Source organism: Homo sapiens, chromosome 2, assembly GCF_000001405.40.
Source record: "Homo sapiens chromosome 2, GRCh38.p14 Primary Assembly".
NCBI classification, from domain to species: domain Eukaryota; kingdom Metazoa; phylum Chordata; class Mammalia; order Primates; family Hominidae; genus Homo; species Homo sapiens.
This window is the reverse complement of record NC_000002.12, coordinates 128,863,957-128,936,045: the sequence shown is the minus strand read 5'-3', so window position 1 is coordinate 128,936,045 and position 72,089 is coordinate 128,863,957. Positions and strand designations below refer to the sequence as shown.

The 72,089-nt window shown below is 38.9% G+C and overlaps 1 long non-coding RNA gene across 1 annotated transcript, besides 1 other annotated feature; it reads right to left on the bottom strand.

Annotated features, from left to right (window-relative positions):
- Window positions 1-67,318: 67,318 nt before the first annotated feature.
- LOC101927881 (uncharacterized) lies at window positions 67,319-71,446 on the bottom strand. Its single transcript, NR_110278.1, has 3 exons — window positions 71,290-71,446; window positions 70,312-70,375; window positions 67,319-68,188 (listed from the first exon to the last, which is right to left on the bottom strand). It is a non-coding gene; the product is annotated as an uncharacterized LOC101927881 (long non-coding RNA).
- Window positions 71,266-71,856: an enhancer, noted in NCBI's record as "NANOG-H3K27ac-H3K4me1 hESC enhancer chr2:129621764-129622354 (GRCh37/hg19 assembly coordinates)". NCBI's record gives its function as "activates a minimal SCP1, AML or CMV promoter by ChIP-STARR-seq in primed H9 embryonic stem cells {active_cell/tissue: H9 hESC(primed)}" and the evidence as "EXISTENCE:reporter gene assay evidence [ECO:0000049][PMID:30033119]".

Below are 72,089 nucleotides of genomic sequence, written 5' to 3'. Positions count from 1 at the left end.
CAACCTCTAATTCTTAGAGACCTCTAATTGATCTGAAAGGCAACTGTTTATATCAATAACAGTAACAATATAATGTGTAATTATAGCATATGGGCAAGTGAAATGTATGACAGCAATATCTCAAAGAGTGAAAGGGAGGAATTAGTAATGCTCCTTTACAAGGTGCCTGGATTACATATGAAGTAGGTGAGTATTATTTGAAAGATGCAGAAAAAGCAGTTGGCAAAAATCAGCATCCTTGTATGATAAAAACTGTAAGCAAATTAGGTATAGAAAAAATGTTCCTCAACACAATAAAGGCCTTATATGATAAGCTAACATCTTAACTGATAGTAAAAAGTTGACAGCTTTTTCTCTAAGCTCAGAAACAAGACAAGGATACCCACTTTCACCTCTTTGACTTAACATAGTACTGAAAGTCTCAGCCAGAGCAATTAGGTAAGAAAAGGAAATAAAATCATCCAAATTGGAAAGAAAGAAGTAAAACTGTCTCTGTTTGCTGACAACATGATATTATATGTAGAAAAATCCTAAAGACTCCACCAAAAAACTGTTAGATCTGACAAACCTTTAAGTAGATTGCAGAAAACAAAATTAGCATACAAAAATCAGTAGTATTTCTATACACTAACAACAAACTATCTGAAAAAGAAATTAAGAAAATAATTCCTGTTTACAATAGCATTAAAAAACAAATAAAACATTTAGGTATAAATTTAACCAAGGAGGAGGTGTAAGATGTGTATACTGAAAACTGTAAAACGTGGATGAAATAAACTGAAGATGACATAAATAATAAAATGATACACCATGCTCATGGATTGGAAGAATTAATATTGTTAAAATTACCATACTACCCAAAGCTATCTACAGATTCAATGCAATCCCTATCAAAATTCCAATGACATTTTTTCCAGAAATAGAAGAAACAATCCTAAAATTTATATGGAGCCACAGCAGACCTCAGATAGCCAAAGGAATCTTAAACAAGAAGAACAAAGCTATAGGGAGCACACTATCTGTCTTCAAAATACATTAGAAAACTATACTAATCAAAACACCATGGTACTGTCATAAAACTAGACACATCAACCAATAAAACAAGAGAGCCCAGAAATAAACCCATGCATTTATGATCAACGGAGTTTTGACAAAGCTGCCCAAACTGTCTAATGAATGAAAACTGATTATTCACATGCAGAAGAATGACATCAGATCATTATCTCTCACCATATATAAAAATAAACTCAAAATGGACACAAACTTAAATGTAAGACCTGAAACTGGAAAACTACTAGTAGAAAACAGGGGAAAAGCATCAGTCTGGGCAATGATTTTTTTGGATATTGCCTTAAAAGCACAGGCAACAGAAGCAAAAATAGACAAACGGTATTACATCAAACTAAAAAGCTTCTGCACAGCAAAGGAAACAGTTAACAGAGTGAAGTGACAACCAACAGATTGGGAGAAAATATCTGTAAACCATACATCTGATAAGGATCTGATATCCAAAAAATGTATAAAGAACTGAAACAACTCAATAGCAAAAAAACAAATAAATCTAAAATTTGTAATAGGAAAAAGACCTAAATAGACACTTCTCAAAAAGACATACAAATGGCCAACATATATATTAAAAATGCTCAATATCACTAATCATCAGGGAAATGCAAATTAAAACTGCAGAGATATCACCTCACAGCTGTTGGAATGGCTGTTATCAAAAAGATGAAAGAGAAGTGTTGGTGAAAATGTATGCTGTTGGTGATAATGTAAATTAGTACAGCCATTTTTGCAAAATAGTATGGAGTTCCTCAAAAAAACAAAAAAATGAAATTACCAAATGTGATCCAGAATCCCACTGTTGGGTATATATCCAAAGGAATTGAACCAGTGTGTTGAGGAGATATCTGCACTGCCATGTTTATTGCAGCACTCCTCACAATAGCCAAGATACAGAAACAACTTACATGCCCATCAATGGATGAATGGATAAAGAAAATGTGTTATATGTACACAATGGAAAATACAATTCAGTCTTTATGAAGAAGAAAATTGTGTGATTTTTAACAACATGGATGAATCTGGAGGACATGATATTGAGTGAAATAAGCCAGGCACAGAAAGACAAATACTGCATGATTCTACTTATATGTGGAATCCAAAAAAGCCAAGTTCATAGGAGTAGCAGTAGAAGGGTAGTTTCCAGAGGCTGGTGTAGGCTGGAGGGCAGTGGATGAAGAAAGAGGAAATGTTAGTCAAAAGTTTCAAGCGTTCAATTAGACAGGAGCAATACATTCTAGTGATCTATTGAGCAGCATGGTGACTCTAGTTAATAATAACATATTGGAGCTTTCAAAATTGCCAGAAAATATATTTTAAATGTTCTCTCCATGAAGAAGTAGCAAGCATGTGAGGAGATGATATGTTAATTAGCTTGATTTAATTATTCCACATGTATACATATATCATAACATGACAATGTATTCCATAAATATATACAATTATTTGCCAGTTAAAAATAAAATAATATTAAAGTAGACTTTTCTTAGTTAAAAATGTATATTGTGAACTCTATAACAATCACTGTTTTTTCAAATGAAGTTTGACATGGTAAGAGAAGAAATAAAATAGATTTATAAAAATGATTACTAAAAATCATAATAAAACACAACAATAATATAACAATTTTAAATATATATTACCTAAAATATAAAAAGCATCAAAATACATGAGGTAAAGCCAATAGAATGAAAGGGGAAAAAGATAATTTGACTCTCCCGGTGAGAGAGTTTAACACCTTTCTTTTAGTAATTGATAAATGATACCGACAAAAAATCAGTAACGATATAGTTGAACTGCACAGCACCATCAATCAACTGGATCTAATTGACATTTATAGTATACTTCACCCAGCAATGGCAGAACACACCTTTTTCTTAAGCTGAAATGGAAAATTCACCAGGATCTGGGCCATAAAACACACCTTAACAAATTTAAGAGAATAGAAATCATGCAAAAGATGTTCTCCAATCACAGTGGAATTAAACTTGAAATTGATAACAGAAAGATAGCTGGAAAATCCTGAAATATTTGAAAATTAAGCACATTTCTAAGTAACATATAGTAAAAGAAGAGCTCTTTAAAAATTTAGAAGTATTTGGAAATAAAAAACAACTCATCAAAATTTGAGGGGTAGAGTGAAAGAAGCATTTGTAGGGAAACTTATAGAAATAAATAAACATATTAGAAATGAAGCATAACCTAAAGTTAATAACCTAAGCTTCTTCTGCCTTAGGGAATTAGAGAAATAGGTATAATTTAAAACTAATGTAGACATAAGAAAATAAATAATAAACATTAGAACAGAAATCAATTAAGTTGAAACTGGGATAATACAGAAAAAATTGTAAAAATGATTCTTTAAATATATCAATAAAAGTGATAAGCCTCCTCTCAGGCTAACCAAGAAAGAAAAAAGAAGTGCAATTGACAATCTTAGAAATGAAAACGGAACACCACTACTGATCACATGAACATTAAGGGAATAATAGGAGAAGAACAGGAAAGCAATGGGTAACCCTGTTCTCTCAAATTATATAATTTACTTGAACCAATTATTTGGGCCAGGCAAGGTGGTTCACGCCTGTAATCCCAGCACTTTAGGAGGCCGAGGCAGGTGAATGACGAGGTCAGGAGATCCCTATCCTGGCCAACACGTGAAACCCTGTCTCTACTAAAATTACAAAAATTAGCTGGGCGATGCAGCATGCACCTGTAGTCCCAGCTACTCGGGAGGCTGAGGCAGGAGAATTGCTTGAACCCAGGAGGTGGAGGCTGCAATTAGCTGAGATTGCACCACTGCACTCCAGCCTGGGTGACAGAGTGAAACTCCCTCTCAGGAAAACAAAACAAAACAAAACAAAACAAAGCAAAACAATTGTCTGAAAGATACAGACTACTAGAACTCCAAAACTCATATAAGAAAACACAAACTAATTATCCCTATATTTATGAGAGAATTAATTTAATAATTAATCATTGTCCAAAAACATGGTTTCACTGGTGAATTCTTCCAAACATTTAAGGAAGATATAATATCACCTCTCCACGGTCGCTTTTAAAAAATAGGAAAGAGAAGATTTCCTGTTTATTCTATGAGGCAGGCATTACTCTAAAAATCAAAATCCAATCATATACAAGAAAAGAAAACCACAGACCAGTTTCACATGGACATAGATGTAAAAATCCTCAACAAAATATTAGCAAATTAAAAACAACAATGTAAAAAATAACTATACTCCACAACTAAGTGGGACTTGTTACAGGAATGCAAGCCTAATTCAACACTGAAAAATCGATCAATGCAATCTAACATATCAATAAGCTTAAAGAAGAAAAATCCTATAATTAGATCAATTGACACAAAAAAAGCTGGGAAAACACAAAACCCAATTTGGCTAAAACTTTTAGCAAAGCAGACCTATAGTTGAGCTTATTCAAATTGAAAAAAATTCACAAAAAAATTCTATAGCTAATATTACGCTTGATGATGAAAAAATATGTTTTCTTCTAAGGAAGGAACAAGGTAAGTGTCACCTGTCACCACTACTATTCAGCATCATACTGAAATTCCTGGCTAGCACAATAAGACAAGAAAAAGAGAAGTATAGATAGATATCTTGAAAAGAAAACAGACAAGAAAGATACACATATTTAAAAGAAAAATTATAACTGTCTTTATTTGCAGATGACTTGATTGTTTTACGTGGGAAACCACCAAAAGTCTATCAAAACAAAACAGAAGAAATAAACAACAACAAAAAAGCCCTTCTGGTACTAATAAATGAGTACAGCAAGATCAAAGGATACAAGACCAACATAAAAACAGTCAATTGCTTTCCCATTGACTCTGTATTTATGGTTTTCACATCCACAGATTCAACCAACTGTGGATCAAAAATATTTGGGAAAAAAAACAAAAAGCAACACAACAACAAAGATTAATACAAATAAAATACAGTATCACAACTATTTACATTGCATGCAATTATATTAGGTATTATATGTTCCCAAATAATTTAAATATAAAATATATGTAGATTATATGAAAACACTATACCATTTAATACAACGGATTTGAGCATCTACAGATTTTAATATCTGTGAGGGTCCTGGAATCCCTGCAGATACTGAAGGATGATTGTACCACAAATAAACAATTGGAATTTGAAATTAAAAAAAACATATTAGCACTTTAAAAAATGCAGTACTTAGCCATAAATCTAACAAAATATGTACAGAAGGACCTGTACACAGAAAGCTACAGAATCTTGAGAAAGAAGTCAAAGATCTAAATAAATGATTCTCCATGTTCATGAATTTGAAGGCACAATATTGTTAAGAAGTTATTGCTTCTCAACCTGACTTACAAATTCAATGCAATATAAATGAAAATCTCGGCAAACGACTTTGTAGATCTTGACAAACTGAGTCTAAAATTTACACAGAAAGACAAAGGACCTCTCTGAAGATGACCATAATTGGGGAACTCACACTACATAATTTCAAGATTTACCATAAAGGTACAGAAATCAAGACAGTATGGTATTGGAAAAAAAAAAGATAAACAATCCAATGGATCAGATTAGAAAACTCATAAATAGATCCACAACAATATAGTCAACTGATTTTTTTAGTAAGGCATGACGACAGTCCAATGGGGAAAGGCAGTCTTTTGAACAAGCAGTACTGTAACAAAATGATGTCATATGAATTTGGATTGCCATACCCAAGACACCTGACACTAGACAAGTGAGATTAACAGAAGTGTATTAGTCACATATACTGACAGCTGACAGCAAAGGACACTAAGTCTCACAAGACCATAAGGGGCTGAACTTCAAAACAGAGTTAGCAAGCAGAGACTGTGGGAGGAAGGCCTTGTACAACAAGAGTGTGGGATGGCCACTGGTTCTCTCTGGAGAATGTGATTGGTTGCTTGAATAATTCCGCCGGCAAGCAAGGAACTGAAGCCCACTACTCAGGGATAAGCAGGAACTCTGCCTGGTCCCTGTGAGAAAGAGGAACTTTTTTTCCAGCTAGGGAACAATATCAATATGAGCAGAGTGGAGGAGAGGACTTGCAGTTACGCCATTCAAACCCTCACAATTTTGCCAGGCATGAAGGCAGTACATAATATTGAATCCTAATTTCAGAACTCCCACCACAATACACAAAATAAATGATTCTAAATAGAAATCTTATAACTTACATGAAATTAACTCAAAACGCATCATAAAACTAATTACAAAATGCAAAACTATGAAACTCATAGAAAAAATAGAAGAAAAATTTAGGTGACTTTGGTTTGATAATAACTCTTTAGATATAACATTTAAAAGCACAATCTGTGTAAGAACAAATTGATGTTGAAATTTATTAAAATTTAAAAATCTTGTTCTGTAAAATATACAGATATAAAAAGAAACATACAAACCACAGACTGGGAGAAAATATTTGCAAAACCCATATGTAATAAAAAATTTATAACCAACGTATACCATAAACTCTTAGAAGTCAAAAATGAGAAAACAAATGACCTAATTTATAAATTTGCTGAAGATCTGAACATACACATTAGTAAAGAAGACATACAAATTTGAAAAAAGCATGTGAAAAAGATTCTCGATATCACTTGTCATTAAGAAAATGCAGGCTAAAACAAAGAATTACCACTACATACTTAATAGAATGTCTAATTTTTTTTTTTTTTTTTTTGAGACGGAGTCGCCCCGGCTGGAGTGCAGTGGCGCCATCTCTGCTCACTGCAAGCTCCGCCTGCCGGGTTCACGCCATTCTCCTACCTCAGCCTCCCGAGTAGCTGGGACTACAGGCGCCCATCACCAGGCCCGGCTAATTTTTTGTATTTTTAGTGGAGACGGGGTTTCACCGTGTTAGCCAGGATGGTCTGATCTGCTGACCTCGTGATCCGCCCGCCTCGGCCTCCCAAAGTGCTGGTATTACAGGCGTGAGCCACTGCGCCCGGCATGTCTAAAATTTTTTAAAGCACTGACAGTACCAATTGCTGGCTATGATGAGGAATAACAGAAACTGTCATTCGTTGCTGGTTGGAATGCAAAATAGTAACTACACTGGAAAATAAATGATTCTAGATACAAATATTATATGAAATTAACTTAAAATACATCATAAAACTAATTGTAAAATGCAAAACTGTGAAACTGACAGATTCTAACAATACTAAACATTGTTTCATTATTAGTTTACTGTGGCTTTTAAAACAAATTATTATAAACTTAATGGCTTAAAAACATAAATTTATTATTTTACAATTCTGAAAGAAGTCAGTTTGAAAAGGCTGCATACTACCTGATTCTATTTATTTGGCATGATGGAAAACTCAAAACCACAGAGATGTTAAACTGATCTGTCATTGTCACAGTTTCAGGGGGAACAGTATTCAATAGGAGATTAACAGAAGTACAAAGTATATTTCAGTGGGCTAAGGTCAACGTGTTGGCAGGGCTGCACTCCCTCTGTAATCTAGGGGAAATCAATTTCCTTGTCTTTTCAAGTTTCTCTAGCAACATGCCTGTATTCCTTGGCTCTTGACTCTCCCTTTCTTCATCTTGACTCTTTCCTTCATCTTCAAAGCCAGCAGTGTGCATGTTCAAACCTCTCAATGTTTTGGTCACATCATCTACACTACAGTCAATTCTGCCTCTGTCTTCCCTTTATAAGGACACCTGTAATTACATTTAAAGACCACCCAAGTAATTCAAGATAATCTCTCCATTTCAAGATTCTTAACTTTTTCACATCTGAAAAGTCCATTTTTTCATGTAAGGTAACGTTTACAAATTCCAGGGATTAGGACCCAAATATCTCTGTGGGCCATTGTTCAGCCTACCACAGTATACAATCCAGTAATTGTGCACCTACATATTTACCCAATTGATTTGAAAACTAAGTCCACAGAACAACCTGCAGGTGAATATTTATAGCAGCTATATTCATAATCTCCAAAAACTGGAAACAGCCAATATTCAGTAGGAGAGAAGATAAACAAATGGTGGTATGCTCATAAAATATAATAGTATTCATCAATAAAAGGAATGAGCTATCAAGTCATGAAGAAACATGGATAAATCTAAATTCATATTTCTACATGACAGAAGTCAGTTTGAAAAGGCTGCATACTACATGATTCTATTTATTTGGCATGATTGAAAACTCAAAACTACAGAGATGTTAAACTGATCTGTCATTGTCACAGTTTTAGGGGGAACAGTATTCAATAGGAGATTAACAGGAAATTTTTATTAGGGTAGTAAAACTATTTTGTATAACACTCTAATGATAGATACACAATACTAAACAGTTTTTAAACACCATATCATTTTGCAGCTGAAAGTGTGGACATTTGTGTATGCAAATGTTTTAATATCAGGTGGTTGGCATATTCCAGAAAGGAATGCAGAAGGCAACGACATAGTTCTATTACAGTAATAGAAATAAATGTCTGTTACTAAAGGAAATGTGAGAAAAGTAACTAATCTAGGTAACTTTGGAAATATGTGGAATCTTTAAAGACAAATGGAACTATATGAGAGCAATATAATTGATAATGTAGTTTCATATGCGGCATGGGTTAAGCAATTCTGCAACCAATATACATGTATAATACAATTGAAAAATTAAATAAATGTAATGCAGATGGTGGGAGCCATGTTTCTCACTGTTGGAATGGGAGATTACAGATAAGCAGATGGAGAAGTCTAGAGTAATCCTGTGGTAATGAATCAGAGTAGAGCTGGAGACATCAGTGTGCACAAATGTTCATTTTTATATAGACACAGATGATAAAAAAGATATTTATTGATATATGCATATATATGAGCTGGACACACATGCATATACTGCCTTGCTCTATCAGCTGAGAGAACCTAGAAGCAAGACACACCAGTAACAACGAGCACACTGGGTGCTCAGATTTTGGTTTCTAATACCATTCTTCAATTGAAAAAGAAACATGAATCCTTGGAAAAATGACTGATTCTAGGACTAGGGCAGGAAATATACATTTGAGTCTGGACTTTTCAGAAAGTAAGGAAGTGCTCTAACAAAACACAAAGATAGGAGTATGTCAAAGGGACATAGAAGCCAACAGAAAGAGCTTCCAATGGCCAAAGCTAAAACGAGTTGAGAAAAAAATAAACAAGGTAGTATTGGAGTATAACTGAAACCATAGCATAAATGTCCATGAGTTCATACTGACATAAATAATTTAAAAATTAGTTAATATAAAGAGGAACATGGACAAATCTCCCAAGCAGAATTCCAAAGAATTTATGAAAGTACTATGCCTTCAGGTAGTGCGGAATAGCTTCCCACTCCTCATATGCAGACTGTGCATAGTGACTTCCTTCCAAACAGTATGATATTGAAAAGGGAAAAAAAGAATAACATCACAACCTTTCCTTAGCCGGGTAATCAAGATTAACTTCAACAGTGATAAGTCACACTGATAGTATCTAACCTTGATATGATGTGATAAAAAATAGAACTTTATGTCTGTGGGCTTCCTCCTAAAGATTCATAATTCCAACTTATTTATAAGAAAAACATCAGACAAATGCAGGTTGATCAGTCTATAACCTGTACTCTAAAAGTCCTCACTGACATCAAAAACAAGGAAACTCTGAGAACCTAAAATCCAGGAGGAGCAAGGGTGACTTGGTGACTACATGTAATGTGTCATCTTGCAGGGGATCCTGTGATCGTAAAGTAAAAACAAAGAATTTTGAATAAACCTGGACTTTAGCAATGCTGATATGTCAGTAGTTATTCATTCATTATAAAAGTTTTGCAAACAAATGTAAATACTGAAAACAGGGGAAACTGGGTCTAGGATACACAGGAACTCTGTATTACCTTATAATTTTATGAAAATAAAAATCTACTATGAAGTAGTTTATACAGTAAGTTTTTTTAAGTAGCCCTATTTTTAATTTTCTGAGCATCCCAGGTAACTCTGGGCTATTCCTGTTAGGTCTGGGATAATTACCTTTCCTGAAAATAGCATGTTGGAATCCATCTTTCCACAATTTCCCAGTTGGATCTCCCAGCTGCTGTGAACTTTATCTCTGCAATGAATATCTGCATTCAGCAATCTTTTCTCTCTGTGGAAGATCAAACCAGCCCCAGAATCTAATTAAAAGTCTCCATACAAGGGACTCAGCAGGAATTGAAGCAAGGAGTATTTCATCTTTCTCTGTCCAGGGAATAATATATTATCCTTGGGAATAAAAGCCTACTTCCACAGTTGGCTTTTAAAATACAGACTACTGTACATCATGCATGTATCAAGAGGTTTTATTAAAGGTTGTGATTTTGTTTCCTAGTATAAAAACATTAAGCATACATTCTCTTTGAATAAGATTAAGTAAAAATATTTATCTACTCTTTAATCATAATTATATATTGAAGGATAAACAAAGGAAAAAATATGTTTGCCCAATTATCCATATGCAGTTTTACAATTAAAGAATTAAAGTGTGCTAAAAATTCAAGTTTGGAAGGACAGAATTCAGAAATGTTACACTAAAGAAAGGAAATAAACTGAATGGGATTATGATTTGGTTCAGGTATTTGCAGAAACTACTGGTTCTACTCCATTAGCTTCAGAACATAATGATATATTTGTGTAGAGACTAATGCCCAAAATTATTCCCAAAATTATAACAATAATTGATTTGGCTTTGGGTATTAGCATAATAGAACAATATATATCCTGAAAATTTAATTCTACATACATCTAGAAATGCTAGAGAACGATTTAATTAATGTCACATTAAGTGCAGAATTTAGTTTGCACAAAAGAATGTGAGTGATAGCGAAATCCTCAGAGTCTAGGAGAAAGATAATGAAACAGACCAATAAACACAAGAGCTAATGCAGCAAATGCCCTAGAGAAGGGATAGACTAGTGAGATCACCAGTCTTCGCAACCCAAGAACTGAGATTTAGTACTTCTTGGAGACAGTAGACTTCATATTGGACCAGCATTAAATAGGGAATTGAAACTAAGACCATTATCTAAATATATCTATATCTTTAGTAAATTGTCAAATTTACAATTATTAGCTCACAGCATAAGGAGATTACAAAAACAAAACAAAGCCCACAAACTTAGCTCATTTCACCTGGGCTCAGGGTAGATAATAAAATAAATGCCCCCTAGAATACATAATATAAGCTGATTCACTCTTGGAATTACATTTGGATTTACTACTGTCATGTTCTGTGATGGTTAATTTTATGTGTCAACTTGACTGGGCGCAGGGTGCCCAGATATTTGGTTGAACATTACTCTATGTGTTTCTGTGAGGGTAATTTTGGGTGAGATTAACATTTATATCAGAAGACTGAGTAAAGAAGATTGCCCTTCGTAGTGTGGGTGAGCCTTATTCAATCAGCTTAAAGACCTGAATAGAACAAAAGGCTGACCTTCTTCTAAGTAAGACAGAATTCTCCTGCCTGATCACCTTCGAACTGGTACATTGGTTCTTCCTACCTTATAGCCTTCAAACTGGGTCATGAGCATTTCCCAGTTCTACAGCAGCTTCCAGCCTTTGGACTCAAACTGGGACATCAACTTTGCAGATTTTGGACTTGCCAGCCTCTGTGTGACCTGATATGGTTTGGGTCTGTGTCCACACCCAAATCGCATGTTGAATTGTAATTCCCAATGGTGGGGAAGGATCTGGTGGGAAATGATTGGATCACAGGGGCAGATTTCCCCCTTGCTGTTCTCATGATAGTGAGTGAGTTCTCATAAGATCTGGTTGTTTAAAAATGTGTAGCACTTCCCCCTTTCCTCTCTCTCTCCTACTTCACCATGTGAAGATGTGCTTGCTTCCCCTTCACCTTCCACCATGACTGTAAGTTTCCTGAGGCTTCCCCAGCCATGCCTCCTGTATAGCCTGTGGAACTATGAGTCAATTAAACCTCTTTTCTCCATAAACTATCCAGTCTCAGGTATGTCTTTACAGCAGTGAAAGAATGGACTAGTACATGACCCAACATCCAACTCCTTATAATGAATTACATGCATATATACACACACACACATATATATACATATGTGTATATATATGTTTATATATAACCAATAGGATATATATGTATATGTGTGTGTGTGAGAGAGAGAGAGTGTGTGTGTGTATAGTCTATCAGTTCTGTTCCTCTGAAAACCCAGACGAATATATAGTACCAAGACCCAAGACATTAATACAATTCATCTTGGGCCAGGATACCCACAAATAAAGCAATGTTAAAAATGAACTAATAATCCAAAGCAATGAATGCATGAAAAAAATCATACACAATCTTTAGCAAAGATTAAAGTAAACAGAAGATTAAGACTCTCACATTTCAGGTGATAGAAGAGTACAAAATCAGTATATTTATAATGGTTAACCACATACAAAGAAATAAAAACCATAAGAAAAGAACAAAACCCTAAGAAAAAAAAATAAAACAGTGGTAGAAACAACTTTAGAGGTATAAACAGAAGTTAAAAGATTTGAAAGAGACTTACAAGATCTAATTTGTGTCATACATAAATTCTAGAATGATAAAGTAAAGGAGATTGAAAAGAGAAGAGCTTAGATTTCTCATATTTGATTAAAGGCATACTTTCTCACAATCAATAAATGTAATTAATTATGTCAACTAAAGAAAAACAAAATAACATATAGGTAAATTATAATAAAATTGAAAAATATCAAAGCCATTGAGATCTTAAAAGCAGTCAAATTTTTTTTATGATTATTATACTTTAAGTTTTAGGGTACATGTGCACAACGTGCAGGTTAGTCACATATGTATACATGTGCCATGTTGGTGTGCTGCATTTTGGAGATATACCTAATGTTAAATGATGAGTTACTGGGTGCAGCACACCAACAAAAGCAGTCAAATTTAAAAAGATATCACATTACTTGCAATGGAATGATAATTAGACTGATGGCAGACTTAGTGCATAACAACAGACTCCAGAAGAGCATGAATACTTTCTTCTATATACAGAGAAGAAATAATGGCCAATCTAGTAATACACACACTAGATTGAGTTATTACTCAACAATATGGGCAAAATGAATATAATTTTAAACAAATTCTGAGAGTTTACTACTCGCAAATTATAGTCAAAACAACCTAAATAATGCAATTTAATAAAATGAAAATTTATTTTAAAGGAAATAATATAAAAAAGTCAGTAAAGAAACTGACAAATAGTTGGGTAAATCTAAATAATAATTGACTTCATAAAATTAGAATTACAACCACAGTGATGCTTAATTTGAGAGATTTAAAATGAGGAGAAAATAATATATTACACCTGTACGATAAGAGAGGGTAATAATTAAGCACTTTAAAGCGTTGCATTATTCAAGAGAAATAATATAATCCAAGGCAGCATGAATATTTTCTTTAACAAACAGAGAAAAGATAATGGCCAATCTAGTTATATACACACCTCATTTATTATTGTTATAAGAAACCATTTTCATGGGCTGAAGCTGCATTTGAAAAAAATAAAACAGTTGCTATTACCTAATACAACGTGTCCAACTTTTAAAGATATTATGAAACATGCTAAACTGCAAGTGTGTTGGGGGTTCTAAATACTGCCCTCAGGCTCAATGTTTTGCTGGAAGGACTACAGGACTCAGATAAGCTACTATACTTACGGTTATAGTTTATCACTGAGTGAGAATACAGATAAAAACCACCAAAAAAAAAAAAAAAAAGACACAAGGGTAAATTCCAAGAGCTATATGAACATGCTTAATTCTCCCAGCAGTGATGTGGTGGCAACACAGGCAATGTTCTGTCAGCTAGGAAAGCTCATTCAAACGTGGATGTCCAGGGTTCTTATTGGGAGTCATGCATCCAGGTATGCAGTTTCTACCTAACTGCAGCTACTCAGACTCCAGTCTTCCACAGCAAAAACATGTGTTCACCATAAAATGCACGTTAGCATAAACTATCTGATCAAACTGGAACTACATAGTCCCACACTTCTTATCAGGCAGAATATTCCCAGAGCTCAAAGTTCACCTCCCAGGAGCCAGTCAAGTGCCAATCCTGAATACTAGCATTTTCTGGGAATATGTAAGGTTTGAACCAACATAACTTGCTGATTTAACCCTTTCCTGTACAGGAAGCAAAACAAAAGTAAAACAAGGCTGAAGAAACAAAACAAGTGCCAGAACCATACTCAGATATAAAACAATTATTGGAATTTTCAGGTAGTGAATTTAAAATAACTATGATGAAGATGTTAAAAGTCCTGATTTAAAAAAGAGACACAGTGCAAAAACGGATAGGTTATTCAAGAAGGGAGATAGAAAATTTAAGAAAGAATCAAATGGAAATACTAGAAATCAAAAGCACTGTGGCATAAGTAGACAATGTTTTTGATAATATTATCAAGAGATTAGACAATCAGCAAGCTTGAAGACAAGTCAATTAAAACTTACAAAATCAACAGGCAAATAAGAATGAGAAAAGAAAAAGAAGAAAGAAAAGGAGAAGGAGGAAGGATAACAGAAAGAGGGAGAGAAAAAGAAACATTCAAGAACTGTAGGACAATTCTGAAAGGTGTAATCTATAAATAATTGGAATACCAGAAGAAAAACAAATAGAAAATGGAACAGAAAAGAAAAACTGAAGTAATAATGGATGAGACTTTTCCAAAATTAATAAAAGACTCCGAACCACAGATTCAGGGTGATCCAAAAACATCAAGCAGAATAAATACCAAAATTATACTAAGACTTTTTTCAAACTGCAGAAAAACAAGACCAAGAGAAAATTCTGAAGGAAGCCCAAGGTGGCAAGGGGCATTATATATAGAAGAACAAGAAGAAGAATTGCAGTGGGATTTGCTTCAGACACCATGCAAGAAAGAATATAATGAAGTAAAATATTTACAATTTTTTAAAAAACAAACAAATCTAAGATTCTATAAATAGAAAAAATTATCCTTCAAATGTGAATAACAGAAGAACATTAGAAAAAAATGGCAAAGTGGGAAATCATAGGTAACCATTCCTCCTCAGAAACACCACATATCTGGCAAAAAAAAAAAAAAAGTGAAAATCAACCTTATCAAAACTGTGGATGAAATTAAAAAATGTACAGCCTCCAAGTGAATGCTTAATAATGAGAAACTCCACTCTAACCTGGTAAAAGAGCTTTGAGGTATTTTAACTTACCCTTGCTCCATACCCCACACTGATATCATGGTGGTCCTGGAGATGGCATCCTACCTTCCTGGTGTGTGTACCTATTTCCAGCGGGAGTTTCAGAAGAAGCCAAGTTACTCCTGTTCCCAAGAAATTGCATTAGTCTGTTTTGACCTGTCTGGGAGTTACCTGAAGAATTTATATAAGGGCCTTGTTTTTTGTTGTTGTTGTTTTTTGTTTGTTTGTTTTCCCTAATTCAAAACCTTCTCAAAGTGGAGAAGCAGCTATGCAGGGGGGATTACTTGAAAACAATAAAATGTAAATAATAAAGTCTCTGCTACATGAAAGAACAAAATAAAATAAAAACCATTTAGGGCAAAGAGTAGGCACACACTGAATGCCTGAAAGAAAAGCTGGAGAGTAAAATAATTTAGGGAATAAGGGTTTTGAGTTCCCACATATTTCAAAGATTCTACACAACCAGGGCAAAACACACATGCTGGAAAGACCAAGAGATTTCATCTTTGGCTACTCTTAGACTCCATGTAGGCAAAAATGAAAGGTAGGGCAGAGATATTAATAAGCCTTGAAAGAGCGTCCTGACACAGAGGCAATCTGCAAATATGGACAAATTTGCTTCATATGTTTTTTACTCTCATTCTTGTTGTTGGATTCAGGTGTTTAGTAAAATCTGTCAAAACACTAACTGAACACTAAGCTAAAGAAACAAAGGGTACACATGACAAAGAAGACACAGTCTTTACAGAAGTAGTTTAGAAAAGTAACTAAATAGTGACAGCCCACAGTAAGCACAGAAATTCACTGGGAGTGGGACCATCTTATTTTCAGAGTTACCATGTCAAAATATTCAAAATGTTCAATTTTTTAAAAATTATGAAGCATGCAAAAAAGTAATAAAATATGGCATTTTAACTGAGTAAAAAAGGATTAAAATTGTTCATCAAAAAGCACAGATGTTAAATGTACTATACAAATATTTTAAATTAACTATCTTAAATACACTATAATAGTTAAAGAAAATGGAAGACAAAAATCTAAAGAAAATCAGGAGAAAAATGTGTGAACAAACACAGATAAAGGGACAGGAATAAAAATATAGAAACTATAGAAAAAGAAAGGAACAAAATAGAATATTTGGAACTGAAAAGTACAATAACTGAAATGAAACACTCACTAGAGTGCTCAGTATCAGATTTAAACAGATGGAAGAAAAATATCAGTAAACTGAAAGATAAGCCAAGTGATATTAGCCGGTCTGAGGAGCAGAGATTTTTTAAAAGTAAAAAAAGAGAAACAAACAAACAAACACACAAAAAACAGAACCTAAGACTTGTGGGACACCACTGAGTTTACCAACATAGACATAATGGGAGTGCCAAAAGGAAAGAAGAGGAGAAAGAGGGCATAAAGAGTACCTGAAGAAATAATGGCCAAAAACTTTCCAAAACTTTATATAAGACATAAAACTACACATTCAAGAAACTTATCAAACTCCAAGTAGGATAAGCCCAAAGACATCAACACCAAGGTACATTTTAATCCAACTTTCAAAAGCCAAAGACAAAAAGAATTTTGAAAACAGCAAAAGTAAAGGACTCATCACAGATAAGTGATCCTCAAGTAGATTAACAGCTAAATTGTCATCAGAACCTCTAAAATAAGAAAACACTGGAATAATATATTTAAACTACTGAAAGAAAAATAAAACCTGTCAGCCAAGAATTCTAGATATAGGAAAACTATCTTTCAAAATGGAGAAATTTTCTGCTCATGTATCCTAGAACTTAAAATAAAATAAAATTTATAAAAATGAAGAAATTAAGACATTTCCAGATAAACAAAACTGGAGTTTATTGCTAGTAGATCTGCCCTAAAAAATGCTAAAGGGAGTCCTTCACACAAAACGTAAAGACATTAGACTAAATCAAAACTGTATGATGGCATCAAGAGCACTGGTAAAAGTAACTATATAGTAAATTAAAGCCAGTGTCTTTGCATCTTTGGTTTGTAATTCCTTTTTTCTCTATGATTGAAAAGGCAAATACTAGCTTGTATGAGTTTAAGATATTAATTGTAATCCTGAAGGTAGCCACTAAGAAAATAACTTTTAAAGTGTACAGAAAAGAAATTAGAAAGCAATGATGACAGGGCACTAAAAAAATTCATTAAGTATCAAAGAAAGCAATACTTGAGGAACAAAAAAAGACATAACACATATAGGACATAAATAGCAAAATATCAGAAATAATTTCTTTCTTATCAGTAATTAATTTAAATATAAGTTAAACTTTAAATAGAAATTAAAACCCCCAATTAATAGTCAGAGATTGACAGTATGGCTAAAATAATATGATCTATCTATATGTCGTCTGTAAGAATCTCAATTTCAAAGACACAACTAAGTTAAAAGTAAAATAAAAGAAATTTCGTGAAAATAGTAACCCAAAGAGAGTGGGAGCTACAGTATCAGAAATAAATGGACTTTCAGTCAAAAATTATTACAAAAGTTAAAAGACTTTAGACAATAAAGGAAATATAACAATTATAAATATATACACAGCTAACAACAAAATCTCAATATATCTGAACATAATATTGACAAAAAAGAGAAAAATAGTGTGCAATCAGAGTTGGAGACTTCAATACCCTACTTTTAACAGTAGATAGAACAACTAGACAGAAGATGAGTAAGAAATAGAGAATTTTAATTACCCTACAAACCAATTAGACCTAACAAACATACAGAACATTATACTTAACAACAACAAAACTACACATTATTCTCACGTGAACGTGAAACATTCTCCAGGATAGAACATATGTTAAGTCACGAAACAAGTTTCAATAAACATAAAAGGCCTGAAATCATACAGACCACCTTTACAACCCATATGAAACTAAACTAGAAATCAATAACAGAATAACAACTGAAAAATCATAAATGTGTGGAAATTAAACAATACACTCTCAAATAACCAAGAGGTTAAGAAGAAATCAAAATGGGAATTAGAAAATACTTTGAGGCAAATGAAAATGAGAATACAAATCTCATAGGAAACAGTGAAAGCAGTGCTCAAAGGAAATGTATTGCTGTAAATGCCTGCATTTAAAGAAATGAAAGTTACATCCTAATGCAGTAGAAAAAGAAGAAGATGCTAACATTAAAGCTAGCAGAAGAAACAAAATAATAAAGATGACAAAATAGGGAATAGAAAAGCAATAGAGAAAATAAACAAAATCAAAAATTAGTTTTTTAAAACATTAACAATATTGACAAACCTTAACCTAGACTAGACTAAGAAAAAAGAAACAAAGACTCAAATTACTAGAATAAAAATGAAAATGTGCTTATTGCCACAGATTCTATAGAAATAAAATGTATTTTTAAAGAATATTATTAACAATTGTATGCCAACAAATTAGATAACCTTGATGTAATGAACAAATTTCTTGAAACAAAAAAACTATAAAAATTGACTAAAAATTATAAAGAATATCTGAAAAGACATATAAGAAGAAATTAAACCAGTAATCAAAACTTCAGAACCAACAAAACCCAGCCAAATAACTGCACTGGTGAATTCTACCAAAAAATAAAAATGACCTAATACCAATGCTTCTCAAACTCTTCCAAAAAATAGAAGAGTAAAGAATACTTCCTACCTTATTCTATGTGGCCAGAATTACCCTGATATCAAAGCCAAATAGATACATCACAAATAAAATGAGAACAAAAAACCAGAGATTAATATTCTTGTGACTATATAAGTCAAATCTTCAACAAAATCCTAGCAAAACAAATACAGCCCCATATTAAAGGGATTTTATACCATGACCAAGTGAGTTATTCTAGGAATGCAAGGATGGTTTAATATATGACACTCTATCAATGTAACACATAATATTACCAGAATAAATGGTGAAAGCCACATCATAATCTTCATTTATACAAAAAAATTCAAGAAATCCAATACCCTATTATAATAAAAGCACTCAAAAACTTATGATGGATATTTAAAAAAAAAAAAAACCTTAACTAACATTATTCCCGAAGGTTGAAGGCTAAATCCTTTTCCTTAAGGTCAGGAGCATGATAAGCTTACCTCCTTTTGCTACTTCTATTCCACGTTGTCCTAGACATTCTAGACAGAGCAATCAGGTAAGAAAAAGAAATAACAGGCCTTTAAATTGAAAGAAAAGGAGTAAAACTAACACTGTATGTAAATGAAATAATCTTATATGTAGAAAATCCTAACAAATACACCCCAAAACGTATTAATGCTAGTAAAAGAATTCAGCAAAGTTGCAAGATAGATGATCAACACACAAAAATCAGTTTTAATTCTGTGTACTAGCAATAAACAACCTGAAAAGGAAATTAAGAAAATAATTTTATTTATAATGTTATTTAAAAGGATAGAATACTTAGGAATCAATTTAACCAATGAGTGGAAGAATAGTACACTTTAAACCATAAAATATTGCTGAAATAAATAAAAAGACATTTCATGATAATAAATTGAAAGAGTCAACATTTCTAAGATGTCAGTACTCCCCAAAGCAATATAATGACTCAGTGCAGTCCTATTCCAAATCTGAATAGCCTTTATGAAGAATGAAAGAGCTAATACTAAAAATTTATATGGAATTTCAACAGACCACAAGTACCCAAAACAATATTTTTTTAAAGTTGGAGTATTCATACATCCCAATTTTAATTTATATATATATATATATAGGCAGAGTCTCGCTCTGTCAGCCAGGCTGGAGTGCAGTGGCACGATCTTGGCTCATTGCCAACCTCTGCTACCTAGGTTCAAGCAATTCTCTTGCCTCAGCCTCCCAAGTAGCTGGGACTACAGGTGCAAGCCACCACATCCAGTTAATTTTTTTGTATTTTTAGTAGAGATGGAGTTTCACCATGTTGGCGAGGCTGTTCTCAAACTCCTGACCTCAGGTGATCCGCCTGCCTCAGCTTCCCAAAGTGCTGGGATTACAGGTGTGAGCCACTGTCCCCAGCCTCCAATTTTAAATTTTATAGCAAAGTTATAGTTGTCAATTAAGTATAATATTGGGACAATTATATACATATACATCAATGGAATAGAATTAAGAGTTCATAAGTAAACCCAAATATTTATAGCCAATATTTATAATTTACCACAACACGCACACACAAAAGGCAGCATGTAGAAATGATAAAGATACATTTGAGAACCAATAAAGAAACATAGAAGAAAAGGAAGAGTCAAGATAACAGTTGTGAGAAGTATGGAAAAATTAAGGCGACAGTTACATATGAAAAAATGAGGCTTCCCTGTGATAAGAGAGAAGGGAAACCTTCTTAAGTTGAGAAATGGGGAAAGTGCCCTTAAACATTCCAACAATATGGTTCTTCTGTTAATACGTGACCCAGGATGAGCCAAATCATTCAATAATTAATACAAGAAAAGAAATGCTTAATTCTTACAAAAATAGAATAATAAAAGCAGAGCTTGTAAGAAACAGAATAAAACTTGCTAGAAAGTGCAGTCACAAATCAGAGTAAATAGCAAAAAAACAAATTCAAAACAACACATCTTTAAATGAGCAAATGCAGTCAAGAAAAATATTTTTAAATTTTTAAGAAATCTTAGAGAGTAAATTAGTAGACAAGAGAAAAATGTTAATTAGAAATTTGCATAACTTAGAAAATAAATTTTAAAAAGACAAAATTATTTCAGAAATGGAAACTGAATTTCACTGAAAACAAGATTAACACCATCAAATTAACATAAAAGCATATAAAATAAATATTAAAAGGCTTAGAGAATTCAGAAGAAATGATGAAAAGGATTCGGTCAAAAGTGTTAAATATAGAAGACAAGAAAATGATGTCAAACATATGTGTACTTGCAGATCCTGACATCAAAACAAAGTAAGATAAAAGAACAAACACTTAAAAACTATAAATCAAAAACCTACCTTGAAGGTGTGGGAAATGGGTACTAACCTAAGTAACTTTGGAAATGAGTGTAGTATGTAAGACTAAAAGTAGAAGTAACTGCACATAAGCAATGTGGGCTACACATTCTGACTTGTATCAAAGACTAGTACAGAAAGGAGGTAATTTAACTGTACAGTGAATAAATCTAACAAGCACTGCCTCAACTCAGAAATTTAGAAGTATAGGAAAACTTTCTCAACTTCATAAAAAAAATTATATAGCTAACATTATGCTGAATCATGAGAAAAATAATGCTTTCCTCCTAAGATCAGGAATAGGACATGGGTATTGTTTCTTAACACTGCAATATCATACTGGAAGTCCTAGCTATTTTAAAAAATGAAATAAAAATCTACAAATTGGAAATATATAAATAAATTGTATTTATTCTCAGATGACCTGATTGTCTATGTAGAAGTTTCTAAAGAATCAACACAAAAATTTTGGAACTATAAGTACCAAGTACCATTCTGCAGCAAAATTACAGAATGCAAGCTAAATATTTTAAAAATTGCTTTTGTTTACATCAGCAATGAAAAAAATTGAAAAAAAAACCCTTTACATTAGCAATAAAATAATTGAAATGCTTATGTGTAAGTCTATGTGCGGGATCTATATGCAGAACATGAAAAAGCATTAATGAAAGAAGTCAAAGAAGGTCTACATGAATAAATACATGGAGGAATATTCCATGCTTATTAAATCTCAATTTTGTTAAGACATCAATTCTTTCCAAACTGATCTATATATTCAATGCAATCCCAATCAAAATTCCTGTGAGCTTTCTTTTGTTTTAAATTGAGGTAAAATTCATGCAACATAAAATTTGCCATTTTAAAGTGTACAATTCAGTGCCATTTAGTATATTCGCAATATTGTGCAACCATCACCACATTCCATCTCCAAAACATTTTTCATCTTCCCACATTGAAAGTCCAGAACGTTTTCATCATGCCCAAAGAAGACCCTTACTTCTTAAGCAGTTAATTCCCATTTCTCTTCCCATTCCCCTCAGTCCATGGTAACCACTAATATGTTTTCTGTATCTATGGATTTACCTTTCTAGATATTGCAGATAAATTGAGTCATACAACATGTGACCTTTTGTGTCTGACATCTTTCAATTGCCATAAAGCTTTTGAGATTCTTCCACATTGTAACATGTATTAGTCCTTAATTCCTTATTATGGATTAATAATATTTCATTGTATGGATCTACCAAATTTTGTTCATCCACTCATCCACTGATGCACATTTTGGTTATCACCATCTTTTGATTGTTCTGAAAAGTGCTGCTGTAAACGTTTGTGTATAAGTATTTGTTTGAATACCCGTTTACAATCCTTTTTGGTCTATTTCTATGAGTGACATTATTGGATCATATAGTAATTCTGTTGAATTTTTTGAGGAACTGCCAAATTGTTTTCCATAGCAAGTAAACCATTCTCCATTCCCTCTAGCAATGTATAAGAATTTCAATTACTCCACATCCTTGCCAATTGTTGTTTTTTAAAATTATTATTATTGTTATCCTGGTGGGTGTGAAGTGGCATCTCATTTTGCTTTTGATTTACATCTTGTTAAAGACTAATGACATTCAACACCTTTTCAAATATTTTTGTGAATATGTGTATCTCTGGAGAAATGTCTATTCAAGTTCTTTGTCCAGATTTTTTGAGGGGTATCTGTCTTATTGTATTTGAGTTATAGGAGTTCTTTATATATACTGGATACTGAATGATCATGTTGTAGGTTTTCTTTTCAGTTTCTTGATAGTGTCATTTTATGGCAAAAGTTTTTAATTTTAATGGAATCCAGTTTATCTATTTTTGCTTGTGTTGCTCTTGCTTTTGGCATCATATTTAGGACTCCTTTAACAAATCCAAGGTCAACAATAATTACTCCTGTTTTCTTCCAAGAGTTTTATAACTTAGCCCTTATATTTGCGTGTTTGTACTACTTTGAGTTAATTTATATATAGTATGAGATAGGAGTCCAATTCATTTTACTGAATGTGGATATACAGTTGCCCCAGCATAATTTGTTCAAGACACTCTCCCTTCACTATTAAATGATCTTGGCACACTTGTTGAAAATCAATTGCCCATTACTGTAAGGGCTTCTTTTTGGGCTCTCAGTTCTATTTCACTGGTGTATTTGTCTAGTTTTATTACAGTACCAAACCTTTTAGATTGCTGCAGCTTTGTAGTATGTTTTGAAATCAGGAAGTATGAGTCCTCCAACTTTGTTCTTTTTTTTTTTTTTCAAGATTGTTTTGGCTAGTGGGGTTTCTTGCAATTCTATATGCAAGCAACCTTTTTTGTAGATATTAACAATCAAATTTTAAAGTGTACATGGAAAGGCAAAAGACCCAGAGCAATTAACACAATACTGAAGAAGAATAATGCTGGAGGACTCAACTATTTGATGTTGAGACTACAGGAATCTAGATAGTGTGGTATTGGTGAAAGAAGGCACATATAGATTAACAGAACAAATGCAAAAGAAAAAAATGAAACCATACACAGACCTTACAATGTCCACAAACATTAATTCAAACTGTATCATAGACCTAAATGTAAAATTAAAAACTATAAAACCTCCAAAGAAAACAGGAGAAATCAAAGTTCCCTTGGGTTGGGTGAAGGCTCTTTACATGCAACAATAAGATGATGATCCTTGAAGGAAAAAAGAGTGATAAGTATAATTTTATTAAAATTAAAAGCTTCACTCTGTGAAAACAATACTAAGAGCATAAAACAGCAAGTCACAGACTGGGGAAAAATGTGAGACACGCATATCGAATAAAGGACTTGTACTCAAAACACACAAAAATCTTGAAGCTTAACAATAAAATAACAGAAAAGCAAATTTTAAAAATGAACAAAAGATCTGAACAGACACCTCACCAAAGTAGCTACCCAATAGATGGTCAATAAGTACATAAAAAGATGTTCAACAGTATTTGGCATTAGGGAATTTCAAACTAAAACAACAATGAGATATCCTCATACACCTATTAAAATGGTTAGAATCTAAAATCAGACAATACCAAATGCTAACAAGAATGTGGAGTAAAAAAAACTCTCATTAATTAGTGCTGAGAATGAAAAATTGTACAGCTATTCAAACAGTGGAAGACAGTTTCATAGCATTTACAATGCTATACCTAATTTTACCATAAAATCCAGCAATTCTGTTCCTAGGTATTTACCCAAATGATTTGAAAATACGTCTGTATACAAACCTGCACACAAATGTTTACAACAGCTTTATGCATAATCATCAAAAACTAGAAGCAAGGAAGATATTCTTCAGTAAGTGAATGGATAAACTGTAGTACATTCACCAGATGGATAAAAAGAATCAGCAATAAAAAGAAATGAGCTATCAAGGCACAAAGAGATACAGATGAATCTTAAATATATATTGTTAAGTGAAAGAAGGTAGTCTGAAAAGATTACACATGGTGTAATTCCATTATATGTCGTTTCAGAAAAGACAAAATCATTTAGACAGTAAAACATCAGTGTTTGCCAAGGGTTTGAATTAGGGGGGAAAAGTGAAATGGGTGAACCATAGAGTATTTTTTTAAAACAGTGTAATTCTTCTGTATGAAACTGTACTGGGCCAAACTGTGCTTAGAGATAGGGTATTCTGAAAGGTGATTAAGTTCAACCCAGCATGGTGGCTCATGCCTGTAATCCGAGCACTTTGGGAGGCTGAAGTGGGTGGATCATCACCTGAGGTCAGGAGTTCAAGACCAGCCTGACCAACATGGTGAAACCCCTTCTTTACTAAAAATACAAAAATTAGCTGGGCATGGTGGTGGGTGCTTGTAATCCCAGTTACTCAGGAGGCTGAGGGAGGGGAATTGCTTGAACCCAGGAGGCGGAGGCTGCAGTGAGTCGAGATCGCACCACTTACTCCAGCCTGGGCAAAAGAGCAAAACTCCATCTCAAAAAAAAAAAAAAAAGTGATTAAGTTACAATGAGGCCATTTGAGTGGGCCCTAATCCAGTATGACTGGTGTCCTCATAAGAAGAGGAGAACAAGACACAAACAATACAGACGGCCATGTAGGGACATGCCCAATAGGGACGGCCATGTGACGGCACCAGAAGAAGCAGATGTCTGCAAGCCAACCAGAGAGGCCTCAAGAGAAATCAACCGTGCTGACAGCTTGATCTCAGACTTCCAGCCTCCAGAGCTACAAGAATATGAATTTCTGTAGTCTATGCCTCCAGTCTGTGGTATTTTGTTATGGCAGCTTTAGCAAACTAATACAGTAGATCCATAGTATTATTTGTTTTTCAAAACCCATACAACTTAACCACAAAGAGAATAAACCTTAATACATGCAAAATTCAGAAAAGCAAACTAAAACAAAAAAATTAGGAAGCTGGGGGATCCCAGGATGGAATGCAGAATGTGACAAAACAACTTATTTATTTATTTATTTATTTATTTATTATTTTTTTGAGACAGAGTTTCGCTCTTGTTGCCCAGGCTGGAGTGCAATGGCACGATCTTGGCTCACCACAACCTCTGTCTCCTGGGTTCAAGCAATTCTCCTGCCTCAGCCTCCCGAGTAGCTGGGATTACAAGCATGCCACCACATATGGCTAATTTTGTATTTTTAGTACAGATGGAGTTTCTCCATGTTGATTAGGCTGGTCTTGAACTCCTGACCTCAGGTGATCTGCCCACCTCAGCCTCTCAAAGTGCTGGAATTACAGGCATGAGCCACCGCACCCGGCTGACAAAACAATTTAACTCTGTTACAAATATATGAAACTCCCTCACTGAAGGAGGCTGGGGGGAGTTGCCGACCTAAGTGATTTTGGAAATGAGTGGCATCTTGTAATGGCAAAAGAACTTGCACATAAGTACTTTACTCTTACTGATAAAAATGTTTCTCACAGGGATAACCAAGGCAGCCTTAATGTTTCCCTCAGATTGGCTAAAGTTTAGAGGGGCTTCTTTCTGCCTCTGTGGCGATGACCTTCCTTTCCTTAGAGCATTTAGTTTAGAAAACTCCTAATTGTAAAAGTTTCCTCTGTCTCTTTTTAAATGTATGTGAATCTTCTTTCAGTTTCTTACTAGTTTTATAATTCAAGAAATGCCTTTCTCAAGTACCTGGGAACCCCTGTCTTCTATTCTCTGGAAGAGTAAAAGTCTAACTTTGATTAGTGCCAATTAGCAAACCCTAATCACAGAAAAACACATTTGCAAACTCAGGAATAACTCAATGTGCGTGACACATCCTATTGAGCAACCATCCCGCTAAGATCCTCCAGTACTTTTCCAATAGCTCGCTCAGCACTCAACAAACCTGCCACCTTTTGTTTCAGTGGAGTTGAGTTCAGTCCTTTTCTTCTATTGTGATAGTATTGAATAAAGTATTCCCTTCTTGTTAATTGTGTTCAGTGCATTTTTCACTTTGACAGGGATAAGGTTAACACTTCTAATACCATTACACGTGTATACTAGAATTGAGCAATTAAGCAAACGGATGGCTGGTGGTGGGAGCCAGGTTCCACATGATCCATATGGTAACTGATAGTTAGAGACATCACTATGAACTCAAGCATAGCTTAATATACATTCAGACAGTTACATATAGAAATATTTATAGGCCAGGCATGGTTGCTCACTCCTGTAATCCCAGGACTTTGGGAGGCCGAGGCGGTCAGATCACAAGGTCAGGAGATCGAGACCATCGTGGCTAACAAGGTGAAACCCCGTCTCTACTGAAAATACAAAAAATTAGCCAGGCGCGGTGGCGGGTACCTGTAGTCCCAGCTACTCGGGAGGCTGAGTGAGGCAGGAGAATGGTGTGAACCCGGGAGGCGGAGCTTGCAGTGAGCTGAGATGGTGCAATGGCACTCCAGTCTGGGTGACAGAGCAAGACTCCATCTCAAAAAAAATAAGAAATAAAATTAAAAAAAGAAATATTTATAAATAATTATATATACATGGTTTAGGATACACGCATGCATTTCCTTGCTCTGTCAACTCAGAGGAATTAATAGCAACAAAACCCTCATAGCAATGAGCAAATCTATCCCCAGACCTTGGCTTTTAACACCATTCTCCTAGAGAAGGAAGCAGGGCTCCTTGGAGAAATGACGAATGCTAGAACAGAAACAGGAAATATACAAGATGAACAGGAAGCATATTTAAGTGTCAGAAACTAAGGAAATGCTAAGAAAATATTTTATACAAAGCACCACAATGATGAGGGATAATTCAGAGGGACACAGGAGCCAAGTGAAAGAGATCCTGAATGCCAAAACAGGACAAATTGAGTGACTTTCCTCCAAAGCATTCAGTATGAAAACGAAGGAAAAAAGTAACTTTACAGTGGAGAAGGCTGACAGTCACTATGTCAGCCAGATAGTCAAGGTTAACATCAACAGTAAATCATTTGATAGCATGTACATTTGATATGATGCAGTGAAAATAATATTTTGTCTCTGAGGTTTTTCCCAAAAACATATTAGCCCAGTCTAATCATGTGAAAAACATCAGACAAATAATAATTTGAGAGTATATGGTAATTCTCTACACAGATGCTCCTCGACTTATAATAAACCCATTGTAAGATGAAAATATCATAAATCAAAAAATGTACTTAACACACCTAACCTACCAAAGACAGCTGGGCACAGCTTAGCCTAGCCTACCTCAAATGTGCTCAGAATACTGGTATGAGCCTACATTTGGGCAAAATCATCTAACACAAAACCTATTTTATAATAACTTGAAATAGGGTTTCTGTTGAATGCGTATTGCTTTAGTCTCATTGTAAAATTGAAAAGTCATAAGTAGAATCATCAAGTCAGGGACCATGTGTATTATCTTTACAATATTTCTGTAAATCTGAAAGTGTTCTAAAATAAAATGCGTTTTATAAATTTTTAACATTATTTAAAATCACAATGAGATGCCATTATTCACCTATTAAAGTAGTTAAAATTTCAAATACATATATAACAATACCAAGTGCTGGAAGGATGCAGAGCATTTAGAACTCTCATACATTGCTGGAGAGAATGCAAAATAGTAAAGACATTATGGATAATAGTACATTGTTTCCTGTATTTCAAATATACACTTACCATATGACTCCATAATCCCACTCAAGTTTTTTTCCAAGAGAAATGAAAAATTATATTCACACAAAAGCCTGTATGTGAGTATTTATAGCAGCATTATTTTTCATTGTAAAAAATTGAAAACAACTCAAAAGTCCTTCTATGGTTGAATAAACAAGCTGTGTTATATCCATACAAGGCAATACTATTAAACATTCAAAGTAATGAATGATTGATATACCCAACAATGGATAAATCTCAAAAGCATTATTGTAAGTTAAAAAACCTAGACCGAGAAGGTTATATGCTATATGTTTCCATTTATATGGCATTCTGGAAAAGGCACAGACTGCAAGGACAGAGAATAGATTCATAGTTATCAAAGATTAGAGGTAGGAGGGTTTGCTTACACAGCCACAGCATGAAGAAACAATTTGGAATGAGGGACTTCCCCATATTCTGATTGTAGTGGTGGTTTTAAGACTCTATATATTTGTCAAAAATCACAAAACTGTCCTTCCCCAAAACAGCAAATTTTACTGTAAATAATTTTTTTAATTTAAATAGTAAAAACAAAATCTTAACAATAGTCTACTCGGTGGTAGTATTTGGGGTTTTATTTTTTTCATTCTTTTCTCTGTAGTTTAAAAATTTTTAACCAATTCATGTATAACATTTACAGTTTGAAAACAATATGGTCATTAAAGATGTGGCTGTAAAAGTTAAAAGGAAAAAAGGTACCAACATTGGAAGAAGTGATCAAACCATCCTTATTTTGAGATTACGACAGCCTGCCTAGAAAATCAAAAAGAAGCTATTAATAAAATCACAACTCCAGAGAGATTAACATTCTGACCAGATATAAGATCAACATTCAAAAGTAAACAGTGCTTCTACACATCAATAATTACTAATGCTTGTTAAAACATTTAATGGAAAATTCCATTTTCAAAATAGTTGCAAAAGCTATAATATCCATAGAAGAAAATATGTTAAAGCAGCCATAAGGAAACTTAAAATTATGGAAGTATTTAAAGGAGACTTATAGGAGACCTGGAGAGATAAAATTTGGTCAGAGATTTAAAGCTTCAATAATTATAAAAATGTCATTTATACTTTATAAATTTATAAATTATATGTAACTGTAAAAAAAACCCATACACTTCTATAAAATTTGAACCAATCCTAAATTTTTTGTAGATGAGCCAGAGGGACAGAAAGAACCAAGGCAGTTTTGAAGAACATAGGTGTCTGGACCTATCAGGGCATGTGACAGTGAAAGCAGGGTACTGTGGTGCTGATGTGAGGCTACAGGTACAGACCCCTGGGGAGAACAGAAAACCCAGGCACAACATCATGTACACATAGTACACAACAAATCAGGGGGAAAGGATGTGCTATTTGGTAAATAGAACAGAGTTAACTAGTTCTTTAAATGCTTCAACAGGGTCTGGATGCAGTGGCTCCATTCTGTAATATCAGCACTTAGGGAGACCAAAGCAAGGAGCATCCCTTCGGGCCAGGAGTTCAAGATCAGCATGGGTAACATAGTGAGGTCCCTTTCTACAAACAAACTAACTGTTTCCTTAGAAACACAAGGATTCCTTAGAAAGGTTTCAAAAAGAACAATCCATAAAGGAAAAAATTGATTATTTTTGACACGTTAAAATAAAAACTTACACAAAATACATAATAAATAAAGTGAAAAACAAGACAGACAAGGAGGAGATTAGCCATATGTGTAACAGAAAGAGGATTAGTATCAAATACATACACCTCAAAATCATTAAAAAGCAAATGATTCAATAAGCAAAGGGAAAAATGTTGTAAATTAGGCAAACTGAATGGGCAATAAATATTCCAAATACTCAGCTTGCACCACTAATCCAGAAAAGAAAAATTAAAATTACTACGAGATACAATTTCTTACCCATTAGACTGGTCAAATAAATAGAGGTAGGGTGGTATAAAAATTGCCACAACCACTTTGGAGATGAATCTGGAAATATCTACCACGTTGGAAGATGAGTCTACCATGTGAACAGAAAATTTCTCTTGGGAATACAACTAGAACTACAGCTTCTAAATGCTTCTCACTGGATCCAGTGAAAATCCGTTTTACATCATTAACCAATAAACAGAACATATATATGTGTATGATATATATGTATCTGTGTGTATTTCCATGAAAAATACTTACCCTTACCACATGTGACACACTGGCTTTTAAAATTCTATTTTACTACATCTCTTCATAATGCTGGCCTTACCCACTACTAGATTTAATGTTCCACTAATGGCCATAATGCTGGCCTTACTCACTACTAGATTTAATGCTCCACTAATAGGTCAAGACTTGCTGTTTAAAGAACACTTTGCTTCTAAGGCCCTCGACACATGTACTAACATTGCACGCAGTGCAAAAACCCAAGGAGGTGGCAGTTTTACTGGTCCAAAGCCATCAAAAAGGGGAAGGAGAGGGGAGAACAGCAGCATAAGCGGCTGGCAGAGGCCGGGAAAGACCAGCAGAAGGAAAGAGAGAGACACAGAAAGAGGAAGAGATGGAGGCAGAAAGTCAGAGAGATAGAGGAAGAGAGTGGCAAATAGGGAGTCAGAGAGAAAGAGAGAGACAAAGAAGAAGTCAAAGAGAAAGAAAGAGAGATGGAAGTAGTAAATAAAAAACAGTGTACCCTATTCCTTTAAAAGCCAGGGTAAATTTCTTTCTACCCAGCCAAGGCATATTCTATTTATGTGGATCTTTGACCTATATCTGCCGCCCCACTAACTGGACAGGCACCTGTGCCTTAGTCTTTCTAAGTCCCAACATTAACATTGCCCCAGGAAGTCAAACCTTATCAGTACCCCTCAAAGCTCAAGTCCGTCAGTGCAGAGCCATACAACTAATACCCCTACTTATAGGGTTAGGAATGGCTACTGTTACAGGAACCAGAATAGCCAGTTTATCTACTTCACTGTCCTACTACCACACACTCTCAAAGGATCTCTCAGACAGTTTGCAAGAAATAACGAAATCTATCTTTACTTTACAGTCCCAAATAGACTCTTTGGCAGCAGTGACTCTCCAAAACCACCAAGGCCTAGACCTCCTCACTGCTGAAAAAGGAGGACTCTGCACCTTCTTAGGGGAACAGTGTTGTTTTTACACTGACCAGTCAGGGATAGTAGGAGATGCCACCTGGTGTTTACAGGAAAAGGCTTCTGAAATCAGATAATGACTTTCAAACTCTTATACCAACCTCTGGAGTTGGGCAACCTGGCTTCTCCCCTTTCTAGGTCCTGTGGCAGCCATCTTGCTGTTACTCGCCTTTGGGCCCTGTATCTTTAACCTTCGTGTCAAATTTGTTTCTTCTAGAATCAAGGCCATCAAGCTACAGATGGTCTTACCATCTACCGAGGACCCCTGGACCGACCCGCTGGCCCTTCCACTGGCCTAAAGAGTTCCCCTCTGGAGGACACTACAACTGCAGGGCCACTTCTTCACCCCTATCCAGCAGGAAGTAGCTAGAGTGGTCATCGGCCAAATTCCCAACAGCAGTTGGGCTGTCCTGTTTAGAGGGGGGGATTGAGAGGTGATGACGTGCTAATAGCCTTCGCTCGCTCTCGGTGCCTCCTGGGCCTCGGCATCTGCTATGGCCCTGCTCGAGGAGCCCTTCAGCCCACCTCTGCACTGTGGGGGCCCTTCTCTGGGGCTGGTCAGGGCCGGAGCCGGCTCCCTCTGCTCGCAGGGAGGTGTGGAGGGAGAGGCACGGGCGGCACCTGGGGCTGCACGTGGCACTCGCGGGCCAGCGTGGGTTTGGGGTGGGCGCAGGCTTGGCAGGCCCCACCCTCAGCGCAGCCGGCTGGCACTTGCTGGGCTTGATCAGGTGATGAGCTCCCTCTGGGCTGCCGGAGTGCCCGGGCGAGGTGCCGCAAAGTCCCGTGGCCAGTGCCAGTGAGAGGTGAGGTTGGCTGGGCTTCTGGGATGGGTGGGGACTTGGAGAACTTTTCTGGCTAGCTAAAGTAGCCAGATTGTAAATGCACCAATCAGCACTCTGTGTCTAGCTAAAGGTTTGTAAATGCACCAATCAGCACTCTGTGTCTAGCTAATCAGGTGGGGACTTGGAGAACTTTTCTGTCTAGATAAAGGATTGTAAATGCACCAATCAGCACTCTGTGTCTAGCTAAAGGTTTGTAAAAGCATCAATCAGCACTCTATGTATAGCTAATCTGGTGAGGACTTAGAGGACTTTTGTGTCTAGCTAAAAGATTGTAAACGCACCTATCAGCACTCTGTGTCTAGCTAAAAGTTTGTAAATGCACCAATCAGCATTCTGTCACAACGGACCTATCAGCTCTCTGTAAAATGGACCAATCGGCTCTCTGTAAAATGGACCAAGCAGCAGGATGTGAGTGGGACCAGATAAGTGAATAAAAGCAGGCGACCAGAGCCAGCAGCGGCAACCCGCTGGGGTCCCCTTCCCTGCTATGGAAGCTTTGTTCATTCGCTCTTTGCAATAAATCTTGCTGCTGCTCACTCTTTGGGTCTGTGCTGCTTTTATGAGCTGTAACACTCACTGCAAGGGTCTACAGCTTTATTCCTGAGGCCAACGAGACCACGAACTCCGGACGGGAGGAATGAACAAGTGGGATTACAGGCGCCCGCCACCACGCCCCGGCTAATTTTTATATTATTGGTAGAGACGGGGTTTCGCCATGTTGACCAGGCTGGTGTCGAACTCCTGACCTCCTGATCTGCCCGCCTCTGCCTCCCAAAGTTCTGGGATTACAGGCGTGAACCACCGCACCCGGCTGAAAAAGTTTAAAACATGCATGAGACTGTGAAATGCTGAAGTTAGAGAACAGGCACTCCTCGTGGGCAGGGAAGAACCACAAAAGAGCTTCAAATGTACATATAAAAAGTCACGGTTTACGTAATTGGTGGAGGGCAAAACTCTGGCAGTTGGCAAAGTCTACCTTTCTGCACACATTATATATTTCATAACTTAAGAAGAAGCATGAAACAGAAGAGCTTCACTGGGAACGGGGAGGAGACAGCAGCAGTTTGAGCGGGAGAAACATCAGGGGAGGGGGACTGGCTTTGCTCTGTCGTGTCTGGTTCCCCTCTGGAAGGCCTGAGCCAGGGCCTCCCCATACAGCGGTCACTTCCCGTTCTTTCTGTCTTCTTTAATTCTCAGGACAATCTCGAGTGATGGGGATTACCGCACCCCTGTCACAGCTGAGTAAAGTCAGGCACAATCGCTTGTGCTTGCAGCTGAGAGGCAGGGGCGCCTTCCCGACAGTTAGGCCGCCCTTCCCAGCGCAGGGCACGGTCCCTGGCTGCTAGGGAGGAGACAGGCGCCAAGCGCGGCTCACACAGGGGTGACCAGGCATACAGGAGCGCGATCCCAGTCTTAAAACACACCAACGCCGCCGAGGCCACTTCCTCTGAAGCTCACTTTCCTGCGACCTCAGCAGCCACGCAGAAAAGTCGCCTGGCGTCACCGGGTGCAGAGAAAGCCTGGGCTGCACAGTCCGGGTTCTGGGCGAGCTCGGTAAGGAGCCACACTGGCTGGGCACAGAAACAGCTTGAGCCTCAAATCGAGCAGCCAGGAGGCACCTGCAGGAGGGAGGGCCTGGCTGGGGTCTGCAGCTGGAAGACCTCACCCGCCAGCCCCAGGCGCGTTTGCCTGGCCAGGGTGGGGGTGGCGCTGGCGTCTGTGTCCCAGGAGAGGAGTGCGGTTTTCATGAGGCTTGGGCGCAGAGGCGATCTGTGAGCTGTCATATGCGATGCATTTGTCACACTATCCTTTCTCGCTGTCCTCTGCAGCATTATTCAACGGGAAAACCACGACCAAAGGCGAGGTTGTGCCCAGAGCACCACGAGCTCCGGCTCTGCTGGCACCAGCGCGCACCCTGCGCCACGCTCCTCCAGCGGATGTCACCTGTAGTTCCTGTGCGCCTGTCTCTCCCCAGCTCTGCTCCTGGGTCCCCTGAGGGTCACGGCCCCGCTGGGCCCTCAGTGGCGTCATTGCACAGAGCAGCCCAGGCTTCTTCCTTCAGGCTGACTTAGCTGCTGAGAAACAATATGCCGGCTAGCTCCGGGTCCCACTTCGCCTTCTAGTACTGCGGTGACATGATGAAACAAATGCTTACAAGACAGGGGGTGAAACCATGTAAGTGCTCCCAGGGACAAGAGCAGGTTGAACTGTGGGGCCGGGTGAAGGATGCTTGCAGGGGTGGTTTATTTTGCTCACCCAGCTCAAGCTTCCTCTGTGTCTGAGAGCCCAAACCACTTTCCCTAAATACCAGGACATTCTTTAGGTCCTGAAACATAGGCATGTCCCCTAAAAATCCCACTGTCTCTTCAATGCACCGCCATTGGATGCCTTGTGTTACCTTAGGTATTAGTCAGAGGGGGCTGCGGTAACCAACACCAGAGGCTGGGTGACTCCAAACACTGAAGCTGATTCCCCAAGGCTGCCGGAGGCTGAAGTCCGTGGTCAAGGTGCCAGTGGGGTTGTTTCTCCTGAGGCCTCTCTTCTTGGCCCACTGACGGTGTCCTCCCTGTGTCCTCACATGGCCTTCCCTCTGCACGTGTCTGTGTCCCCATCTCTTATTATAAGGACACCAGTCACCTTGGATTAGGGCCCAGCCCTGTGACATCATTTTACCCTAGTTACCTCTTTAAAGGTCCTGTCTCCAAATACAGACCCATTCTGAAGTGCTCAGGGTTATAACTTCAACGTATGAATTTTGGGGGAAGACACAATTCATTCTGTAACGCCTTATGACTGTCCATGTGCCCTGACTCTCCCCAGGGGGCCAGGCACCCCTTTGCTGTGCTCTCAGGGCCCCCTCTACCCACCGGTAAAGTAGCACTTGGAATGTGCTGTACATGCTCACCTGTTTGCACCTAGGCCTCCAATGGCACCCCCAACACCAGAACACTAACCCCTGGTCAGTAAGGTGCTGTCTCTACCTCCATCCCCAGCGTCATGAGGTATTGTGGAAGGCATTATTGCATGACGCAGGGGGCCTGCCTGCCCTAACTGTAGGGTAAATGCTTGGTTCACACCACCCAGGTGGCAGGCATCACATGCTCTCATTAAGCATACAAGCAAACTTGATTATTGAAGCCTTATTCCTACAATCAAATACTACATTCTTATTGAAAAAAAAAAGCTAAAAAAGACATAAGAAATGTACATCTTAACACATCTGCCTTCTCATCACACTAGGCTCAAATAAGAGGATCCTTGCCACTTGCCTCCTGCATCGTGCCACCTTCTCTTGGCTCCTCACACTGGAAGTGACATCTAGGCAGGCACAGCTCAAACACATCTTTCCTGGCTCTTTTCCCCAGGTCAAGAGTTCCCCGGGAGGGCATACTGTAACTATGTGTGGAAATATCTCTCTCCCAGGATTCTGCAAGCTTCTCAAGGGCAGGAAATCCCTTGATCCATCCAGTCTTACCAGAATGCACACAGGGCTCCACTCGAGATGCTCGATGCATGTTTGGGAGCAGATAAATGAGTGAATAAAAGCTGAAGCCCAATCAGTCCTTCATTTTCTAAGTAGGCTTTCCATTGTTATGACTTTGTTGTCTCTATTACCTCTGCCCCAGAATTCATGCTTTCATGAATGGCTAAGACAATTTTGAGCCTTATGCAAATGTTTTCCCAGGACATAACCAGTGCCTGGTACATATGGCCCTCCGTGCACACTTTTCGGGACTTGAAATGTTTCCTTAAATCACATCAGACTCCTCATCTTTCCTCCCTCTCAATCACCATAGGGCACTGACAAATCCATCCATTCATTCAACACAGTGAGTGCACTGATCTAACCCTGGGGAACAGCAATGAAGGTGCAGTCTTTTTTCCTTCAGCTATTTCCAGGGCTATGGGGAGAGTGCTGTGCATACAAATTAAAATACACCCAAGTAAATATCCAGGCACTGTGGGAGAAGTCTCAAGAGTTCAATGAGATGCCAGGAAGGGCATAGTAGATGCTACCTCAGACTTTGAGAACAGTGGGCACTGTGCCAGACCCAGGCAGGCCCTTAGCTGAGCCTCAGGGACAACCTGAGTGGGGCCAGGGACCCCTGCAGAGGCACGAGATATGCACCCTGGGCTCGCCCAGAGAGCTCAGGAATCCATCCAGGATGGTTGCAACTGAGGATTGTGGAAGGGTGAGCTCGACGCGGCTGCATGTTCAGCCATGGCCAAACCCTGGAGGGCCCTGTGCATCCTGCTGAGAAGCCTAGATTCTTTTCTTCAGCTCTCAGCTTCACTCACCTGCTTTGGATTTATGCACAACACCTACAAAAATAGGCCATGGGGAGTACTGAGGAGCTCCACGGAGAGGAGCCCCAGAAAAGGGACTGCAGGAGACATGAGGGCTGGTGGAAGGTGAGTTGAGGCAGAAATAGCAGGTACCAGCCTGAGGCAGAGCCAGGTACAGGGGAGGGCAGCTTGGGAGCCAGAGCCCGGGGGAGACTCGGGTTAGGGGGGAAAGGTGGGTTCTGAAAGCTTTGTGTATTTCTTTTTCCTTTTAAATGTTTATTCCACTCAGGATGCTTATTACAACTTCCTTGTACTGCAGACATTTGTAAATACTCACCACTGGATGGTAAATTCTTGGAGGGCAGGTACTTGCTTTACTCACCTTTATATCCTATAATCATGAGCACACTAGAGAGCCCAGGCAAAATGTGTTGAATGTACTTGTAGGTCAGTGAGTAAATGGCGTCAAGTTACATGTGGGAGCTTATTTCTTTTCAATCTTTTTCTAATTTTTTCTGAATCCAAGCATCAAGCAGCACTAGAATTCTATACAGACATCTAAATCAGCCTGTGTTTGTTCCAAAGAGGCCAGAGAAGTTTCCCACCACATAGAAGAGAGATTGGAAAATAAAGTCAGGCAAAGAATATGAAAATTGTATTCGTTCTGAGCTCAAGGAGAGCAGAGGACAGATTTCATTGAGGTGTCTATCTCCCACTTACAACATCCACTTTTATAAAGGAAGAAGACAATAATTGCTTATTGGATGAATGAAAAAGATACAAATGAATCAATAATAATGATAAAGATAGAAAGAAGAAAGTGTCATTAATAAGTAGATTTCATTAATTGTCAAAACTGTCCATCCATACCATGTGGTAAATGAAACACAACCAAAGGAAGTGGCTTTCAAAATGTTGATTAAACCCAGCCCATTTCTGATCTATTTAATTTAATTCTTCAGAGTCCTTGGTCTTCAAACCCTAATTCTGGCCTCAGTTTTCCTCTGATGTGCTATAATGAGTCAGTCCTCAGCCAAAGGCTTCCCACAGCACTACGCTTAAAAGAGTTATGGAGCTGTATCCCTCTGGATCATAGAGCAGAGGGCTGTGATTGAATAGTAACGTCTACCATGGCACATGCCCAAATGGTGGGACACATAACATGTGAATTCATCAAAACAACAGTAAGCCTTTCAGGGTGCTAGAAGCTGGAAAATCATTCAATAGCTCGCCTTTGGGCCTATTGGTTCAATTTGTAAACATGCATTTACTGATGACTTAGGGAAACAATGAGAAAGAGTAGGAGACTGGGCATGAATTCCAACTCTGCCACCCACAAACTGTGCAGAACATGCTGAATCCCTCTGGGCATCATTTTGGTCTGAAAAATAGAGCTCCTCAGTCCAGCTGTGGATATGTTGTCCCTGTGCCACACTAGCACACCCTGGAGACCATTAAACTTGTGCTGAATGCATGTGTACATGGGTCAACAAATAAATGGTACAAATGGTGCATAGAATGTACTCAGGGAATGGCATCAAATGTCAGCTCTCATTTTCATTGATCTGCTGTAGATTCATATACATTCCCTATAAAAGTGGGTAGTAAGGGAGGAACATCAGGTCGCCCCCTTCAGAACAGTCCCACACCATTATCCTGTGTGGTAAACACAATCTTAAAATTGGAGATGGTCCCCCAAGTTCCCAGAGACCATCTCCCAGTTATTCAATCAAATTCTAATGTAGATGCTGCTAGTTAGAGATTTTGCATATGTTATTAAGGTTCCAAATCAGCTGACTTTAAGAGAGGGATCTTACCTTTAGTGGGCCTGATCTAACCAGATGAGACCTTACAAGGGACAAGACTCTTCCTGGCAAAAGAGGTTTAAAGTGTGAGAGGGATTCGGCGTGAAGGAAATTCTGGGCTGATGGCTTTGAAGATGTGCTGAGGGCAGCACACTGCTGACAGCAGCAGGGAAATGAGAGCCTCAGCCCTACAGCCACAACGATTGAACTTTGCCACAGCCACTAAGCTTGGAAGAGGACCCAAACTCCAGATGAAACACAGCTCTGCCAACAGCTTGATTGTAGCCTCACTAGGCTGTTAGCAAAGAACTGTATGCTGCGCCCAGACTTCTGACCTACAGAGCTGTGAGGTGTGATCTAAGTTTATGATCATTTGTTACGCAGCAATAGAAAACTAATGCACCCTAACCCTTCTTTTGCAAATTTTATATTCCTATGCTTTAAAAGTGTTCTTAAGACTGCCATAAAAATCATGTTCCTGGAAGGACGCTTTTTTTTTTTTTTGAGACGGAGTCTCACTCTGTGGCCCAGGCTGGAGTGCAGTGGCCTGATCTCGGCTCACTGCAAGCTCCGCCTCCCGGGTTCTAGCAATTCGCCTGCCTCAGCCTCCTGAGTAGCTGGGACTACAGGCGCCCACCACCGCACCCAGCTAATTTTTTGTATTTCCAGTAGAGATGGGGTTTCACCATGTTAGCCAAGATGGTCTCGATCTCCTGATCTCATGATCAATCTGCCTCGGTCTCCCAAAGCACTGGGATTACAGGCATGAGCCCTCAAGCCCAGCCAGAGACATATTTTTAAACATGATCTTTAACACCTTACAAGGGATGGCAACAGTAAGACTCAAGATAATCCCCCGAAATGAGCCATGGCCTCTCATCATGCTGTGATTATCAGTGTATTGTGTTACTTTACTTTTATAATAGCGTTCAGGTTGTTTTTTTTTGTCTTAAGAATGAAACTAATACATGCTTATTAAAAAATTTAAAGTCTCAGAAAAGCAGAAATAAACAAACAAAGCATTAGTAATCCCCCACTCAGAAGCAATCCCTGTTAATATATTGACGGCAATATATTCCTTTTAAATTTATTATACATTTATTTTAACAAAATTCAGAACATAATATATATTCTACTGCTTTTCAGATTTCTTTGACTATAGCCCAATAACATATAGATTTTACATTACTGAGAAAAAAGTTCACAAAACAATACTGTCTTAGTCCATTTAGTGTTGCTATAAAGGAATACCTGAGGCTGAATAATTTATTTGAAACAAAAGGTTTATTTGGCTCATGATTCTGCTGGTTGGAAGGTTCAAGACTGGACATATGGGGAGGGCCTCAGGCTGCTTCCACTCGTGGTGGAGGCAAAGGGGAGCTGGTGTGCAGAGATCACATGGAAAGAGAGGAAGCAAGACAGGGCAGGGTGCCAGGATCTTTAACAACCAGCTTTTCAGGGAACTCATAGAGCAAGAATTCACTCAACCCCGACCCCAGGGAGGGCATTATTAATCTATTCATGGGGGATCCACCCTCATGACCAAAACACCCCTGTCAGGCCTCACCTCAAACAATGGGGATCAAATTTCAACATGACGTTTGGTGGGAACGACCAACCCATATCCAAACATCCAAATTATGCCAAAGACTTACCCTTATTACTTGCAATAAATTCTGATAGTTTCTATCTTGTTTCATTTCTTAAAAAATATTTTTTGCAACCTACTAAACTGATTGCAAGACCCACTAATGTGTTATTACCTGTAGTTTCAATAACTACACTTCACTATTCATTCAAGATACAATTTTGTATCTTGAATTTTCTACTTTGCATCATTTCATGGAAACTCCCATGTCATTAAAGTAATTTTAAACATGCTTACAATTATTAAATTTCATTGAAGTATCATATTTATTTTATTTACCCATGTTCCTATACTTGAATACTAGATTACTTCATATTTTTAATTAACATTTTTCTTGCCCATTAACATTTGTATATGCCTTAGTGTGGACACCAAGAAGTGAAATCACTAAAGTGTTTGTATAAATATCTATCTCCCTTCTAAACAGTATTTATTCATACAAGGAGCCTGAATCAAGACCGTTCATGCCCTCCTCCCCTGGAGCCCCCAGCACTCACCTAATTAGCCAGGGAAAATAGGGCCTGGAGAGCACTGTTCTCTGTACCTTGTTGGCCTGAAGGCTAGAAACCTTGGAGGAAACACTATGCCTGTGGTTCTCAACCAGGCAAGAAAGACAGGAGGGTCCTTCAGCTACAGGTGCCCAAGCAGCACAATAGCTCCACAGCTGCCAAAATATTTTCATTTCTCATGACCTGCTGGTATTGTTATTTCTAATGAACTGATTTTCATTGCTGCTAAAGCAGCCTGGCATCTCTCTTCTCTCCAACAGACTGCCTTCCCAAGCAGCCAGTATTTAACATAAATGCCCCCACAGGGCAGCCCTCTCACCTGCTGCTCCCAGCCTTCCCTCCCTCCACATCCTCAGAGGCAGCCCAAGGACCTTACTTTCCACCTCTCTACTCTGACTTAAAATGCCCCTCTCTCTTAAGTGCAATATCTCCCTCAAACCATTTAATGCAATACTTATAGCAGAAAATTCACTTCTGTCTGCATTAGGTAAGTATGAGTGCATATCTCCTGAAATAAGCAGATGTTAGGGGGTTTTCATGGGAGCCCCTGCCCCTGTGTTTGTCGGGTGATAACACAAGCTGGGAAGGAGGGGAGTCATCTTACATGGTGAGGGCCTCTACAGAAGCCAGACCATATCTTCCACCTAGGGCGCAGGATGGGTGAAGGTGAGGACTGGGCGCATGCATAGGTGTTGCACGTCTGTCCTTTCCAGAGAAAACATAATGGAATGCATTATTTCACATCTCACTGCTTTTGGCTGTACACCATTCTTTCCCTTCTCCTCTTGGCTAATTTCTACTTATGCTGCAAGACTCAACCCAGAAGTCTTCTTCAGGAAATTTTTCTTTGACTTCCCTGTTCTGAGCTGGAACAGCACCCTCATGTGCCTCTTGCACTGGAGTATAATTATTTCTTTACTTTTCTTGGTAATGCGTCTTAATTTACTTTTGTATACCCAGCAAGGTGTATGTTACATAGTATGTACTCAGTAAGGTTTTTTTTTTGCAATAAACTGAAAAGGTACAGAATTATCAACTCACAACTTTGAGGTTCCTGTAATGAAAATGGGCACCATTTCTCCCCTCCACTTAATCCTGACCTCTAGGTGCTAGAGGTGTCATTGGTCATAGTAGAGAGTACTGAAGATTTCCACTTTGTCATATATCACATATAGTATATGTATGTGTGCATGTGTGCACGCATGTGCATGTATGCATGCATGTGTGTGTGTTTCATTTTGGCTTAAACAACAGGAATTTATCATCTTCTATCTCTGAAGGCTGAAAGTCCAAGACCAAGGTGCAGCAGGGTTGCTTCCTTCTGAGGGCTATGAGGGAAGGATTGGTTCCAGGCCTCTCTCCTTGGCTTGGCGATGGCCGTCTTCTCCCTACGTCTTCACATCATCTTCCCCTTAAGCATGTTTGTGGGTCGTATCCACTTCTTATAAACATGCCAGCCATCCTGGATTAGCATCCACCCTCATGACCTCAGGCTCACTTTTAGGCACCTGGGCAGCACCACAATTTTACTAATTACACAACTGTATTATACAACTTTACTACTAACATCTGCAATGACCCTATCTTCTAATAAGATCACATTCAGAAATGTTCAGGGGCCTCACATGGATTTAGGAGGGGGACACAGTTCAACCCATAACATATGCCAGGTAAGGACAAAGAAATTTTCCCATCAGGAGCCCACCCCTGATTAAATCCAACTCTAGTCAAGTGCTTACTGTGTAGGAGATCACACAGGATCATAGGATCATAGGATCCTGGGCTAAGGCAGTAAAATGGAAGAACTGAGTTTCTCTGCCTTTGAGGATCTGGGGGTGGGATGACAGTATAATAGTGCCTAGCATGGTTCCTGGCACATCACAGGCATCCCATAATTGTTTAAAGAATATGGTCCTGCTCTGGGAGTCAGAAACCCTAGACTTTAGATTTCAGTTTTGCCACTTGTTTGCTGTGTAGCACCAAAGCCACTTCCAGCCTCTGAGGCTTTGTCTTATAATTTAAATCAAATAAGAAATGACATGATTACGGTAGGATGCAATGGCAACTGAAATGCAACCATGCCCTCTGGAGAGAGCATTGTCACCCACAACATTAATCAGTTTGTAGGTCATGTTTGCTAAACAGACTAATTTTCTTCTACCAAATCAAGTGAGAATTCTGACTTTTCATTACAATTCTCAAAAAGCAACATTTCTATCCCTTCCACCAGTTGCAGGTATAGGCATACGTCATTTAATTGCAGTTTGCTTTACTGTGCTTCCCAGATACTGTGTTTTTTGTTTGTTTGTTTGTTTTTTTACAAATTGAAGATTTGTGGCAACCCTGTACCAAGCAAGTCTGTTGGAGCCATTTTCCCAACAGCACATGCTCACTTCATGTTTCTGTGTCATGTGTTTCAAACTCATAGTGGAAGGGTAAATACTAGACTGGTAAATTAGGGAAAAGTATTGGGATTCTTGCGTACCAAGAGCCTGTAGAGAGGGAACCTGTAATACACATAGTCCAAATCTCACTCTCAAAAATTTAAATGGACTTAACTAAAATTAATTGAATGTGTCATCAAAACATGAACTAGCATAATTTCTGATTAGACCAGAATGAACAGTCCTTTATTCGATCTATCTCATAGAAGAAAGCGTGATTCATTCTAAGGGAAAATAATATTTTTTCTCATCTCTGTAATTTTTTAAAACATAATGCCTCATCAAAAATTATAAAAGGTGCAAAGAATTAAAAATTACCGTAAATGTAAATAAACAGAAAAAAATGAGATTCATAATCAAGAGAAAGAATATTCAATAATTAGCTGACCCACAGATGACCTGGATATTAGAATTAACAGGCAGAGACTTTAGGTGCTATCATTATAGTAAAGACATTAGAAGAAAGGATAAAAATAGGGAATTTTGGTATGGAAATAAAATTCTAAAAAATTAGGCATTTCAGATCAGAAATTATGTGAAATTAATAAATTAAATAAATAATAATTAATTAAATTAATAAAACCTGAGTTTAGCAAAACTATGGACATAGAAAAAAAGATTAGTTAATGAGAAGACAATATTAAATAAATTTTCCAAACTGAGGCCAGAAAAGAGAAAAAATAAATAAAATAACAGACCATGAGTGACATGTAGGACAGAGAAAAGGGAGCAGTATTTGAAGAGATAACAGCTGAGAATGTTCCAAAACTGATAAAAGATATCAACTAACTGATTCAAGCAGGATAATAAGAAAAACACACATAGGCGCTCTATAATCAAACTGCTGAACACCGAAAATAAAAATAAAAGCTGAAAAGCAGCACTGTCCCCAACCCCCTAAAAAGATATGGGAATAGCAATGAGAATTACAAGTGTCTTGACAACAAAAATGATGGAAGCCAAATAATAAACAGATATCCTTAAAGTGTTAAAAATAAAATTGTCTAAACTAGAATTGTATATCAAGTAAAAAATTATTTAAACGTAATTGAAATAAAGACATTTTTAGTCAAACAAAAACTAAGAACATTTGTTTATAAGCAACGCTTACCCTCAAATAAATAATAAAAGCTCAAGTTAACCAAAAATAATACCAGCCTGAGGCACAGTTTTACAGGAAGAAATGAGCATCAGCAAGTAAACACACACACGTGCGTGAACACACACACACACGTAAATATGGAGAACTTTTTTATGTTAAAGACTGTTGATGGCTAAGAACAACAAAAAATGTACTCTGCAAATGATAACATACAGAAGTAAAATACATGAAAATAGCACAGATGGCGTGAGAGTATAAATGGAATTACATTGTTTTAAGATTCTAAAAAAATACTAATTCAAAGTAGTTTATAATAAATTAAAGATGCACCTTGCAATAACCACTAAAAAAGTTAAAAGGACATTACTAAATAGTCCATGCAGAATACAAATGATATAATAAAAATTACTAAGTTTTAAAAAGAAAGAAAAGAAGAACAAGGAAACAAGCAAAAAAAGGCAAATAGAACACAAACTCTAACGCAATATACTTACTGATGTCAATAGGCATATTAAATCAAAATGAGCAAAACAATCTAAAGACAGACATTGTCAGATGGGATAGATGAGAGAAAATTATATGGTGCTTATAAACACATAGTTTAAGTGAAAGGACAAAAAGTCGTGGGAAGGTAAATGGTTGGGAAAATGTGACATGCAAATACTAGCCACCAGAAAGCTAATGTAGCCCCATAAGTATCAGATGGAGTAAACTTCAAGACAAGGAAAATTTGGGAAATAAATAAAAGTATCTCATAATTAAATGGATCAATTTATTTGAAAGACATGACATTTCTAAATCCCTATGTTTCTAATAACATAGCATCAAATAACATAAAGCAAAAATTAGCATAACTATTGAGTGAAAATATACAAATTCACAATCAAAGCCACATAGTTTTACCCACATAGCTCAGGAATTGATAGAGCAAGCAGAAGAAAAAAAATCAGTAAATATAGAGAAAAATTTTAAAGTGCTATTAGACAATTTAACCTCATTGATGACTTAGAACTACATCTAACTTTTTCAGAATCAAGATTCTTTTTAAGAACATGTGGAATATTCAGCAAAATAGACCAAATGCTCAACTGTAATGGAAGTCTCAGTATATCTCAGAGAATTGTAATCAGAGTATGCTTTAAGGAAAAAATAGAATTAAATTTAAAATCAATAAAAAAGACAACTAGAAAGTCCTCAGATATTTGAAAATTAAACAACACATTGCTAAATAATTTATGAGTCTAAGAAAGAATCAGACAGAAATCAGGCTATATTTGGAACTGAGTAGTAATGAAAGTATACTTATGAAAGTTTGTGGGATACAGTTAGAGCAGGGATTAAGGAGAACTCCATAGTGTTAAATAACTATATTAGAAAAAAAGAGAAATGTTTAATATTAATTATCTAAGTTTCCATCTCAAGAAACTAGAAAACAGAAAAGCAAATTAAACCAAGGCAAATAAAAAAATGTTATGATAAAAGACAAATAAATTTTTTAAAAGATGTAAAATGGAAAAAAGATAAATGAAACTAGTTTGGTTATTAATAAAGCTTAGTAAAACCAGCCAACTTTTGTCAAGACTGATAAAAATAAATAAAAGACACAGATTACCAATAGAAAAAAATGAAAAAGGAGACATTACTACAGAGCCTGTAGGAATTAACAGGATAATAGAAGGGAAAGGAACTTTCAGAATAGTAGAGAAGTGGGGGAGGATTCTCTTTCCAACAAAACAACCATTCAACTAGGGAAAATTATTTGTGTTTAAAGAGCTATTATCTGAAGTCTATGGAGGCACAAATGAATTAATGGAGTAACATTCAAGAAAGTAAGATTCAAGAAAATCTACAATAACGTACTAAATGTCAGTAAGAACAGCAAGAGTTAGCAGCATTGGAAGCAGAACATGCTCCCCTCCCCAATCTCAGGTTCAGTATTATGGAAATCACTCCAGGGGTTCCGATCCAGGTGAGAGTAGTCCAGAAGAAAGGTGACCATTTTCCTCTCATCTCCCAGCCTAGAGCTCTTTGTCATAACGGGAAAAGCAGGCCACTGGGGTGTCTCATCTCCTTCAGCTCTGTGATGCATAAGCTCTGTTTGGGCAGGCTCAGTGGAGAAGACCAGTATTTTCTTCCCCAACCAGCCCCACTCATAGGTCAGAAGCTCAGCTCCAGGCACAGTAGGCCAAGATTCCTGAGCCCTGATCACAGTCACTTCCTCCTAAGCTGCCTTATCATCAGGTGGCTTGCTGAGATGGACATGGGGTGGCTTGCTGAGGAAGGACAAGCTAAGATGACCAGGGTCCTCCTTACCCACCTGCTAGTGCCCCATTGTAGGACAGCTATGTCAGAGAGGATGACAGCTATCTTCTGCAGAGGCTCTCCCCAGGAGGAGCAGCAGGTCATAGCAAAGAATGTTGTAGCTCCACCTGAGGGAGTTCATTCAGAGCATCTAAAATGCTTACAGTGTTGTCATAGAGAAATTGGAGATCTAGAGAAAGAGCAATTAAAATAGCAGAGTGCTCACAGCTCCATGACATCAGTAGCAGCAAGCAAAATGGCAGAGTGGCCAGAACTTTAACAGTGAGAACCAGGGAACAAGAAAGCCAGGAAGAACCCTTCTGGAATCACAGTCCACTCTGCTGCCGGGGGCTCCTGTGGGCATGTAAGCAGGTGGAGGGCAGACTTGAAAGCATGCCTCAAGCTGCACTCAGAGGCATCACCAATAGTGTAATTCTCACTGGTACTGGGGGCTTCAGCACAGCCTCTGACCAAACACTGGGTAAGCAATATGCTGCTCTGAACCATGGGCAAAGCCTAAGGAGCCAGGCACAAAAGTGAAGTCATAAACACACCTGACAGTCTGAAAGACTGTGAGCATGCACAAGGTTGGGCCCCCTCAGGTGTAATCAGAGAGACAAAATCTAAGCTTTTGATGCCTGACTGAACGTAGAGCAACAGCATAAACTCCAGGAACTGTGATTTCAGTCCCCAAGTCTCACACACACATCTAATGTTGAAGGGTCAATATCTATCTTGCCAAGAAGGCTTAAGCACAACCTTTGACGTAAAGTGACTTAGGCTGGCCCAGGGGTGGCCCCTGGATAACCAGGTGTATTAGTCAGGGTTCTCTAGAGGGACAGAACTAATAGGATAGATATATAGATATAAAGGGGAGTTTATTAAGTAGTATTAACTCACATGATCACAAGGTCCCACAATAGGTCATCTGCAAGCTGAAGAGCAAGGAAGCCAGTCTGAGTCCCAAAACTGAAGAACTTGGAGTCTGATGTTCTAGGTCAGGAAGCATTCAGCATGGGAGAAAGATGTAGGCTGGGAGGCTAAGCCAGTCTAGCTTTTTCATGTTTTTCTGCCTACTTTTTATTTGCTGGCAGCTGATTAGATGGTGCCCACCCAGATTAAGGGTGGATCTGCCTTCCCCAGCCCACTGACTCAAATGTTAATATCCTTTGGCAACATGCTCACAGACATACCCAGAATCAACACTTTGCATCCTTCAATCCAATCAAGTTGACACTCAGTATTAACCATCACACCAAGCTAAAAGACAATGAAAACAAAAATAAATAAATCTAAGCGGGGATTCAGTGACTGCACAGCCCAGGAAAGACCATATGGTAAGCTACAAAGCAAGCCTCAATAAATTTCAAAGGATTGAAATCATACAAAGTATGATTGGCAGCAATGGCATAAAATTATAAAACAAGAAAAGAAAAGTTATGGAATCTAATAATATGTGGAAATTTAGCAACACTTCAAAATAACTGGAGAGTCAAAGAGAATTCACGTGGGAAATAAGAAAATACCTTGAGATGAATAAAAATGACAACACAACACTTACAGGCTGTGGCTAAAGCAGTGGTCAGATGGAAACCTATGGTTATAAATGCCTGTAGTTTTTTAAAAAGAAGAGTCCCTAATCAATAGCATAAATACGTACAGTATATTAAATTAGAAGAATATTATAAATTGAAAGAAAAAATAAAATGTTAAAGATTACAGTGAAAAAAATAAAATGGAGAATAGAAAAATAATAGAAAAAATTTTAAAACCAAAAGCTGTTTGTAAAAATTAACAGAATTGACAAATATTTGGCTACATGACCCAGAAAAATATAGAAAACTAAACCTACCAAAATCAGGAATGAAAGAGGGTGTATGTGATTATTGACTTTACAGAAATAAAAAGGATAACAAGAGAATACTATGAACAGCCATTTACTGACTTGTTTTATTCAAGTTACTGATAACTGAAATTGACAAATCCCTAAAAGGATACAAACTACCAAAAATGACTCAAAAAGAAATGGAAAATCTGAATAGATCTATAACAAGAGACTTAAGCAGTAATTTTAAAATTTCCCACAAACTAAAATTGAACCCCAGATGGTTTCAATGGTAGTTTCCACTGACCATTTTTTAAAAACAAATTAATACCAATTTCTCATAAAGTCTTTAGAAAAAATGAAGATGATAAAATACCTCTCTACTCATTCTGTGAGGTCACTATCACCCTGATACCAAAACCAGACAAAGATGTTACATGCACAGGAAACTACAAACCAGCCTCCCTTATGACTACAGACACAAAAATCCTCTACAAAATACTAGCAAATGAAATTCAGCAAGTTATATAAAGGATTATATACTGTAACCAACCGGGATTAATCCCAGGAATGCAAGGTCTTTTTAGCATAAGAAAATCAATCAATTAAGTGTATAAATGATCAAAATTATATGTTCATTTCAATAGACATAGAAGAACTTTTGACAAAATCCAGTAGGCTTTCATAATTTAAAGATTTTTAAAATTCTACAACTAGGAATAGAAAGAAACTTCCTCAACCTGATAAAGGGCATTTACTAAAAACTCATAGCTAATATCATACTTAATGGTGAAAGATTAAATGCTTTTCCTGTAAGATTAGAAAACTGACAAGAAGGTCTACTCTTGCCACTTGTATTCAACATTGCGCTGGATGTTTTAGTCAGGCATTTAAGTAAGAAAAAGAAATAAATACCACCTGCATAATTCTGTTTACGGAAAATGCTAAAAAATATATTAGAAACTAGTTAAGCTAATATCAACAATGTTGATAACTTTGAGTTACCAATGTATCAATTTTCAGATTGGCAAGGTTGCAACATACAAGATCAAGATACAAAAATCAGTTGTATGTCTATATTTTAGCAATAAACAACCAAAAAACTGAACTAAAAAATTCTTTTACAATAACATCAAAAATAATAAAATACACAATAAATTGAATAAATGTAAGACTTGCAAACTGAAAACTACGAACCATGTTTGAAAGAAAATAAAGATCTAAATAAGTAGAAAATATCCATGTTCATGGATTAGAACAATTAATATTATTAAATGGGATTACTTCCCAAACTGATATCCAGACTAAATGTAATCCCTATCAAAATCCTATCTGGCTCTCTTGCTAATATTGTCAGGCTGATACTAATAATCCATATGGAAATACATGGGACCTAGAATAGCCAACATATTGAATAAGACAAAGTTGGAAAATTCACACTTCTAAATTTCAAAACTTACTACAAAGCTATGGTAATCCAAACAGTGTGGTACTGGCATAAGGGTAGACACATTGGTCAATAGAATAGAATTGTGAATGCAGAAATCAATCCATATGTCTATGAACAAGTTGTTTTTGACAAGGGGATATTCAATGGGCAAAAAAATAGTCCTTTCAACAAATGATTCTGTGACAGCTGGATTTTACTTGTGAGGAAAAAAAGTTGGACCCATATCTTACACCATACACAAAAATTTACTCAGAATAGATGATGGTGCTTAAATGTATGAGCTGAAATTATAAAACTCTCTAAGAAGAAAACTTAGGAGTAAGTGTTCATCATATTGGTTTAACTTATTCTTTTGATATGACAGCAAAAACACAAGCAGCAAAAGAAAAATCTATAAATTGGAGTATATCAAAATTAAAACCTTTTATACTGCAAATAATACTACCAAGAAAGTGAAGGAAAAACACCACACAGAATGGGAAAATATATTTGTAATTCCTATACCTGATAAGAGAGTTATATCAAATTCCCCTTTAAATCATTTTTAAAAATATGAATAATCCAACTTTAAAAGTGGACAATGAAACTCAGTAGATATTTCTCTGAAGAATATGTGCAAATAGCCAGTAAGTACATGTAGAGGTGTCAACAGTTACCATATTACCCAGCAAACCCACACCTTAGTATATATTCATGAGAAATGAAAACATATGTTCACAAAATATCTTGTACACAAATATTCACAGCAGCATTATTCATAATGGCCCTAAAGTGAAAATAATCCATGTGTCCATCAAATTATGAGTGATAAACAAAATTATGTATATTGATACAATGAATTATTATTCATCAATAGAAAGGAAAGAAGTACTAATATATACCACAACAGAGACGAATCTTAAAAAAGTTATCCAAGGTGAAAGCAACTAGTCACAAAATACTACATATTGCACAATTTCATTTCTATGAAATGACTAAAACTGACAAGTTCATAGAGACTGAAAGTAAATTACTGACTGTCGAGGTTTGGAGGAGGAGGAAAGAGTAGTGAATGCTAATAAATATGAAGTGATGAAAATACTGTTAACTTAGATTGAAGTGATAGTTGCAGAATTCAGTGAATATAGTAAAAACTAATAAATTGTATATTTTAAAAGAGTCAATTTTATAGCACTTAAATTATATCTCAATAGTCTTTTTAAAATGGTAATAATCAGAAGGTTTTAAACAGCCTTATGTTAACAATTTTGACAATTTAGATGAAATGGACAAATTACTTAAAAAACACAGTTTACAAAACTGATACCAGAAGAAATTTAAAAATCTGAATTAAAAATATAATAAAAATGGTTGTTAAGAAATTGAATCACTATAATATTTCTATAAAAAGAACTCCAGGCCCAAATAGTTTCACTGGTGAATTCTATCAAATTAGGAAGCAATAATACCAATATTACACAATATTTTCTTTAGAAAAAAAGGACACCCATCTTTATGATTCCCTACATAAATAACCCTGTTATAAAAGTTTTACTAATATATATATTTTTAAAGAAAATTACAGATCAACATTATTCAAGAACAGAAATCATAAATAAAATATCAGCAAACTTAATTAAACAATTCAGTCAATCACAGCTCACCACAGCCTCGACCTCCTGGACTCAAGCATCAAGCAGTCCTCCCACCTCAGCCTCCCAAGTAGCTGTGACTACAGGCATGCACCACAAAGCCCAGCTAATTTTTGTATTTTTTGTAGAGACAGGGTTTCATTATGTTGCCCAGGGTGGTCTTGACCTCCTGGGCTCAAGCAATCTTCCTGCCTTGGCCTCCCAAAGTGCTAGGATTACAGGTATGAGACATTGAGCCCAGCTAACAGCATCTTAAAAGTATAATGCATCATGATCAAACAAGGTTTAAGGCAAGACTGCAACATTTAACATGTAAAAATCATCATATTACTAGAATAAAGAAGAAAATTCATGAAATCCTTTTATCACATTCAGGAAAATGCTTGATAAAATTCAATACCTATTCATCTTTAAATCTACAAAAAATTCCAGCAATTTAGAAACTTGCACAATCTATATACTTAAGATAGATGATAGATGGATGATAGATGATAGATAGATAGATAGATAGATAAATGATAGATGAGAGAGATAACAAAACAATGCATCACTACCACCACCCCTCCCCCGGCACACAGGGTACTCTTAAACCTTTTCTATGCTCTGGAGTAGCAGTGTCTCTTAAACTTAGTGTGCATTCCCATCTGGAAGGTGCGGTGGGTCCCATCTCTGGAGTTCCTGATTCAATAGGAGATCCAGGGTGGGGTTTGAGAATCGACATTTTTGCTTCTCTAGGATCACACGCTGAGAAAAACTGTCATATAATATAAATATCACTGGAATCATATGTAATTTAAAGGTGAGGTGAACAACTGTAAAAACATTTTGACCCAGTCTCTACTTAATGGTATCCTGCTGAGAGGTGAAGCCAGATGAGCTTCAGGGTCGGGTGAGGACTTGGAGAACTTTTCTGTCTAGCTAAAGGATTGTAAACACACAAATCAGCACTCTGTAAAAATGTACCAATCAGCACTCTGTGTCTAGCTAAAGGATTGTAAATGCACCAATCAGCACTCTGTAAAAATGCACCAATCAGTACTCTGTGTCTAGCTAAAGGACTGTAAATGCACCAATCAGCATTCTGTAAAATGGACCAATTAGCACTCTGTAAACTGGACTAATCAGCAGGACTTGAGCAGGGCCAAATAAGGGAGCAAAAGCTGCTCACCCCAGCCAGCAGTGGCAACCGTGTGGCAGCTTTGTTCTTCTGCTCATCACAGTAAATCTTGCTGCTGCTCACTGTTTGGGTCCGCACTACCTTTATGAGCTGTAACACTCACTGAGAAGGTCTGCAGCTTCATTCCTGAAGTCAGCGAGACCACAAACCCACCTGGAGGAACTAACAACTCCAGACGCACCACCCTTAAGAGCTGTAACACTCACTGCGAAGGTCTGCAGCTTCACTCCTGAAGTCAGTGAGACCACGAACCCACCGGAAGGAAGAAACTCCGGACACATCTGAACATCTGAAGGAAGAAACTTCAGACACACCATCTACTTTTTTTTTTTTTTTTTGAGATGGAGTTTAGCTCTTGTTGCCCAGGCTAGAGGGCAGTGGTGCGATCTCGGCTCACTGCAACCTCCGCCTCCTGGGTTCAAGCAATTTTCCTACCTCATACTCCCAAGTAGCTGGGATTACAGGCATGTGCCACCACACCCGGCTGATTTTTTTTTTTAATTTTTAGTAGAGATGGGGTTTCTCCATGTTGGCCAGGCTGGTCTTGAACTCCTGACCTCAGGTGATCCACCCACCTCGGCCTCCCAAAGTGCTGGGATTACAGGCATGAGCCACTGCGCCTGGCTGGGCACACCATCTTTAAGAGCTGTAACACTCACTGCAAAGGTCCGCAGCTTCATTCTTGAAGTCAGCAAGACCAAGAACCCACCGGAAGGAATAAATTCCGGACACACTGCTAGTTGTCATTCCAAATTATTCATTGGTAACTGCCTTATTAAAAATTTCTGTTTATTTTTGAATCTTTGACACTCTACATTTTTCTAAGAGACAATCCATGTTCTCTTCTTTTTGCCCAGGCAAAAATAGTCTCATAATTTTGTTCTTCTCTGTTCATGGTTTGTCTTTTTTTCTTATTTCTAATTTCTTTTTGTTCTTTTTTTTTTTTGAGGTCTCTACAATTGGTTTATTTTTTTATTATTATTATACTTTTAAGTTCTAGGGTACATGTACACAACATGCAGGTTTGTTACATATGTATACATATATGTATACGTGGTGTGCTGCACCCATTAACTCGTCATTTACATTAGGTATATCTCCTAATGCTATCCCTCCCCCATCCCCCCACCCCAAGACAGGCCCTAGTGTGTGATGTTCCCCTTCTTGTGTCCAAGTGTTCTCATTGTTCAATTCCCACCTATGAGTAAGAACATGCGGTGTTTCGTTTTTTGTCCTTGCGATAGTTTGCTGAGAATAATGGTTTCCAGCTTCATCCATGTCCCTACAAAGGACATGAACTCATCCTTTTTTATGGCTGCATAGTATTCCATGGTGTATATGTGCCACATTTTCTGTATCCAGTCTATCGTTGATGGACATTTGGGTTGGTTCCAAGTCTTTGCTATTGTGAATAGTGCTGCAGTAAACATATGTGTGCATGTGTCTTTATAGCAGCATGATTTATAATCCTTTGGGTATATACCCAGTAATGGGATGGCTGGGTCAAATGGTATTTCTAATTCTAGATCCTTGAGGAATTGCCACACTGTCTTCCACAATGGTTGAACTAGTTTACAGTCCCACCAACAGTGTAAGAGTGTTCCTGTTTCTCCACATCCTCTCCAGCACCTGTTGTTTCCTGACTTTTTAATGATGACCATTCTAACTGGTGTGAGATGGTATCTCATTGTGGTTTTGATTTGCATTTCTCTGATGGCCAGTGATGATGAGCATTTTTTCATGTGTCTTTTGGCTGCATAAATGTCTTCTTTTGAGAAGTGTCTGTTCATATCCTTCCCCCACTTTTTGATGTTCTTAATTGATCTTGCGAGAGTCTTCTCATTTTTTAGTCCTTAAGAATAAACAAAACAAATTTTATTTGTTCTTTTTACTATTATTTTTTCTTTAAAGATTCCAGAAGTATTTACCATTATTTCTTAGTTTTTAGCTAATTTAGGTTTTCTAAGACAATTTTCTCTCTTTACTTGTTCCTGGCTCCTTTATCATCAGTCCTTCTCTTTCATAAAGGAGACCAATAAAGCATTAAGTTTGCATCTGAGTGTAACATCACCTATGGCTCCAGGCATGCACTCTTTTCATTTCTTGATTTCTAGGTATTTAGTAATTTCTGGTTTACCTCTCCTTTGAATCCTTGGCATCCAGAAACACCCTTCTTCTGGCCTGACAGAACGTTATGTAACCCGGATGGAGGATTCTTGCGTTGTGGTCTATTTTCTTCAGGGTTTCTTTAAGGTTCTTCCACCATCTTTTAGTCTCCAATGTTGCAGATGAGAAAAAAATAAATATATTTATATGTCCTGACCCCATTAATTTTCATTTGTTAATAAGCTGTTCTTTCTGTTGAAAGGCATGTATATTTCCTTTTATCCTTGGACCTCAGAAATTTACTAGGAGAAGTGTCCACGTTGTCTGAAACCCAGCCTTTTTAGTCAGTGAACAGTTTTTCTTCAGATCAGTGAAAATTTCCTCTATTATTTGTTTAACTATTACCTCTTCCCCATCTGTTCCTTCTTCCCCTTCTGGAGCTCTTGCTATCCATGTGCTAGATATCCTGGATCTGTCCTCTGGGTCCCTCTGTTTCTCCCTCATTCTTTCCTTTGAGATTGGAAACACTGCCTCTCCCTGATCTTCCAGGTCACTGACTTGGTTGTTCAGTGAGCATTTTCCTAGAAATGAGGAGGAAGCTACTCAGAGACCCAGACAGTCCTCTAGAGCCAGGAAGCTCTGACAGCCCTTCTAAAATATAAACACGCACAAAAACCACACACAAGCACACACCTACACACACAGACACATTCACACATGCAACACACCAAACTCACACTTGCACACACACCCATACACATATACCCCTCAGCCTTCTCTAAGATAACTAGGTGACTGAAGGCACAGTCTCACCCCAGGACTTGGCTGCTGGTCCCCACATTGTTCTCAGGGACAACATAGCCCTGACAATACTCTCCCACACAGACTCCAGCAGAGCCCCAACCCAGTGTACACCTTCTCAGCCTGGTTGGCTTAGACTAGAAGGCTCCCTCTGACTGCAGCTCAGCCATTTTTAGGCTTGTGTGGCCTCTGAAATCACAATCAGTTATGCAGCAAGCCTTGGTGATAGGGACAGGAGGCAGGGAAATTCTGAGCAGAAGAGGGTGGTTCCCAGTGAGGGTCCCGGCCTCAAGCCTGGAACATCAACCCAAAGTGAGAACATGCATTCCTGTTTTCCCACTCAAATGTTGCCTTTTTCAAAACCGCCTATGGCCCACCCCACCCCCCATCCTGTGCCTATAAAAACCCCAGCCTCCACTGGCAGAGAGAGGAGAGAGGAGAATAGGAGAAGCAGTGGGACATCAGAGACTACAGTTGGACATCAGAGAGAAGCAGCTTGATTTCACAGGGACGGCTTGACAGCATTGCTTCAGAGAGGAGTTCAGCTGGGGACAGCTGGACTCTGGGGAAAGATTATCTTCCTGCTCCATCCCCTTTCCAACTCCCCTTCCCACTGAGAATCACCTTCATAAGCAATAAAATCCTCCATATTCATCTCCCTTCAATTCGTTCATGCAACCTGATTTTTCCTAGATGCTGAGCAAGAGCTTGGGCGCCACGGGTATGGATGCTAAAGGCTGTCACATTGACCCTCTGCCTTCGTTGGTGGAGGGCAACTGCCTCATGCAAGAAGGCAGAGGGCCCATTAAACTGTTAACACTTAAGCTGTCAGCAGACAACAAAAGCTAAGAGTGCTCACTGTAACACTCCTTCTGGGGCTTCAGGGGTCACGGGTACTATTCCCAGATGCTGCTGTGGGCCCTGCACAGAATTTTGCTCCTGCCAGCACCCAAAAACACTCGCCCCAGCTCCTGCACCTGCTCACCTGCATGCTGCCTCCTGCGAGGGGTGGAACCCAGCAGGACTGAGCCAGTGGAGTCCACCCCTGCAGGCACCGAAGTGGCCAGCTAGTTCCAGTGCCCGTGCACTACAGTTTCCACCCGCAAAGGGGTCAGGGAAAACTTCCTGCTTCACTAGGTGGGCCTGCTGGATCATGCTCTGACCTCCACAGACCAGAATCAGGCAGCCAATCACCCAGCCCTCCTCCACTTCAGGAAGACACTCTGGAGATAGAGAGACTGAGAGACCAGGTCGGACAAAGGTCCCCCACAGAGACATTCCATTCCAAGCAGCCCTTTCAGCAGCTCAGAAAGGAGGGAGGAGTGGAGGGAGAATGCAAATTTCAGCAGTGAGGAGACCCCTGAAATAATGAGAAGGGTTTCCTAGCCTCTGTGCAATGTGCTCATGTTTTGTCCTGCTTACAGCCAGCTGACTTACAAAGCATTTATCCCATACCTAGTATGTGCTGGGGACTCAGCACACTTTATCTCACTTGGTCTTTTAATACCCCAGAAGTAATTACTTTTTTTTCTGAGAGAGAGAGATTCTTTTTGTTTATTTATTTGATTGGGAGGGATCCTATTATTTTTATTTTTTAAATATATCTAGCAAGTGATTACTGCCTCTAGTTTGCAGGTGTGTAACTCAAGGTGACCAGTCTACAAACACTGACTCAAGTTTCTTTCTCTAAATGGGGCTGTAAGTGGAACAGGATGTGAGAAAGCCAGGACATGCATGGGGTAGATGATCAGTAGCCCAGATTAGTGGACAAGCTGGGTAGGTGTTATGGTTCCTACATTTCCAAATGATTCTCTCCAACGCCCATGATTTCATTAGCATGTGGATTTGTACTTTCCAAACCCCTTCTGCTATATAAATCACTCTAGTAACAACTATCACTTCTTAGGCCTTCTGCAATTTCTCTGAGCCAAGGACATAAGCTGTTATTAGCTACATTTGTCCAGAGGAAGAACATGAAGCCAGAGAAGTAAGATTGTTTTCATGCAAAATCTCCTGGCTGGGGCAACATTGCCAAGGTAGGAACACAGGTCTCCTGACTGCTGGTCCCACACCTGCCTCTGTGGCCACATCTGCCCCTTCACCTCATTTGGTTTACAACCTTAAGCACGGGGCAGCAAGTAATGAGGCAATTCCAGGCTCCCGTCAGTCCACCTAATGTTCAAAATTAATGTTTTTCAAGTTTTCTGACATTTTCTCTTTCATTCTCAGATTAATGAACAAGTCTCGAGGATTTCTGGAAGATTCATCATTTTCCTACTACTGCCTGTCCTGAGGATGGGCAGCCACCCTGACTGAGCTCAGGTCACCAAGAATGTAATTTCCAGGTAAGACACCAAGAGATATGTCCAGCTTCAAAGGATTTCCAATGTAACTAGCAACACCTGCTAATCTTCCTACCTTCTTTGTTTTAAAAATAACACAAGCTGGCAGAGGTTTGTGTTAAAATTTGGCTACTTTGGTTTAATATTTCAGTTGTGACTCACTGGAAATGAGATAGAAAGACAGACAAGGACTTTCTACCAAGCCATTGTCCATCAAAATTGTCAGTGACATCAGTGTCTTTTTTATCATATGAATGCAATCACTAGGATGGGCCCTCCCAGTGTAATGGCACTGGACCTTTTCTCTCTCCCTTGTAGCAAAGACAAACATCAAATCATTACACGATCCACATTCATTGACAGCTCTATTAGCCTTGTTAATATCTTGTTGGAAATTATACTGTATAGACTCGTGCACGTGTGCACACACACACACACACACACACACATACAGTATGCCATAAACCAGCAGTCCCCGAGCTCTCTGTGCTGACTCCACCCATGTTATTTGTTCTGGAATTCAGGTTTCTGGATGAGAGCTGATGCAAACTGATGCATCTATAAGATGCATTCTCCTTATTGTCTGATACATCAAGATTGTTTATTAGTGAGAGATTAACAGAGAGAAAGGGAAGAAATGGACACATTTGGTAATTGAAATGAGAGATGCATAAAATATGAGTTATGGATTTGCCTGTTCTCACAGCTGCCTCAAGCCTCTGATCTGCACAGTGTCTCTGGTTTTTCCTTGAAGACATGTTCTGTTGATGCATGGTAAGGCTTTGAATTCAATTAAGTACTAACACTGGGAAGCAAATTGGCTTTTTAAAAAATGCAACAAATAATCTATACATGGCTTAATGTAAACCAATGAGTATCTTAATCATAGCAAAAGAATGTCTTCTTTTATGCAAACCAGAGCTAGCTCTATGACAGGTAATTTTTGAGCATCTTTATGTTTTTGTCTTTTTAATCGGGATGAGGAAGAAATCACTTAAGCAATGGCACAGTGCAATGGGAGCCCTTGTGGGAAATCACACCTATAATGAATGCATCAGGCTAACAGACCATCTGTGAAGTAATGCTGAGATTCAAATGGAATGGTTTCCTGCCACTCTGTACAAATGTGCTTGTGTTTTTTCTGCTTGGGGCCAACTACCTTACTGTTTCTTGCTTTTCTTTGGAGTAGCTAATGCGTATAATTGCAAACTCCTTAAACACAAGGCCATTTTTTAAATCACAGATGTTAAGTCTGTTTATATCCTATATTAAAGAAAACCATGTACCCAGTTCCCTGTCTTAATGAAGGTGCTAATGATGTTGACAGATCATGTTAACTGTCAGGAAGTGTGACTAATCACATTACAATTAAGTGGCCAATGTCTTTTCTTCCACTGCAGTCAAGGAGCTGGTATGGCCAGTTGGGACCCTAGGGGCTATGGCAAAATAATTCCTTCTTCTGGAGCATTTGAGGCCTGCAGAGACAAAGAGCATGGGTGATTGAGATCACATAGGAACTCGTCCTTTTAGTAACCAAAGAAATGAGTAAGAAAGGCCCCTGGTAAGCAGAAGGCTTCCCACCCTGAGTGAGGAGTGCCTGTTCTCTATGGCTACACACTCTTCCCCACCTTCCCCCATGGGCTGGGTTGTCCCACATGGCTGCTGTCTGAGAGGCTGTGGCTGCTGTGATGCTGGCGTCCTCCTGTGCTGTTCCTCCAGCCCCTTCTTTGGGTTATGGGCCTCTCCCCATGGTCATAGCAGTGGCCCAGTGACCCAGGTCTAAACACCACATTCTCTTGCGCACAGTGATAGCTCCAGGATAGATATATAATGCAGGCAGGACCAATCAGAGAAATATTTGTAATGGAATTGGAAAGATTGGGGAAAACAAATCTGGGAAAGCAGGCAGTTGTCCCCCCGCCCCACAATGGCTGGAAGAGTCCATCTGTAGAATGAAAAGAAAAGCAGCTCAGAGCCAAGAGACGGAAATGCAGGATGAGAAAAGCCAGAGGGCATTATCTTGGGTCCCTGGATTGAGTCAGGCCTGAAGTGAAGCCTCTCTGTGGGCTTCTCAGTAACAAGTCACTGTCTTCCCCCTTTGCTCATGCAAGTTGGGTTTCCTTCACTTACAACTGAAAACAGTCCTGACTAATCAATTTCTAGCTCCTGAATGTGGCAAGCTTGGAGGACCCCCGGATTCCTCTGTTTTAGACAACAGGCACCGTAGCCTGTTGACAGCATTTATGACATGCAACCCCCTAACTGACCCAAACGAATACAGAGCTCCCTTCCCCTGTGTCCACCTAAGTCTCCTCCACAACATGGAAAAAGGAATGCAAGTAAGAAAGCAGGGAGCAAAAAAGACGCAGCCACAAGCAGCAGAATTGGACGATAAGCCCATCCCCCACAGGCTCACTTTCATGGCAAGAGCAAAGTGATCATTCCCACTCTGGCATCATCATTTGACAAAGAAGAGTAGTTTCCAAGAGAAGGCCAGCTTCTGACCAAGGGCTGGAGAAGAGTAGGAAGGGGAGGCAAGGCGCTGAAGCCAGGAGCGTATGCAGGATCACAAGTCAAGTCCAGGACCAAGGAAGGATGTCTACGTAAGTCTCTAAAACCCAAAGCTTTAGGGGCAAAATCGAAGCCAAGAATTCAGAGATAGGGACTAAGCAATGAAGAGCACCCCAGGAATGAATGTGGTCAGCCTTGGCAATCAACCAAGCTACAGTGTCCTCTGCAGCTGGTGTTGAGTGCACTGGGGGAATGGTGCCTGGGAGGCTGGAAGTATAGGAGCAGGAAGGGAGAGGGACGGATGGAGACACCACAGGCTATTGGGGTCTTTTAACAACAAAACAGTAAGCAGTGCTCTTGATAGACTCAAATGAAACACAGAAGCCCCTCAAGAGCACAGATGTTAGCATCTGGAAGTGGTCCTGGGTGATTTAAGAAAGAGCACAATGTGGGTAAATTGCTGGTCCATATCTCAGTTTCCTCTGGGCTGCCTGAACCAGAGAGCAACGATCATTTCTCATGAGGGCAGACAAATTGTTTGGATGGCCGTCGACTCTGCAACATTAAAGGATTTTTCATGGAAAGATTGTGATTATACTGAGCATAAAGCTCATGGTGCCATGATGAAGCTGTGGCCCAGAAGACATGGCCTCAGCCAGCCAGATCCCTGTTCATCTGCAATCAACATTCAGAGAACTACAGAAGGTTGGGGGACTCCAGAGAGCAGAACCTCTATAACTTCAGCATCTCTGATGGCAGGGAAGGACTCTCCTGTGTTCTGCCTGGACTGTGGCCATGCCATGTGCATCTGCCCCTGCCTGTGTCCCTTGCAGAGGGGTTTTCATCAGGAAACTTGACCAGAAGGACCAGCATCCCAGCAGAGGGGGCACATGGCTGTCCTGTACCGCAAGAGAAGGAAGGATTGGAGATGGGTGCCTGTGGTCAAGCCAGGTGCCCACATGGGCTCATGCCACCGGCAGCTGAGTGAGGCCCCAAGGGTGAGCTCCACTGCACCAGAGAAGGAAGATGCCACAAAGCACGAAGCGCTACCCAAACAAACGAGCACAGGAGAGTCAGCATTCTCTGGGAAGCTTTCCCAACTATGGAGAAACTTTCAGAAAGTGCAAACTTGTACATTGTGGAGAAGGCAAAGGGAGTCAGGGGTTGGGGAGCTGGTGCGGGAGAGCTGGGTGGGGAAAGGAGACATGGGCAGCCCTGGGCTCAATCCCCGATCCTGCCAAAAGATAAAAGTACAGTCAGAGAGGTCAAATGACCAAAATTACATCTCAGACAAGGGCCAGATGGCTGTGGAACCAGAGTTCCTGGGCTCCCAGAGCAGGGTCTTCCCCAGCACCAGCTATTTTGTTGATGGGAAACAGGCCCCTGGGATGGAGACCGTGACAGAATCCCAGGTGAGGAGAGTGCAGATTTTACATTCACACCAGCAGGAGATGAAGGTTTCCTTTTCTCCACATCCTCATCGTCTCCTGTTAATTCTCTGTCCGTTTGATCACAGCCGTCAAAAGCGTGGAAGTGGCATCTCACTGTGCTTTTGATTTGCATCTCATTAACAATACGGAACATCTTCTTATGTGCTTCTTGACCATTTACATCTCTTCTTTGCAGAACTGTCTGTTCAGACCATTTCTCCTTCTTTAAAAATTAGACTGTCTTTTATTATTGAATTATAATAGTTCATTACATATTTTAGATACAAGTCCCGTATTAGACATATGATTTGAAATACTTTCTATCATTCTGTGGGTTGTCTTCTCTGTTTCTTAATGGTGTCCCCTGAGACAAAACTGTTGTTTGTTTTGATGATATCTAGTTTACCTGTTTTTCCTTTTGTTGCTTGTGCCTTTTTTGTTGTATCTAAGAAACTACGGCCTAACCCAAGGTTCTGACGATTTATGCCTATGTTTTCTTTTAAGGGTCTTACAGTTTAACTCTTACATGCAAGTCTGTGGCCATTTTGAGTTAATTTTTGTGTATGGTCTGCGGTGGAGGTCCTACTTTACTCTTCTATGGAATGAAATTCTTTGCATTTAGCCTGTTTGGATTTTACAGAGATTCTTGAGTTTGTAAGTTTATGTTTTTCACCAAATCTAGGAAGTTTTCAGCCATTATATAATATTTTTAGTACTGCATTATATATGTTAGAGATTCCAATGACACAAATTTTTGACCTGTTCATAATGTTCTAAAGGTCTCCAGGGATCTGTTTATTTTATTTTTGATTTCTTTACTCTCTTTTCTTCAGATTGGATCATTTCTATTCCTCTATTTTCAACATCACTGATTTTTCCCTCTGTCATCTCCACCCAGCTGAGTCAACTCGGTAATTTTTTTAAATTTCAGATCACACATATTGCAGTCCTAAAATGCACAATGGCTTCTGTTTTGTAATTTCTGTTTTTCTGAAGAAAAGTCCTATATTTCCACCTGTTTCCAAAATATTCACCTTTTCTTCATGGATCGCTGTTGTAATAGAGCCATTAAAGTCTCTCTAACCATCCCAACACCTGGATCATGTTGGAATGGGCCTCTGTTGATTATATTTTCCCCTGAGAATTGCTCTCTAGAGTTTTAACCCCCATGCTGTGCTACATCACTGTGGAGAGAAAGAGAGAGAAAAATCTATGCGGGTACCCCACACACTCTTTGTGAAACCCTCCTTTCCTGATCCCACTTTCCTCTTGGGGTCTTGGGTGCTCAACTCTATGGTAGCACATTATGTAGCTGGAACCGACCTTCGGGCAGGGCCAGGAGGGGGAAAAAAACCGGGGAAAAATCTTATGAGGATTCTCTCCACACTTCCTGTGTCATATGGGTGAGGGGATTTTTTCCTGTCCTCCGTCCTGAGAGACAGATTCTCTTGGAGGTTTTGCTGATTGTGCCTGCTCTGTGGTCTACAGCTTCCTGTTTTGACTTGTCCTTGGTCCAAAACTGTGTGAAAAAAAAAAAAAAAAAGGAAAAAAGCCTGGGTCACCATACTGGCTATTCTGCATGCTGGTGTTTAGACCCTGCTCCCAGTCTGTCTGCTATTCTTCATTTTTCAGAGTCCTCGGCCTTTTATATTTTGTCCAGCATGTTTTTTTGTGGCCACTGTAAAAAATAAGCTGCAGTAGGTTTACTTCATTTTGTCCAGAAACGGATGACTTTGAGGCACTTTCAATAATATGTAATCTTCTTAATTCCTTGTTTGCTTATTGACTAGCCCCATTCCCACTTGTTGGAGCACTTGCCTACATACAAGGCTTTTGTTCTTAATTCACTGCTGAATTCCTAGCGTTCAGGAAAATATCTGCTACATAGTAAGCCCTCACTAAATATTTATTAATAAATGAATCTTCGTGCACAGAACTTTCTTCTGCACTTTTAGATTTTACTTATGATAATTTTCCTAGAAGTTAAATTATTGACCAAAAGGTATAATTATCTTTTAGGTCGTATTCATGTTGTCAAATTCTTTTCTAACAAGTGAGCATGCCTGTCTCATCACAATAGAATGGAGGAGTTGTGGGTTTTTTTATTTTATTTTAACATTTTCTAATTTATAGGTGAGGATGTTATCTCATTGCTATTTTTATCTGTACCTAATACTTTTAACTCCAACATCCCTGGATCTTCTAAAGAAATTTTTATTGCAAAGACTAAGCTATTCTGCCTGGGTGCTCTGTGCCCCCTGCCTTTGAAACACCCCCTAAAGGGGGATCTCCTTCCTGTAGATCATCTGACTAGAGAAAGGAGGAGGGTGTAAAGCTAACCTGCATAACTCTTTGCAAAAATTACCCCTAGATTCCACTGCCTTCTCAATTCCTCCCATCCAAAAAGTTGCTGTCAAATCTCTTCTGAAATAATTAGAGTGATATTTTTCAACTAGAAAAATCTCATGTGCCTCCAGCTTCTATTAATGAGGCTAGGTCATTTGAAACAACTTTCTTGTTAACGAAAAAAAAATCAAAACACCAGATCAATATGGGGAAGAAAAATCACATGAAAAGACTTTAAAATTTGAAGATGTGGAAACTCCCAGATCATTTTTTTAAATTAGAGCCTTTAACCAAGGAAGTAAGCCAACCACTGGAGTTCCCAAGTCCCATGGGAATTTGCCAATACCAAACACTCAGGCTCAGTTCACCCTCAGGACACCCCCATCCCAAAGTGGAAAATCCTAGAGATGACATTTTAAGTTTACAAGCTTTATCTCATGGTGACTGCAAAACAAATCTCCCCCCAACAGCCTGCTCCCCGAACCCCGGGGAAGTGTTGAGAAACTGTCTTGGGAGGAGCAGAGCAGAAGAAGTAAAAGAACGTGAAAGAAGAAGTCCTGAGAAGTTCTGGCCTCACACATTTTCACCTGGAAAAGTGTGGCCCGAGGTTGCTGAGGAGCCACAGCTGCACATTTGGTCTGAAGTGGTCCCCACTGTGGTGCCCACAAGATTTGAAAGCAGCGAACACAATCCTTCATTAAATGAGAGGCACCTGTAGTAGTCCTAACTGCACCCTCTGCCTCCGTCTGACCTGTGGGGGCTCCACATTGGCCCAACCCAACCAGAAGTCCAACAAGGGGAGTCTGTCTGTTTAGTCCATTTAGGTGAGCCTCTTGGAAATAGAAGATGCTCAGCACATGCAGAATGTGAAAGAAACTCAGGAAACTCACCCAAGGAATTGCTGTATTCTGGTCCAAGTTACCACATAGGCGATGAGCACATTTTAAGGATTTCAGGAATTCCACCAACAAAACCATTGGTCTATAAATGTGTGTGGGGAATCCAGCAGAGTAACCTAGCATTGCCAGTACATGTTCATTTTCTTCATGCTACCATGTTTTAAAATGCATCTGTCATTGGGATAAATTGCACATTAAGTCACTAGCAACATGCAGAGGGAAGGAAAGCCATGACTCTTCTCCTCATCCTCTCCTTACTCTTCAAAATGAAGTAAACACTAGTCTAATGGGGTTATGTTCCTTTGGGACCATGTTTACCAGTAAATACAATCACTGTGGTTTTTGTTTTTGTTTGTTTGTTTGCTTTTGAGACAGAGTCTTGCTCTGTCACCCAGGCTGGAGTGCAGTGGAGAGATCTCAGCTCACTGCAACCTCTGCCTCCCAGGTTCAAGCAATTCTTGAACTTGGGAGGCTGCCCCAGCCTCCCAAGTAGCTGGGATTAAAGGCACCCGCCTCCACATCCAGCTAATTTTTTGTAGTTTTAGTAGAGACGGGGTTTCATCATGTTGGCCAGGTTGGTCTTGAACTCCTGACCTCAGGTGATCCACCCGCCTTGGCCTCCCAAAGTGCAGGGATTACAGGTGTGAGCCACCGCACCTGGCCCAATCACTGTTTTAAAAGGCATGCTGTGGCGGGGCACGGTGGCTCATACCTGTAACCCTAGCACTTTGGGAAGCAAAGGTTGGGGAATCACTTGAGGGCAATGTAGTGAAACCCCATCTCTACAAACAAATAAAAAATAAAACGTAATAAATAAATAAAGGCATGCTCTGTTGTGGCCTTCTTTACCATCCCTGCCACCCATGACATGAGACTGAACAGAGGCCGAAGGTGCCCCATTGGCAGGTACAATTAACTCACTCTCACTTTACTTCATTCTCAAGCATTAAGGCTAATATAAGGTGTTTTAATGACTTCTAGCTCCAAGGGTTGACTGGTTGGTAAAGTGGACATTGTGGTTGGTAGAAGCTAGACTAAGCTATGTGCTTCATTGTAGCTATCATGCATAATGAAGAGTTAGAGGCACTCAGCGGGTCAGGAAAGCACTATAATGTTCTATGTATATATCTAAAATTTAATGAAGACAAAGGGTATTAGAAGACATTCCAGGGAGCCTTGGTCAAATACTATTAATAGTTACACAATTACATCCCCATTCACATAAGAATTAATCAACTCTGATACTTAAATTTTGTTTCAATGATTTTTCTATGTTCTAACGCCTACCAGGAATAACCACTATTTAGTTGCTATTTCATTGTATTGCAAAGGCTTGTCTTCACCACTGGATAGAAGTCAAGATCAAGAACATTGTCTTATACTCTGTATCCCCAAACTTGTCAATATCTGATAAGGAGTAGATGCTCATCTTTCATTAATACTCTCATTCAGCAAAATTGTATTGAGCACCTACTTGTGATAGGCCCTGTAGTGGACACTGTACCAGCAATGAACAAAGTGTCAAAAAATCACTGCTCCTGTGAAAACTATATTGTAATGGGAAGACATCTAATATACATGATATATGAATGACGTATATAGTATGTCAGAATTGAAACCAAGGGGAAAAACAGAACAGACAAGGACTATAGCGTGTGCCAGAGCCAGCTCACACTGGCTTGCAAAAGCCAATTACTTTACTTTCAGGAATTTTGCAAGGCAGTTGTGTCATCACTTTGGTAGCTTAAAATTGGCCACAGTGAAAGCATTTACATTGTGGAAATCAGTAAGCACCAAAAATTGGTGTGCCCATCCCCTAGCCACAAACCAGATATTGAACATTCACCAGAACATCTGTATGCCATGGGCTACTGTGAGTCTGTTGAAGAGAGAGCTCCCGTTGTACATAGGGTGGCTAAACAAGGCATTCCTGACCCAGAGGAGAGTTCATGTTGCGTTTTGGGTCTGAAGGTAGAGCAGCCTCACTCTTCCTTGGGGGAAGGCTGAAACAGAGCAAGGGAGCTGGGCCACATGGCTACCAGAAGGAGGAGAATTCCAGGCAGGGGAGCCAGCAAGTGCCAATGCTGTGACGCTATGTGGAGTGGAAAAAGGACAGCAGTGGGAAGTGAGGCCCAGGAGGTCACCAGGGCCAGATCTCATTGCCTTGCAGGGCACCACACAGACTGACTTGTATTTGAAGTGAGTCACAGTCATCAGAGGGCTGAGCAGGGTGGGGACATGATTTGATTTACATTTCAACACCTCATTCTGGCAGGGGTGTTGAGAATAGACCTAAGTGGACAGGGATGGAAGATGTGGGCCGAGGAGGAAGTTACCGCAGTAACCCAGAGCCCAGGTGAAGGTAGAAGTGGGTGGAGCAGCATGGTCTAAATAGCAGTGGTGAGAAATAGGTGGTTCTTCCATATATTTTTATAGTAGAACCTACAGGACTCGTTGAGAAATCAGATAACTGCTGATTTCCTTAAGCAACTGAAAGGACTGAATTGAATTGGAGTGTGAGGTAGATCAGCAGCTCAGGGTCAGGCACATTACATTCTGCAGATCTGTTAGCTGCCCTGTTAGCACATGCCTTCCGTCTGAGACTTACCTTGGCCGCACACACACAGTCCTTCTCAAGTTCTCCATGAGACTCTTACCTGGAACAGTGGCCTACACACTCTAAACACTTCTGTGTTTGCAGCAACAGAGTGACAAGTCTCCTTCGTCACGGCTCCTGGGCAGCCCTGGTCAGCTTTCCATTTCTGTCTCTGAAGCTTTACTCTGCCTTGAGTGGCCCAGCCCTGCTGGACTTGGAGCCATAGTTTGTTGGGCTGATTTTGTGAAAACCGTGATTCAACTGCCAAGTTTTAATTTGGTCTGGGGCCTGGGAAAGTACGCAAGGATGAACACATGGGCATGGGGTTCTGAGCAAGGATTTGCAGTGACTCTCAGGTCCTGGGATGACTGCCCAGAGTTGGGTGACAACTTGCCCAGGAGCCTCACTCCTCAAGAAAGCAGAAGTCAAAGGATTCCAAATGCAAAAGAGGAGCAGGGGCCAGAAGGTTCTTGTCCACATTGAACAAATATGAGAAGACAAATAAACCTCTTATGGAGAGGCAAGCTGTGAGGCCATGTTCACACGTGCGGCTATGTGTCTTCAGCAGCCATCTCTCTTACACCGGCTTCTAACCTTGGAAGGAAAGGGAGAGATTAACATGCAGCTGTAGTCTGGATTTTATACCTTCATGCTGTGTCTCAATTAATCAAAGATTTGCCATAAAACTTAACCGGCAGTCCTCCACACCATGTCATGTCATAAAATATGAGCTGATTAATCCTCTTCTAATTTGTATGATAATTAAAACCCTAACTTCTAATTCCGTTCATTGTCTTCCCACAAGGAGTCTGCTCCAGCTTTCCCAATGCACCCAGCGACTGTCCTCTGCCCACGGGGTGGCTTTGTTGCCTTTACAGTACCGCGTTCCCCTGTCATTCATCAAGGCCTGAAGATAAATATGTGCTTATCGCTCCAGCCCGTCCTGACACAAGCCTGCAAGGAGCCGAGCCTGTGCTCATAAATCAAACACTGAAAGTCACTGGGTATTTTATCAGGATGTTGGTCCAGCTCTGTGAATGTCCCTTCCTCTTAATGAACAATTAACTTGCTAAATGCAATGAGGCCCAAATACATCTGAGCCACTCAGGCCACGGTTGAGCATGTACTAGATGAACCAGGAGGTGGCTTCCACATCTGCATGCACTGAGGAAGTTCCAGTGCAATCTGCTGTGTCGATGATGAGCTTCTGAAGCACAAAGAAGTCTGTCCAGACCTACCTCAGAGCACAGGAAGAGAAAGAGGAAAGGAATTTACAGGAGCCAAGTTCTCTGCAAAACAATATAGTGCAGGGCTGATTTTTACTGCAGAATTGCTTAGTAAATTCGTAAATTATATATTCTGTGAGGGGGATTTTATTATAACTCTTTTGCATTTGAGGAAACTGAGGCAAAGTGAGATTAGGTGAAACACTGAGGTCACATAAATCATAAGTGACAAGATTTGAATTCAATTCTATATGACATCGAAGGTCTTAAACTAGTGCACTTTCCATCTATGTATAAAATAATTCCTTAATTTATAGAGCAACTAGTGTGCACCAGGTACAATTCAGAAGCCATATATATATATATTACATATTACATATATATAGTATTTCTGATATATATATAAAACATATATACTAGATATAAGAAATATACATACCAATATATACTAGTATACATATTTATCCTAATCACAATTTTGTGGATTAAATAAATATATATACTAATATATATTAGTAATAATATATATACTAGTGTATGTATTTCGTATGTATAGTAGCAGGAGCTATATATGTATAGTATTTCTAATATATATAGTATTTCTTTTATATAATATATACATATATACACACACACACATACAATTATCAGACCTTGTCACTCCATAGCCAAGCCATCATTAAACCATCAACTTTAGCTTCTAAATAGACTTTATTTTAAATCTAGGACTTTAAGAATGGCCAATTCTACAGGATGTTAAGATTAAATGAAGTTAAGAAGTTTTCCTAGTACAGATTTGTTAGAATCTTTGCTCTGCCATGGGCGCTATGAAGCCTCATTGTGAAACACCACACAATTTATTAAAGTCTGCGGCCTCAGAACCCTTTATCTGGCTCACTAGGCACTAGTGTTCCGGAGGATACATGCTGGGAGGTGTTTCTCCAGCTTATTCCATCAACTCCCTCCCAATGTCCCCACTACAGCTAAGACCATGCCTTCATTTTCCTAGGTTGCCAATGTGGCCAGCTAAGTGACCTCCCTTCCACGGGGAAACCACATCCATTATTCCCTGGAGAGACACTACAGATTTCCTGGGTTCAATGATGCTTATTCCCACCCAAGCTCTGACATTCAACAACTGTGAGACTTTTAGCAAGTTACTTAACCTCACTATGCTTGACTTCCTCATATTGAGTGTTTTCTATACATCAAGTGATGAGCGAAGTGCTCTATTTTTATCTCATTTAATTTTCTCAACAATTTGTGGAAATTGTTACTTATCATAATCACCATTTTGTAGATTAAAAAACCCAGAGGTAAAATAATGTGCCTAGCATCGTACAGAAGGTGGGCGTTAGAGCCAGCTAATGCTTGCCCTGCAGAGTTATCATGGAGATCAATGACTTGCTAATATGAATCTCTAAGCTCACTTATTCATACACAGAAAACACATAACACATTCATGTTAACTAAGAATGTTATTAGGGATACCATGAATGAATTTCACTTCTGCTTAAGGAGTAGCAGGGATCTGATTTATCTTCCCACTTCCCACCTGCAACAAGAAACAAACAAAATATAGTAAACATTGCTTTTCAAAACACTGAGTATCAGACAATGAAGGACAGTCATCTCTCAGAGATAGAAACAAACTAGGTGAGCCCTATGAATCCCCAACTGACGGCTTGAAAGAATCTCCAGGCGAGGACAGAGAGAGGAAACCCAGGCACACCTTGCTGGTCTCCCTAAGTTGACAAGATAGAGCTGAGAGTCCAGGGAGATGAAAGCAGTTGGTTTGCAGTATACAAAAGAGTGGAGCATCCATAGGCAGAAGCTTAGAGATCTGCAGAGGCTCCTCTTCACTATTCACTCAACAGAGTAATACTCAGCACTTCGTGTATAGAAACTACACCAGGGTGTGGGGGAACATCTGAAAGTACAATAGAAGAGAATCTAGGGCTCACATGCATCTGGTAATAGTATCTATTCCTGCTGGCTCCAGTGAGTGGAAAACTCATAATTTATGGCTCATTGGGTAGTCTACTTGAGAAAGGCTTGCCTTAGTAGTAAGAAATAATAAGCAACAGATGGAGCATAGCCCCTGACCCACCTAACAAGTTGTAGAATTAAGTCCTGAAACAGGCAAACTGTTTCTAAGTAATTGCTTCCCAGAATAAAGTTCAATAATATTTTTAAAAATAATCATAGCGGAGGAGGAGCCAAGATGGCCGAATAGGAACAGCTCCGGTCTACAGCTCCCAGCGTGAGCGACGCAGAAGATGGGTGATTTCTGCATTTCCATCTGAGGTACCGGGTTCATCTCAGTAGGGAGTGCCAGACAGTGGGCGCAGGCCAGTGGGTGCGCGCACCGGGCGCGAGCCGAAGCAGGGCGAGGCATTGCCTCACCTGGGAAGCGCAAGGGGTCAGGGAGTTCCCTTTCCGAGTCAAAGAAAGGGGTGACGGACGCACCTGGAAAATCGGGTCACTCCCACCCGAATATTGCGCTTTTCAGACCGGCTTAAAAAACGGCGCAGCACGAGACTATATCCCACACCTGGCTCGGAGGGTCCTACGCCCACGGAATCTCGCTGATTGCTAGCACAGCAGTCTGAGATCAAACTGCAAGGCGGCAGCGAGGCTGGGGGAGGGGCGCCCGCCATTGCCCAGGCTTGCTTAGGTAAACAAAGCAGCCGGGAAGCTCGAACTGGGTGGAGCCCACCACAGCTCAAGGAGGCCTGCCTGCCTCTGTAGGCTCCACCTCTGGGGGCAGGGCACAGACAAACAAAAAGACAGCAGTAACCTCTGCAGACTTAAATGACCCTGTCTGACAGCTTTGAAGAGAGCAGTGGTTCTCCCAGCACGCAGCTGGAGATCTGAGAACGGGCAGACTGCCTCCTCAAGTGGGTCCCTGACCCCTGACCCCCGAGCAGCCTAACTGGGAGGCACCCCCCAGCAGGGGCACACTGACACCTGACACGGCAGGGTATTCCAACAGACCTGCAGCTGAGGGTGCTGTCTGTTAGAAGGAAAACTAACAAACAGAAAGGACATCCACACCAAAAACCCATCTGTACATCACCATCATCAAAGACCAAAAGTAGATAAAACCACAAAGATGGGGAAAAAACAGAACAGAAAAACTGGAAACTCTAAAACGCAGAGCGCCTCTCCTCCTCCAAAGGAACGCAGTTCCTCACCAGCAACGGAACAAAGCTGGATGGAGAATGACTTTGACGAGCTGAGAGAAGAAGGCTTCAGACGATCAAATT